The 72,089-nt window shown below is 40.1% G+C and overlaps 2 protein-coding genes across 3 annotated transcripts; both read right to left on the bottom strand.

Moving 5' to 3' along the window:
• Positions 1–30,955: 30,955 nt before the first annotated feature.
• map2k6 (mitogen-activated protein kinase kinase 6) lies at positions 30,956–54,826 on the bottom strand. Its single transcript, XM_088928023.1, has 12 exons — positions 54,505–54,826; positions 46,401–46,467; positions 45,825–45,873; positions 44,487–44,600; positions 42,760–42,879; positions 42,131–42,247; positions 40,790–40,841; positions 40,364–40,491; positions 39,724–39,801; positions 38,981–39,120; positions 34,071–34,116; positions 30,956–33,815 (listed from the first exon to the last, which is right to left on the bottom strand). Exons 1-12 carry the CDS (start codon positions 54,593–54,595, stop codon positions 33,738–33,740), a joined length of 1,080 nt encoding a protein of 359 aa, XP_088784149.1. The 5' UTR covers positions 54,596–54,826; the 3' UTR covers positions 30,956–33,737.
• A 991-nt stretch (positions 54,827–55,817) lies between these two features.
• On the bottom strand, positions 55,818–63,084 carry btbd17a (BTB domain containing 17a). 2 transcript variants are annotated; one of them, XM_088927189.1, is made up of 3 exons: positions 62,851–63,084; positions 59,558–59,843; positions 55,818–58,794 (listed from the first exon to the last, which is right to left on the bottom strand). In XM_088927189.1, exons 1-3 carry the CDS (start codon positions 62,942–62,944, stop codon positions 57,720–57,722), a joined length of 1,455 nt encoding a protein of 484 aa, XP_088783315.1. In that variant the 5' UTR covers positions 62,945–63,084; the 3' UTR covers positions 55,818–57,719. The 2 variants fall into 2 exon arrangements, with proteins under 2 accessions (XP_088783315.1, XP_088783316.1); XM_088927190.1 differs by having other exon boundaries at positions 59,558–59,840; positions 62,851–63,057.
• Positions 63,085–72,089: the final 9,005 nt, after the last annotated feature.

Raw genomic sequence — 72,089 nt, 5'->3', positions numbered from 1 at the left:
ATCCAAAATAACACCAGATGTTGTGATCAGGCTATTGTAGAGGAGAGATCAATCCTCTTAGCCAGAAAGACCCATGACAGTTCTTTAAAAGGGTATTAATAGGAAGATAGATTTATATGAATGAAACGGCCTAATTTTCAATGGGTCCTTGTGGCATTCCTATACGTAAGAAAGCTCAATCTTCTACCAATCCAGGCGTGTGAAACTAGCTCCCACCTCTTCCTGTCATCTGACGTGCTGTAATCTCTTCACGGTGTAATGACAATGGGGTACAGAGAAATGTTTGATTTCATTTTCCCAGATGCTGGTAAGTTCTTTTTCATGATGTTTACAATGTACTATTGATTATTAGTGTTCCAAACTGCTACTCTTTTGCACAAAGATGCTTTTCTGTTGCATCAAGCAAATTGTCTTTCCAGAGACCTCATTATACATAAAGAAGAAATAATGTGCACATCTCTCCTGAAGCTCATAAAACTCTTTCTGCATTGTCCAATCTCCTTTCCCTTTCCAGTAGCTTCAGACAAAACTTCAGTTTTGTCTACAGACCCACCAATTCTTCAACCAATGCTCTGCTCTTTTATTGTGGTTGTTCTCTTTAATGTTGATCCTGTTCTTTATATTTTTCTTCTTCATCATGTCAAGATACCAATCTATTTTCGTCTTACTGAAAGTTCTGAACGAGAAACAGAAAATGAAAAGAGCTTGGGGGGTTGTATTTCCTCTCACTTACCTGAGACAAATATGTGAGAGGTGACTGAACTACAACTCCCAAAGTTCATTCCCATTTCTCTTTCACACTCAAATAAGTATGGAATAAATCCCAAAGGAATTGTATTATTTGCAGTTTCAACAGCTCTTTTGATAACTAATGCTCATTTAAAAGGACATTTTTTGGAATGGAAGATGTCGATACAGGCCACTATGGTGCACAGAAAAGAGCATGCCTGTGTCATTGCAGAACAGAATATGTTCTCAGTCTAACACTGAAACTGTTTTTCTGTAGCTCTGCTTAAGGTAGAGATGAGAACACAAGTACACAAAACCTGTGATGTCATTTTGCAAGAAACCATTGCACTCTACAGATTAATACAGTACATCTCAATTTTAATAACCATTTAGGGGTGTTTCTTTGAAAATAGCTTATTTTTTGTCAGTAGGTAGAAAGGTATGCACAAGATAGCTTCTTTCTCAGTCAATGTGCAATATGTTTAATATACAGTTACAGTCAGCAACATTATTGTAACATTCTTTTTATTTTACAAAAAACTTTCTTTTCCTTGTACATTTGTCCTTCCTTCTGTGAAAGAAAGCCATGAGGGATTTCAGAGTACTTCCTGGCCTCTGAGACAGTAGATAGCTATGCTAATCTGATCCTCCACTTATTCACAGCAATAGAAATCTGAAATGGATAGGATTAAAAGACCCAAACAGCATTAGCACTGATCCTAACTCGCTTCATAACTGGATATTGTTTTATAATCGTTTTAATTCTGGCATGAAAAGAATCCATTTTCTTTAGCAGATGGATGATATTACCTTTACAGGGGAGATTATTCTAATGTTAAACTTCCGGAGTGATTCTGCAAAAAATCACCCTTTGCTCTCTGAATCCCTCTGCGTGCTTAGTTTAATATTTCACACAGACACATATAGCCAGCAATGCAAAATACCAGCAACTCAAAGCAGCACAGCCACATTGTTAAGCCTATTTTTTCCACCTTTTGTTTTTCTCTTTGTCAGGGTACTAGACACACACAGTGTTAAACACAAGGTGGTAATATGTTCAAGTTCAATGAGATAACCTGTGACCCCAGTTTCCTCCAGCCTGTTTATTTACTATATCATTCACATTACAAGCTCCACAATGACATATCAGAGGTTCAGCACTGATTGGAGTAGAGGAACTTTCATCGCTGATGTCATCTTAAATCTGCAGGCAGTTTCGCTCATTGCTGGGAGATCCCAGACAATCTAATTTAAACCTTTACCTACCATGCTGACATTGAGCCAGTCATGGACTACCATTTGGGCAGCTGGCTAGTGACATCACCCAGGCTAAAACCCGAAGCTCAGGAACTCTGATATAGGCATCTTTAACTGCTAAGCCAGTAGAGGCAGTCGCGAACTCCAAAAGGTCATTTCCGTACCAGAAACAGGGATATGCCTCTGTTATGGAAGTGTGGCACTTCCTATTATTTCCAAAAAGACAGGTACAACCCTCCGGGTTACAGTATATTTACAGGAAGAAATGAACCTTTTGGCTTGACATACAGTATGTATTAATTCTTGAGTGTAAAGATCTGTGGCTAGTCATTGATCTGTATTAGCAAAAGTCTTTCTGGCTGTAAAATTCTGCAATGCAAAGTAACTTAAACAAAGTGAAAATCAAACCAAGGAACAGACTGAATCTATTTTTAAAATCTAAGTGAAAAAACAGGGGTCTTCAGGCCTAGCTCTGGAGAACCTTTGTGCCCTCTGATTTTCACTCCATGTGAGCTCTGAATGACCTAACTCTATAAGTCAGGTGATTTATCAGGAGATGCTTTCCAGATTTCTGCTCTCTAAACTTTTAAGGTTACAGATGAAACATGCAGGTTTATGGTTCTCTGGGACAATAAATGGAAACCCATTAAGATCTTAGGCCAAGATATTTTTATATTAACAGGAATTAGGGAGCTATAAACCTGTCTATAAGTCCTGCATTCCAAAATGATGCTAACCCATATAACTGTATCATACCAAGTGAAGCTTTTTGGAACACAGGAGCCATCCGAGCACAAAGTCTTTGTATGTCAGGCACATATGTTGGGAATTAACCATAATGTTAATGCTGATGCTTTATACCTTCACAACTTCCCACTGCTCTGAGCAGACTTAGACCCTTATTTTATTCACAACAGATTAGATTTGAGTCCGACCCAGGGTGCTGTTCATCACTTCCATGCCCTGTGTCATCAGTGGAAGCTGTCCCTCTCTCAGGAGCATCTACCTGTATGCATACTTCTGATGAGCTTCATCTGTTGCCTTGCGAATCCATGATTCATGTAGAAGCGTTCTGCTTGAGCAGAACATTTTCTAAGTTGCAAATGCACCCAAAACAATTTATACAATAGAGATCGCTGAGCTTTAAAAGCAGAAATTCTGAGGATAATGTAGGATGCACCATTTGGAATGTGTCATCGAATTTGGAATGTCACTTTTTTATGGAAACAAAATACACAAAATAGAAGATCTCTTTCTGTACGCATGCAAGGCATTTTAAGTATAACTTCTGCAAAAATAGAGATAGTTCCTTCTTGCACATGGGCTGCATGAAATTAAAGCATAAATTGTTTAAAGACTGAAGTATTTGTCAGTACATTTTCCAGTGTTTACTAAAGGTATGAATTAAACGCTTCCTCTGAAAGCATCAGTATCGCTCAGAGAAATTGTGTTGAATAAAGAACCCCATGCAAATGATGTATACAAGTTTAAATTTAATATAAAAAAATAGATGATGTAATTTTTCTATATACTTAATTTCTCAGACTAATTTTATTATAAGAAGAAAAATTTTATATATTTTATATATATAGTACCTGAGTTATGCTCTAGCTACTGAGCCGTCCAGGGCTGGGGTTACAAGTCTGCAAAATGTATAAATATGTAATGTTTCTTAACAGATTTAGTGATTTATTTTAAGCCTCCTTAATAGAAAATCAAATACAACAAAAGACATGTGCGTCCATGGGCTTCCAGTCCAGGTCAGGAAGCACCAATCAGAGGAAGATCTCCATTCTGTTATTCTACAAGAGGATTATAATAGTGCGTCATCTCCCAATTTTTTTTCATTTGTTGTGTTGGAGATTAAAAAGCTGGCTTACACTTAGCTTAGCACTGAAATTGCAAAAAAATAGGGCTCTATTACCATTTGAAAACCGCAAACTGTGGGGATGCAAGTTTGAAATATAATCATATCATAGACCAGCACAGACCGTTTCCTTTTTTTCCCTCTAACACTTCAGAAATTAAGTGAAATTAAAGCAATTAAACTACACTATCATTATCAGGGTTTAAATAATAATAATAACATTTTCAAGTGCATTTGTGGCGGTAGAGACTGTTTCAGTGAAGTATTATTGAGGGAGAGTAAGGCAGTAATTTCTGTACTTTCTGATTGATCAAATTCCTAGTTTACAGTTATTGCAAAAACCAAGGCCTGTATTTTCTAGTCAGTCATCAGAAATTTTGTAACACTAGGTTCTAAAAGACAAACAAACTAATTTCAATAACTCCTTACTAACTCGTCTTTGTTTTGCGCTATGAAGAGATTCTCTGGCCATCATTTGGAAACTGCTACAGTACATCCTGTCTGTTTTAAAAAACCAAGGAAGTTCATGACAAATGTTCTATTTCACCCCAGCTGATCGGGTTGAGAATGACTGGTGAACTCTTGCATTAGTCTGTTCTGCAGCACAGAAAGTCAAATGTAGAATCTTATTAATAATTAATTAAAACAGCTAAAACTACAACTAACTCCAGTTACAAAAATCATGGCTTAACCTAATTATTACAAATGCAGACTAATGCAGTGTGAGTCTAATCTTGAGAACAAGGCTGCTTTCAAGGACGAAGAAGAATTGCTTCAATATTTTACTCAGCATTTGCATAATCATACACACAAATTACATTTATTTTATAATACTATCAGCAATGGAATGCATCAAGACATTTTTTGCAAAGCTTGATGATTAGGAGCTATGAGAAGGCAAATATAGGAAATATGACAAGCAAGTGCAATGTACTGTAGTTCTATCTGACATCCTGCCAAATTGATTTTGTGTAAATTAAATTTCTGTTCCTGGAACTAATTTATATAACGTACATAACTTACTGTACTTTTAGTTAAATTTTAATGTAATATGCAATAATCTAAAGCATTATACTGTATATAGACTTTCCCCTGTTTAATTTAGTGCAGCTAAAAATCTAACTTATTAATACCATACTTTATGAGGACTTTTCCAGAATCTTACAAAATGCAAATAAAGGTTTGTGTGTCTTAATAAAAGCAATAAAATGTAAAAGTTAACATTTTTTTTAGATACACATATCTGGTTGTATGATTTTAAAAAGATGCAGCCTTTTCAACCATGTTGTAACAGGCATTGAATAATTGTAACTACAGGAATCTCCCCTTAAGCCACTAACTACAAATACATCTTACATAATGATGAATTTGCTAAATATGCTAAATTAAATCGATTTCACTGTTTGACTTCAATAAAAATCTTTGTGGTCTCAACACACTACTGGAGCTCTACTGCTGTACATTACAACACCAAATCAAAAGAATCTATTGTGCCAATTTTCTTAGATTATTGGGTGAAGGTTGCACTGTATCATCAGCTTTCTAAGAACCTAGGATTTGTTCAGTTAATATTGGGAGATTTTCAAAATAATCTGCATAAATCCTCAGTCACACCACACTGGGCTTTATACAGAGCAATATCCAGGCACATATGAGGAATAAAGTACTCACTTGCATAGATTCCTCTCTGATTACACTGTTTTAAAGAATCACATATTATCTGTTCTTTCAATATACTTCTTCACATTTGTTCACCCAGCAGAAGGTGATATTTCATGCCCTGAAAAATGTTATCCTTTCTCCACTAACAGGAACCTAGGAATTAGCTATGATTAATAAAAAAAAACACTTGAAACACTTTTATCAACAAAGTTTGATTAAAATATATCCAGCATTGATAAACCTGTCTTGAAAATTGGATGGTTAGGGAGACACAGCCTACTTCGAGGCTGGAAACTCACCTGACTAACCATATCTCGGAACACATGACAAATCTTTTCTTTAACAAACTGCCATTTTGATGATTGCTGGTGTAATTTTCCAAAACTACTTCTTAAATCGCAGTGTCCATGGTGCCCAAAACACCTAAAACCTATATGCTGCACAAGTTCAGTGAATATGTCACTTTATGCTTAATGCTGTTAAACAACACAGGTTTTGTGATAAGGAATACAAACCACCTCACTTTTTCATAGTTTGTTGTAGCTATTTAAGATAATAATCCAATCTTTCATCAAATACGGAATTTAAGTCTTTGTGTCTGAGCAACTAAAAAGACACCAGTAGTTAAATATAAAAATGAATAGTTTAGCAGGAGTCAAAGTGTATTACCCATATTGTGTGTAAGCCTTTTGAAATGTAAGAAGTGCTCTTATATATTACTATTACCATTACTAGAGATACTATAACAAACTGCCTTAGTCTATCTTCTTCAAACAGTTACCTTCAGTAAAGAGGATGCAAAATATCGTTTATTTAACAGAGCAGTACATTTAACTTCAAAGTGCTCCTGCCTTACTAACCCATCAGTGCCTAGCTTGCCTGACCAGCAGAAAGTCCTGATGTAGCTACTACTCCTCCTATCTCTCAAAGCTAAAAAAGCAGTTGAAAACTGGATAGGAGGGAAACTCATATGAAAGGATTGTACCATATTTTTTTTTATAATAACTCCCTTGGTGTTCACAGGATTCTATAATTAATTGTAGAATGAGCACTACGTACTCTACAGATGCAGTAAGCAGAAGTCTCGTGAATTTAGTTAGTGTTTCTGTAATGCATGCCATAGGTTTATAAGATAAGATCACTTTATTATTCAATTTCTTGCATAAGGAATTTGTCTTTTCACATACCCCAGCTTGCTCTCCATAAGACACACAGGCAGGGAGAGAGAAGCATGGGGTCAGAGCACAGGGTCACTCACTGTATAGCACCCCTGGTACAGTTGGGGTTAATGGCCTTGCTCAGGAGCCAAACAGAGTAGGATTCCTCTGCCAGCTGTGGGATTTGAACCAGCAACCTCCCAGCCACAGGCACAGATCCTTAGCCACAGAGCCACCACTCCACCTCATTTAAGTGAGTTTCCTTCCTTAACCACAGGGGTTTCGTTTCATGGATTCCCCCTCTGCGGTAAAAGATTTCCCTTTGTCCTGTTCTGTATTTTTACCTGGGCGAGGACCCAGGTGCTAATCTTTTCCTGTGCTAAAAATGTTCCTTCCTCTCCTGAGTCAGACCATTTCCTGGGGATGCACAGGTCTCTGTTGTGTTGAAATCCTCAGACCACTGTCTCACATGTCCAAACATGCAGAGAGGTGAGACGGGGCAAACTTCAGAGTGTGGCACTTGCCTACCCCTTAACCATCTGACAGGTGCCACTTACTGCCCTCCAACCCAGATGGCACATCTCTACTTTCACTGATTTCTGTATTCTGTTGCTACCAGACATAGTATTAATACCCTTGCAATTTACAGTGTATATAGTTACATCACAGCAGATTGGGATAGTCCTATGGATTAATATAAAGGACTTCACTCCTTCTTCACCCTAAAGCTGGCATCCACTACTCTCATCACTGCAATTCCTGTAACAGTCCCATGTCCCAGGAAATAATGCCACCCAGCCATTCACACTCCTTCTATTTTTTAAAACCTGGCCCGTTATTTATCTGGTTTACAAACTCTTCTATTTTTTGCTGCCCTGGCGCAACCAGATCTGCCATTGACGTCTCTTGTGGTTTTGAAGGAAATGATGGGTAATTTCTTCTTGAAGACCACCTCTCTCTCTCTTTCTCTTTTTGGTTCCCTCAATACCATTTTTCGTGGTTGGTGCATTCTCTCTCCAAAGAAAAAAATTCTGCGCACTATTTTCTGCCGCTGCTCAACAGAACGGCATTTGTTCTCTTCCCTCCACAACACTTGCATTTTGCCAATGTACTGTTCCGATGGAGGCAGTGGTGCCTTATGATTGGAAGGAAAGGATGACAAGCCAGGAACTTTAATCAGAACTGAATGTAAGCCGCTGTAAAATTGTCCTGACAGAGTGAGACAGTAACCTTAGAAAAGTTTTTGGAAACTGGACCTAGTTATTTCTCAAAAGAACAAACAACAAGGGGAAAAAACTGTGCATCTGAAAATAGGTCTACCACTCTTTCTACTTAGAATATGGGGCCTAGGTCATATTTGAACAATGAAGAAGCTTCAAGGTTTACTTCTATGAGATGTGAAACCTCAGAAAATGTTTGTAAACATCTCCTTCACTCTGTATTTGGCAGTTCCCGGAAGATCTTGCATTTAGCAAAGTCCCGTTTAGTGAATGCAGCAAAACACGCAATGTTGAAGTCATGCTTCCTTCTTAACATTTTTGGTGCTTGTATTCCAAGTTATGGAAAGCAAGTACAGGAAGCAAACATAATGATTGAGGGGAAAAATTAGTACTTTGCATACTTAATCCTTTCCTGCTTTATAGGTTAACAATATAAACAGCATTGTACTCTCTGTCTCTGGTTTTTTAAGTGCAGTGCTCTTGGAGAAGGTTTGCACAGTAAACACAAGTTAGAGTATTGTAGAAATAGAAATGTATTACTGTCTGCTATGCTACACAATGCATCTTCAAAGATGGGGGCATATCAGATTATTCAACTTGTGCTGCTGCATTGTAGCAGGCAGTTATACAAAAAAAGAAAGTAGTCTATTTTACATAACACTTTTTAAAGGCGTGATTTTGCCTTGACAACAATTTGTAAAGAGCCACCAGCAGAACAATCGTGATGAAACACTGCACTCCTCATCTCTTTTGACAAAGCATGCACATTGACAGAGCAACAAAGGATGCGCCTGGAAATCCAATGGCTACTCCTTATCACTTTCCAACAGCATCACAGGGACATAATTCTGTGTATCTAACAACAAGTAGTATTAGTTGTGCATGTAGTCAATACATGCCTGAGGCTGTCAGGTCTGTAAATGATGATTGCCAAATATGTCTACATTTTTTTAGTTGTGTTGCAGCCCCAAACATGGTTTCAGTGCTTGGACACTTTGGAGAAAGGTGGTTTATATGTAAGCCTAATGATCTATTTAGTGTTTTAACTGATCCTTTATTTCAAGTTGTAAAGAAAGCCTGTAGCTTTTCTAGGTCTCTTTTTAAAGCACCAATAGCAAGCTCATTCAGGCAATTTTAACTTCAAAGCCCAAACTGAGATAATTGTCTTCCAAGGAGAGGCAAAATAGTACAGGGATTCAGTATACTCAAGGATAGGGCAATAGTTTCAGCCAGCTGTTTTTGAAGCCCTAGATTCTTCAAACTTTTTTCACACTATTAGAGCACTGCTGGTAGCAGTACTGAATATATTAAAACTAGATATCAGTTGCAATATGTGGGAGGAATGTGGCAACTTTATATGGAACTTTCTGAATATGAGAGGTTAATAACATTGTGAAGTCATTGAACTTATGATTGTGAAGAAGACTAAAACACCTCAGCCTCACCCTCCAATACAACTCAAAAGTATTTATTCATCTCAATTAAAGTCATCGAAAATTCCCAACAGCGAGGAGGAAATGGCAGGGAAATTACACAGTGAAAGGAAGACGGTATTCCAGCCTACTGTCCTTTAGTTCATATAAATAGAACTTTATGATAAGATGAGTCTTTTATCGGCCGGTTGCAAAACAAAGCAAAACCAACAACACCACAGCTGTCCTCTCTTTGCACAGCATGGAAAGGTTAGCAGAACAGTTCTGACAGTCCGGTAACTCCAAATGACACTGAAAGTTGCCTCATTTGTCACAGTCACTAAAAAAAGATCGGAAAAAAAGGAGTTGTTTTATTGAAATAGATTTCCGACTATCATTGTCTTTCCACAGCTGCCTGACACACCAAGCTAAAGGCAGCTGCTCCTTTGGCAATGATGCTAAGGTCACAGCAGGGGGTGAAGGGAAATCCCTGGACTGGTGCAAAGTGGCACAATATTTGGTAAACACTGGCCTTTACGATAACTTTTTTATTGTCTTGGGAGAAGTCCCACGCCCCTCCCCCAACAATATCAACACTACCTCTACCCCTGGAAAGAAGCCTCCTTAGAACTCTCCCACATCCTCATGGGGAGGCTGTGCTTATTTCACACAATATGTCAAAATTAAAGTCTTCTTATTAAAAATGGTTCTATTTCCCAAAATCCTACAGCGATGCAGTGCAATGCATTCTGGCCTCTGAAAGGGGCCTCACCACACTTCTTCAAGCAGCTGGGGACTCTGCTGGCTGCCTGTGAAGACAGCTGACTTCTATATTTACTATTCATTTCCCATTTCATCCTCAGGAAAAAAGACAGAAGTTCATGTTCCAAAAACTTCTCTCCAGTTTCCTGTGCTTCCAGTAAGTGTTAACTTGGATTGGAAACACACTTACACGAAAATGACTGGTGTGACTGGAAACAGGGAAGATTTGTTCATATTAGTGCATCAGTAGACTTCACAACCTGTCAGAAAACTGTGCAGGATTGGATTCTTTACTTCTTTAGTTATACATATTCTTCAATATTTCTAGATATGTAAACATGCTTTTCATTAATTGGTAACCCTGAAAAGTACAGGATATACGTCAGTTGTCAGAGCTTTTTAAATTTTAAATCTTTCACAACTGCCACACCAGTATCATATAGCCTTTGTAAGGCCCGTAACACAAATAAGTATTGCTTACTTGTGTTTTGCTTTTTCATAGAACCAGAAACCACACAGTCATTCAAATTTCTATTTGTTAAAGCTATAGATTCTGTGCTTTCAGACTGCTCCAACGCATTCTTACCTTCTTAATCAATATTTCAGAAAGTCCAGCTGTCCTGTCATCTACATCCTAATTCATTAGTAAATGGTGTTCACAAAGAACAGATCCACATCGTCCCATTTGCAGGAGTCTGTAAAGTCTGTACAAAGCTTCTCAAACAAACAAGCCAAATTTCAGCAGTAGATAAAAGGAAAACAGGAGCATGTTTCCAGGGTCCCTAATGTGGAAATTTTAATTGCGCACACAAAAACCGAGTGGTGTAGACCACTTTTTTAAAGGTTTCTGTAGTGTAACACTTTATCAAAGAATTGAAACAGTTTTTCATGAAAAATATCTCTAAACTTCATATGAGATTGTGGGGGCTATAGGGTGGTTAGCTCGAGAGGCACCTGCCTGCTTTGGCCAGTGTTTAAGGCTCCCCCAAATGGTTAGTCATGTAAGCTTTCCTTCACTAGAGTAGGTGATGAAAAAGGAAATAGAGTTCCCAACTGTACTGGTGGTGATATAGCCAGATCTGAGCCTTTACACATGCCTTAGTTTAAAAGCTAGGGAAAGCTCAATATACTAAGCTGTATTAGGTACTGATTTTTTCCATTGTTATTAAAATATGACTCATTTTGCTCCTCTGTCTCAACTAATATGGGATAATCCCTCAAAAAGAAGCTGATCATCATATTCCCTAGAACAAAGGTTGAAAAGTGATTCTCCTTGGAAAATATAAAACACAAGAATTCAGTTCTCATTTTCAACATACACTGTGCGCAAATCATATTAGTGTACTTTCTCTGCAATAAATAACTCTTGGCCAGCTTTCAGAATTGTGCATCATTAAAAACGCAGATCTCACTTATGCTGGATGATATACAAAATGTTCAGAGCTGGGTGTAAAGAGTTCTCTCACCCTTGTCCCACTGACCAGGTTGTTTTTTATCAGGCTCTGCTGCTACGCTGCCTCTCTGAACAGCTGGTTCCGTCTGCTGCTCTGTATTCAGAAGAGCCTCAATCAGGGACGTGGGATTTCAAGGTCTTCCCTCTTAGCAGGGAGTGTCTCTCCACATAAAGTGTTAAATAGAGAGTTGCTTTGCAATTTCTTTACTATTGAACACTTTAGGTAACAATCTGAGACACTGGTCATCAGTGAAAGCAAAGAGGTGATAGGTCAACAGAGCTCTCAAAAACAAATATCAGCAATATCCTTATACTGTCCTATAATCTCCTTTTGATTTACCTGGATTTACTTCCAGAATCTTTAAAATGATACACTGTGGCTAATATCATCAGATCTACAGATTTTCCCTGCCATCACCATCTGGATGAGTTCCACCCCTCAGAAAGTACCAACTCCTATTTTGTAGTGCCATGGTAGTGCAGTCTGCCCATTGAACAAAGCCCTGGTTGTGCATGAAGGTCAGTGCCATATCATGAACATATTACTTCTTTCTATTTACTTTTCTTATTTGGTCTTTACAAAGATTCCGGCACATGGGACAATGTCAGAGACCACACAAATTCAGCTTCCAAAACTGCAAATATTGAACGATTCCCTTAAATATTTTGACATTGTAAATGTAGGTTATAGTAGTTATTATCCTATAGTTTTAGGACATATGTTGTTTTCTGCACCCACTATTTTAGACAAGAATGTCCCTTGTTTGCAACTGATGCTCCGGTTAAACGATGACTCTAGTCTTAGTCTTTCATAAGTGGAAAGACATCTGATTGGCTGGCCTTACCTTTGCTAACTTAGGAAGCTTTGCAATAGCTTCTCTGGCAGCACTGGACCCTGGTCTTTCTTGACATTTAAATGAATCTGTCAATCATCCGAAATTCATGATGCCTGGGGACTGAGGGATGAGACATGAAGTATTGCTGTAGAGGATGACATTGGGTCATAGTTACACTGTAGCTCTTCCAGTTTTGTATGATTTCACTTTTGGTGAATGATTCATTTGGGGGTACCACTGATTAGAGGGGATTTAGATTTGTTGTTAAAAAGTATGACAAAAATAAATAAAAATTTGTTCCGAAAAAACAGACTCCATGAGATGACAAGGAACTCACTAACATATTCACATGCCTTTGAAAACGCTATACACAGTCACTTCAAATTGCTTCCAAAATCAGCCTGCTTATAAAAGTAATTATAGAGATAAAGGCAGGGTTGCAATTGTATAGATAAAGGTAAAGTGGCATTTCATTAAGATTGCACAAATGCTTGAAATATAAATCTTATTTCCAAAAGACATCCCAGCTGATATATACCGATTCCTAGACACGTTTAAGGCAGTTTTAAAAAAGAATAATATTCTCATAATGGAGGACATTTTAAATCAAAATGACACTTTCAATTCATAACAACATAGTATAGGTTGACCAGGAAAGGTAGCTGCAGTGTGTGGCAAAAACAGATTGAATTCTTTATTTCAGACAGATAAAATACGGTGATGGACCAGAGCTTGTGCGTACCACAGCACATGCTTTCCCTACAGAAGATTACTGTACAGTGGGAGGAATTTTTGCAATCCAGCTCAAAAATCCTTTAATTAATCGTCCACGCTCTGTGTTGCAGCCAGTGATACAATAGCGTACCAGTACACCAGTTACGTCAGTGACTAGGAAACCAGATCTTTATCACTGTTGTTTTTCCGGTTTTGCTATCCTGCATCTACCTCCCTCTTCTCCAGCAGCCCAGATAGCTATACAAACCCCTGGCCCAGGGCAGGGAGAGTACTCCCTCAAGGTTTCCAGGTAAAACCTCTTTTCCCCGCTTACACTGGACACTTTAAATCAAGAGGTCTCTTGACCTCATCTGGGTTTTTTTTGCATAGTACTGTAGACATACCTAATGGCATCAGCAGAGGAACTATGGGAAACAAACACTCCATCCCTCTTGCCTGAGGGCACAATTTCTCAGTAAACACGGGATTGACTCTCCCTTAGGACAAGGGACAAGTCCCCTTAGGGACAAGTATTCAACTGTTGCTCCTGGTTTGTTACGTCAGTGAAAAGTACAAGAGGTTTCTCCATTAGGACTTAATTAAGTCTTCTCTTGTATTACTATGGGTTTGTGCATTAAGCACAGTATATGGATTTTGTAGAGAAACACACAATGCCATGGCTGGTAAAAATCACAACCTGTTAATAGTATTTAAGCTTGTGAACATCAATGACATTTTTTTACATAGTCAGTTGGCCAAAGTAAAGCTGAGAGAAAATGCTCAGCAATTTGAAGCTCATGTCCTTGTTAACCCACAGGAGTCCAAAGGTGGACAGATGGAGGTAGAAGATCCTGCTGTCAATCAAATTTTAATTTTGCTTCATGAAATAAAATGTGAAAAAGGCTCAGGTATGTTCAATGATAACTGTTTAATGCATTTGAGAGTCACAAAAAAGGTTCTTTAATCAAAACAGTCACCTAAACTGCAATGGTCTTTCTCTGTGCCCTGGGTCAGGTCTCATAAAACCCCACACCAACTCTATTTGGTGGCACTCAGTACCAATGAAAGGACAGGAGAACTGCCTTGAGGATGAACGTCAGTAGGATTACTTTTCAGTCTGATGTTTGCATTTATATCCACAGCTGCTTTGCTCATTAAAATGGGACACATTCTTTTGCTTAGATATTGTTTCACTTTCTTGTGAGTCCATTTTTAAATAGCCAAACACCACAGCAAATAACACGTGCATGGAGATAAGGAAGGCATAAGAAAGAGCCAGCATTTCACTTTCTTTTCCATCATGTGGTTCAACTTATGTGACTTCTCTAATAAAACCAAATGATTGCAAAGTATTTTTTACTTGACACTGATGTTACACTTTATGTTTGAAGCAACACTCAAATGCTCTTTTACCATCTTAGGAGTACTGCCTGACGACATCTTGCTCCAGCAATGCCTCCCACATGACTGATTAGTACAGTACATGTCCTGCTTTCTGGAGTTTCTAAGACTGCAAACTACATTATGTTCAAAACTTGGCTGGAATTTTAAGAAGACCCAGTTAAGACCCTGCACTGGATCAAGCAGTTTAGAAAATGGATGGATGGAAGGATGGATGGACTTTCAAGGCACTGAATGGCTCCCCTTGCAAATCTTTAACTTTTTTTCCATTTGTGTCCCTAGCTACATTCTACAATTTGCTGATACAGATTCATTCCCAAGGCCAGATCAGATCGTGAACCTTTGGTGACAGGGCCTTCTGTGTGTACAATACAGGCCTGTGGAATACATTTTAAACAAGAAGATCGGCTCTTGGGATGTTTTTAATTTACTAAAAGGTTGTTTATGAACAGGCTCAATTCTCTGGGATTCAAATTATTTATAATGGGTGCTCGATCCCCAAATGACAAGACCTACAGAAAATGATTTAAAGGATGGTACTCACACTTAACCACCAAGGTAACCACTATCCTTTTCATCATTTTCATGTTCATGTTTTTAATTCAAACATCTACTTTTCTTGTTAATATATTTTTCTAGTCTTTTGTCTCTGTTTTCTGTTTTTATGTGCAGAATTCAGGATGTTTTACACAAAGTGTGCTTCATATAGAAAAGTTCATAATCAATTATGATAATTAATACTTACTACTACTTACGCTTATCAGAAACTTAAGTGGTATTAAGTGGTATTTTTTCACCAACGTGTCAATGTGCACTGAAAGGATTGAGAGCGTGAGTAGGCTTGCTATCAGTTATATCAGGTGAACTCCTAAAGGTGAGGTTCTGGGGAAGCTGTAGTCACATACTCCTTGTTTACTGATTTATTAGAACAAGTTCAGAGAGGACAGAAAGTCACAACAGTTAATACCAGAGGTGGGTGGAATATAGCATCTTAATCTTCACTGTAATTAAAGACTGAATAACCCTCTTCACAATCACCTCTGGAATGAACACAAACGTGCTCTGCATCATTCCTTCTAGGCCACAAAGATCATTATCCCAATAATTTCACAAAAAGGAGAAGAATACTTAGTTTTGTAACAAAGACTGAACGTACAGTTCTCTGTCAAACTTCAAGAACACTATTAATGTTTTCTGAGAAGGCACTGCTACAATAATCATACATTTACATTAATGAGTACTTTTTAAAACCTTTCAGAATCTCAAAGTGCTGTACAACAGCCCACACACTGTAATAGTAGCAAAGAGAAAGTGAAAGAAATAAAGAAAAATTGCAGCAGCTGTGATAAATTGGCATAGTAAAATCCAGGACCTTTAAGAGCATTTTGATAACGTCAACAGTTGCAGACATTGTGATGATTCCACACACATGGTGCTGCAAACATAAAGACCCAGTTGTGTACACAAAAAGACCCATTGTGTAGAGCCAGGACTTCAGCAGTGTGAAAAGTCCATGAGTGAGGTAAAGAGCTGGGCTGCGTACTGATGTAGTAAATCCTTAAAATAATCTGGAGTTAGACCATTCACTGCCTTACTTGTCAGCCAGAGTCCAGTATAAAATTTACTACGGTACAGTGCAGTTTGCAGTGGCCGGGAGTTCTGTAAATGCAGAGTACTTTGAGACAGCACATTACCCACAGACCTCTGGACATACAGTACTGAAGCCTGGTTGGCATCTTAGGAGACATCCCAGTAAGCAAAGCATTACAGTAGTCTAATCTTGATGAAATGAAAGGTGTGTATCAATCAAGTGGAACAAGAGTCTTATGTTACATGAGTGTAAGAAAGATGCCCCTAGGCAAACACATTGTCCAGTTATCTAGTGGTTAATAGCTGTTTAAGGCAAAATAAACAAGCTTTAAAACAAATGCCTAATAAAATTAACCATTTTCCCTGGTATTTACTTTGCCAGGTCCCACAGTTTGTATTGCACCTCTCTGTGCTTTACAAAATGTTTATTACTTTTTATTATAATTTCACTATGCTCTCATTTGGTTTACACTAGGTATACCATGGTACACAAGACTCATTCTCTGAAACTAATCCCACTGCATTTAAAACCACACCACAAGAACAGGTTGTTCTTTTTAATTCACTATCCTAGTGTGTCCTCCTGCACCAAAAAACTACTCCTTCAGCATTATAACTTGTTTTGTAAATGCAACTTATTGACAGAAAACAGTCGACCTAAGTTTGGTTTGGCTTGAAACAGACAGACTACTACTACTATTAATGATTTGAAACATCTGAAGGCCCTAAATGTCTTTGCAGCGCAAAAGAGAAATAACTCCCAGTAGATTCCAAATGAACATGGAGTGAGCACTGCCCCCCCCTCGAATTTTCACACATACTTAGGAAAAGGGTACAACCCCTCTCCCCTACACACACCCTTCTCCTTCCTCCATATCCCCCCACACCCCACCCAACTTTCTACTGGCGACACCTCCTGTCATCAAGTTTTGATAAAAATAACATGTTAAATGTCAGTCTCCTATTACTAGTTTATTAATGCCCAAGGATTATAGTGACTTCAGTTGTCCGGTTCATGTCAGAACTGTTGACTTACTTCAGACAGGGTCAATCAGAAAATTTTAGTGGCACTTTGACTTGTTTGACAGCTACTAGTCCAAATGCTTGAAGATGGCATTGATCCTGCCAGTTCCTGGATTCAGTCCCTGCCTTGCCTCTTTGAGAAACGAAACCTGACACCTCATCTCATCACCTTTATATAAAAAGAATATCTTCATGTTCAATGGTGAAACTTCTCCCTCACCTACAACCTAAACTAAGGACAGGAAGCACATTAATTACAAACTAATCTTAACAACAGGCACTAAGCTGCAAGAACAACTGTTACTGTGTAATTGTGGTGCTTAATTATGAGCACATATGAAAGTAATAAGTTGTTTTCAAAGTAAGTAATTTTTATTGCTCAAATGACAGAGACAGAGAAAGTATAAATGTATTTGATTGCATTAGATGAAATGTAATTAATTAGATGCTGAAAGCAAAACACATGTATGGCACAACTTTCTGTCAGATATACAAAATACCTCAAATATATCACAACTGGCAAATCACACACAAAATGTAGTAACAGAGCAAACAACTTTGCAACAATGTTGTTGCTAACAATGCAACTGTTATATTTTTTAAATCATGAATTATTGAGGCTTACAACATGAAAGTAAACGTCTTTTATCATAATCTTTTCATCATTCAAAGGGCAATAATATTATGTGCGTGGCACTATAGTATTTCACAAAAAGGAATATAATTTTCAAAGGGCAATTTAAACTTTAATTAATGTCTCAGTTTTATAATAAATGAAATGTATTCAGGATATATTCAGTTTATGCTGCTCAAGGACATTTTTTGTACATGATACTGAGTGAAACAGCTCCCCCTGTGGTGTAACACTGATTGGGAAGGAAGGGTACATCTGTAATTTCTAATCAGTCTTCATAGAGCCACGAAGTCAGGTCAACATGGTGTCTGTGAAATATGCATCTATCACGTGTGTCAAGGAAAAATCTTAAATAAAAAGAAACATTTGCAATTAAAGTTCTGTTTTTCCATCTTAACCTCACAGATGAAATACTTATTTGTCAGGCCTTTGGAACTGTCAAGGATATTGTAAACACTTCCTGCACTTTTCTGTAATTGGTGTCCTGGTCGAGAGTCTTTGTCAAACCGAAATTGCTCTCTTTGCACAAACTGATTCTTCTAAGCATAAGCTGCAATCATGAAATGTCTTGTGAATGTACAAAGGCTGACTTCACGTTTTACCCTCATACAAGACAAAAACTACAAAAAATCATGGATTCTTGTATGGAGCAGGTTGTTTTTAAAGTCGTATCTGATATCTACTTAGTTTCATGATATTAGGATGCAGAAAACTCACCACATGGTTAGGAAATCATTGACTGTTTTATGAAAACGGTAGAATTGAGGTCTTGATAGTCAACACGATTCTTCCTACGTTGTAGCACAGTATGCACCACAAATCTTGACATGGCTCCTTTTAAAGCTTTGCACATGTGCTGTTGAGTTTTAGTACTGTTTTTGGCAAAATTACTGGATCACTGCTCCTCTCAAATTCACATTCACAGTGTCAAAGAAACGTACCGTGAGAAGTACCACTCTAAAGAGATCCTCAAGGAAAAGAACATGTTAGCAGCATTTAGAAATGCTTACCCAAGGCTGTTCCAACAGACAGCCTTAGTATCATTTTCCAATTAGTGTCAGCAAATGCAGCGCTCTTACACATGGGTCCACTTACAGGTTTCTAGGAAATACATATGCGGTCCATTTGAAGTGTGCTTTAGCTTACTCTTATTCTAATACATGGGATGACAGTAGTGCCTTTCCTGAGTACTTCCCAATATGAAAATAAGAACTAGGAGTGCATTTTCTTCAGATTAAATATTTGCCTCCTTAGTTCAGAATGTGAGCAAATTGCTTTAATTTTGTTTTTGTGACCTGGTTCTTGCTGTTTGCACATGCACAGTGCCCCACACCCTGCTTAAAAAGAGTGCACACATTTACTGAGCATCCAAAGAAATGTATCACTTGTATCACTGACAAAATCTTATTTGCAGCAGACTTATTGAACAGGAACAAGTAAAGGTTTATTTCATGCTGAAAAGAGAAGAAAAGAAACACAACATTTCAGCTGTGGACCTTCTCAGGTGTCAATCCTGAGTCTGGCAACTGGAGCATCTATGACATAACTGTCGTGTCTTCAACTTGCGTGAAAGCTGTTGATACATGAGACATGTACTGTCTTACTGGAATATTGACATTCCAGGATGAGTCCACAGGAGGGACAACAAGTGAGGTCACAGGGTTTGATGAATGCAGAGCTGTGCAGTCGAGCTGCCATCAATCAGTGCAAATGGAAATCTGTAGAGACTAGATTCTTCTGACCCGACCTTCCTATCATTCCATGCAAGGTGCAATGACTTATGGTCTCACAGTATGGGGCCTACCATTGATGCTCTATGTTTAGCTATAATGTCATAAAAATTGCTGACTATGCACACCACAGGTGGCAGACGACAATGAAGTCCAGCATCCAACAAACCAGTGGCATGAAAGCATTGTTCTCTTGACAGATGCGGTGTACTGGGTCCTTTCTGTGTTTTTCTTCCTTGATTTTCATAAGGTTTGATGTTCAATAGGTTAAATCACCTAATCTCCTATGCCCAGTCAATGATCTTGGAAATGAGGGGATTTTGTTATGCAACAATTGTATCATAGTTAGTCATGAATCATCAATTAATCAACACAAGACAAACATATTTAAGAAATATCATCTAGCCATATAGCTTAATTTTCTTAAAACATACATCAGCCCCAGAGTCCATCCCACTATACCATCCACTCACTCAGGGTCACAGGGGCCTCAAACAACCCCTGAAGCTTGACATGCACTTGCAGCGATTAGGTGGAAAGACGTCATGATTTCAAACAATAGACTTGAAGTTTCTGGTTGTGCAGACATCAGCATAAAATCTTCCTTTGCCTGTGACCTTTGACAAGGGAGGACTGCAAATGAGACCTTTTGATACTCCTGAGCAACTGTTTTCTGAATCAAACTCTGCATTGGTTTGGTTACATCTACTGCAAGAGCTCTAATAGAAAACATGAAACTACATTTCTTTGTGGTTTTAAGGTACAGTATGACATTAATGGTATTTATAACCACTAGAATAAGTACACTGTTACTGCCGTATTTTGATTCTGTCATGTTCCTTTGAATGTTTTCAGTATCAGTGCATTAATGTTGTCTACAGCTGGAATTTGAGGTGTTTTCAAACTTGTTTAAATTGCACAACAATGCTATTAAAAAATAAACTTTTATGGCATGTGAGACTTGCCATAAAATTTTTGGATGAGACCCTAGTGTGAGCTCAAGTTTTTTGCTTGTTTTTTTTTTCATAAGCGAACGATAAAGATGTCAAGCAAAAATAAAGCATTTGTTAAATTTAGTTTCAGTTTATACTAATCCTTTAAATAAGCAAGTAATGTGCTCTGTTGTCTATGTACTGTTTAGTTCTGAAAATAATAATAGCTATTTACATTATTATATTCTAATAAAGTATGATTTTCTTTTGTAATTATCTACTTATTTTGGAAATCAGCATGGATTGAAGTCTTTGATGACTTCTGCAATCCTATATATTCTACTCTGCCTTGATACAGTACATACACATTCACTTATTACTGAATGCTTTAGGATGGGTATTTAAGATGACAAAAACAGCTGTCCATCAGAGAGAGAAGTCATCTGGCATTTCACTGACACTCATTGGTGTGGCACAGATGGAGTAAAGTAAGTATTATGTGTCTAAGCCTACCTCCCTGAAACCGATCAACACAGGGAGATAAAATCCCAGTAGACAGGTACAGTTGTGTATATTGCAAGTGACACCTAATGTCAACAGATCTCCGAAGCTAAGCATGGTTGAACTTAGTCTATGTGAGCATAGGAGTCCTCCAAGGGAAACCAGTCTGCTGCTGTAACCAGGACCAGAACTTAAGACATTTCCGTTTGGACCACACTTTCCCAGCCAATGCCTCAGTATGGCAGGGTACACTGTGCTGTAGGAGGTGATGTCCTTAAACTCAGATCTACATGACTACCTGGTCATTACATATCCCATCACACTGTTCATATGACTATGTGCTTTGGGGTTGCACAATCTGGTCTACCTGAAATTCTCCCTTAATTCAATAGGTGAAGCAATTTCTCACTTCTCTACATGATTAGCTGTTTAGCAGATCTTCTGGCTCAGGACAACTGCCACCCAGGTGGGTGAAGTGGGTCCTGTGCTCTGTGTAAAATCCTTTGGGATCAACAGAGCTGAATAAATTCAAGGAATTATTACAGATATTCATTAACACTGGCTGCTTTTTAATGCCAGAAACCAGAGCTATTCAAAGAGAGTTAAAAGGTTTGAAAAATTCAAATATTCAAAGTTGCCATAAAAAAATTATATATCCTGAGCTGAATTAGTGTCTTTAGACTAATTAATTTTTGCATTTCCACTATGCACAGTGACAAATTGCTCTTAAATACCATAACACAGAAAGTGTTCCTTGTAAGATATATATTTGTTTATATAATTCTAGCAAGCAAGGCTTGGTGTCTGGATGCTTCAGAATTTTTAACAGCAATGTTGTTTACTTAATATGCATAAATGAACATGAAATTACTAGTCTGAGGGCCAAACCGCCATTATTCATTGAATGATTTCAATTGGCACAATGCCTGCGTTTTCTGACGATAAAGGTTTCTTCTGCTGTAGTCACTGCTCTTGTTGTGACATCTTCACAGTACATTTTGCCAGACTTAGTTGAGAAATGGCTTTTATCAAAACTGGATTCTTGCCCCTCGTTTTAACTGTACTCATTACTGTTCAACGATGTTTGCTTGTGATTTTCCAGGGAATGTGGACACGAAGCCCTTGGGTTGCTTCACACACCAACTGTATATAAAAATGCAACAAACTTACTTACTGAGGCAAGATTAAACAGCTCTCCATATCAGTGGATCCAGCAGTAGGTATCAGTGAAAAAACTGTCTACTGTTTTGTCCTCTCCATTCTTTTTAATGAACAATATTTTTTTAATATTGTTTCAACACAATGTGTAAAGTTGTAAAGCAGCCTGATTCCCATCCACAAATAAACAAATGAATGCATGAAAGAGGCCAGTCTATGAAACAGGACAAAATACTGGATGAAACTTGTTTTATGGGGAATTTGAGACTGATGATCTGCTTGATACAGTTTTCGAGGTGACAGAAACAGACCTTAGGATGCGTCATAGATCTTTTCCATCACCTTTTGCAGTTCAGAGCTGTCTGCTTGCCACGCATAAATTTCAACACATTATTAATCTTATAAACATGACTTATATCCATGTTAGGTCTGAGTTTACCTTGAAGTGCCTAGTCACCTCATCATGGCATGAACTGACGACAGGGAAACACTAAGCTCTTGCTTGGCTGCGAACAGACATTCACTGTTACTTGTGTTCTTATGTCTGTCAGAATCGCACCCCAAGTGATTCTCAGACCCTAGCCTCTCTGTAATGTGTATACAATGGACACTGGTTACTCCACAAAACTAATATGAAGAAAGGACAATTTATTCAGATTTTTCTTTCCTCCCCGACTTTTCCAAAATTCTGCAGCAGACTCCTTGTCTGAAGGCGTGCCACTGTGCACTGGTTGAGAAGCGCTATCATATAGAATACGTCCTACAAATAAACGTACTGCATGTTGCAAATTGTTTGGATGGCTGTCCAGAAGCCATGATTCACATATCCCTGATATAGATGTGAAGGAAGACTTGGCTGTCTCAGCCGGATTTCCACGCTGAGAAAGAAAAATGTGTTTAGAAATCTCGCTCCTTTGTGTCCCTTGAGCTTTCTAATGTGTGACACCACTGTTACTGCGCTCTGTATTGTCACAGGTATCCAGGTCTGCAGCATCAACTGCTGCTTCATGATTTTGAGGCTGGTTCAAAGACAAGGGCCTCTGGTGCACCTGCCTGATGTAACAGGAGCAGGGAGGCAGAGGGCAGGGAACCAGTGCAAGTGTAAAAGTAAACATTTGATCTCAGAATATGAACTCCACCATGTCTTCACTCGTAGCCTGTTGTTTTGCAGTCAACATGTCAAACAGGAAGTTTTCTTATGCACAGGATGCCTCTGACACTCCCAGGCTGGGTATTAACTTTAACACTTCGTTTTCCTCATTGCGCACAATCGGCTGCACATTTCCCCTTTCCACGGCTGGCTCTTCTTAGACATTTCCTCTCCGGCAAGATTGAGCGTGTGAGAACTCTTAACCCTTTGCATGCCAGTACTTTATCCTGGAGGGTTCCTGGAGATTCACGGGGGAAAAGAACTCACTGAATACCGTGTTACACTGTGTGTCATGAGTGCAGGTTTGCCCCCTGCAGGAATAAGACCCTATGTAAGCCCCTCTGGCTCCGGAGCCACGCCGCACCCCTGAAGAGAGTGATACTTCAAAAGATTTGGTGTCACACCATGGAAGACATCAATGCTATCCAGGATTTAAAGGCATAACATCATCTTCTATAACAGCCTTAGTGCTGAATGGGCCTTCTTACAGGAGGCACTGTGCAAACTCTGTGTCTGTTTTGGGTGCCTGGCTAGACAAGCTCTACCAACAGAAACTGAGGACAGGTACACAAATGTAGAAGAAGGCATAACTACAAGGTAAGATAGTAACTACAAGGATGTCTGCAAACTGTAGATTTCACAGCAGGTCCATAGAGAACATATAGTACACATCACCTTCATAGGAGTATTAAAAAGGTTACAAATGAAAGAAGCCCAATAGGCCTGACTCAGGCATTTGGTTGCTAGAGCATGCCTTTATCCATCACATTGACAAACCTGATTTTAGGAGTGCAAAAATGACTGTACTCATCCACCTTATTTTTAGATTTCCAGTCCCAGCAGTCATATTTATACATAAACACATACATGCACACATGCTGCACATTGTAAACAGGATCTAACAGTTTTCCTTGCAGGAGTCCACCCTCCTATTTAAATAAAAAAGATGAATGAGCATGCAGACGTCAGCCCAGTGAATCTGGTGATGAGCATGACAGGAGCTCAGGAAGTCCTGTGGCCTTGATTCAGCTCTTTCCCACTTTCTACACAGAGGCAGGAATAGCAGCACAAACACCCAGGGGGTGGTGGGCCTGGAGGATGTTGTTTGAGGTCCAAATCCTGTTTTCTTCCTTTTTCCAAAGAGCTGCTTGATGCAGGTGCTCTCGTCCCCCCTCCTCCGTGTGAATCACTGCCATGCATTTTCTACACCAGCATTCCCTCGTTTGAGCTGGGATCGACACAGCCCCGCTTTGCAGAGGGCTTGTCTATTTTAAATGTTAAATGCTTTGAATCTATGAAATAATGATCTTTGCAGACTGTATATTTATTTTTAGCAAAATAGTCTTATGTAATACCCCTTGGCTTTTGAAAGAATATATTCGCTTGACTGAAAAAACCTTTTTTTCACAAAAAATCCAGAGCACAGGCTTCATGTGTCTATTCAGTTTTCCTAGCCTTGCATGAATCCTTGGTTTTTTAAAGGCATCTTCTGCACCCACAGGAATATGTTAAACACTTTTTTCTTTTGTCACAATTCAGTATTTCAATACGTACAGTATATATATAAGATATTTGAAGAAGTAAAATTGATTTAAAAAGGAACTAACCAGCTGAGTACTAGGCATAAAGAAATCAAATAATCTTTTATTTTTGTCACATTCCACCTATGATTAAGACCTCTATGATTAAGCCATTTTGTGAATAGATCAAATTCACTCATTATCTCTGTGCTACTTATAAAAGCTCTTCTGGAAAGTTATTTTGTGTTTTTAATAATCTAGCATGATTTATCTTGGTTCTGCCTGGTCTTCTCTGAATTTATATCATCATTTATCATGCGTCTGTATGATTTCACTTTGGCTGGAGAAATTTCAGGGCCTTTTGTTTTGGATTGTAGAGGTGTGGAGCAGTCTACCAGCCTAGTTTTCAATGTAACCCTGGCATCCTTCAGGAAATGACTGGACTTGAGCTTGAATTGATAAAATACTAGCAACTAGCAACGGAATAAGCAAGTTAGACTCCTCTCAGTTGCAACCTTTCTTGTATTCTCTTCTGCACTTGGGCATGTGATGGAACTTGAAGACAGTGGCCACATCATACTAAAATGCCCTGCATGTAAAGAAAAACCATGCTGAACTCTAAATGTCCTGTGCGCATTTGTAATTGGGGCAGTTTACAGGTGGAAAGTAGCATGCCTGTCAGCTTATCTTGTCTCTTCAGGTGGAGGACAGGACTAGAGTGCCTTAAGCACCCTGCATTAGGTGTGAGCCTGACAGTCAGCTTGAGTGAAACCTTCTGCTCCTCTCTCCGCAGGGCTCGGTGCCAGGGACCAACAGCTCCGTAATATCTCGCAAGGGGGAAGAAAGCCGTGCCAGATCTTCGCAGTTTCGAGGTGAGAAAGGAAACAATCTGACGTCCAAGGGCAGGAAGAAAAACAGCTTTGTTGGCTGAAGAAGCGAGCTTGCACCAAATGCGTTTACTGGAGGCCTTTAAAAATAAATGTGAAGTAAGCTGCATTCCGGTGATATCCGGTATCCAAAAGCAGAAAATGGCTGGCTAGGATGAGTAGGCCTCAGGACTGCCAGAGAGACTGATCCAAGACCTCTCATGTGACATATTCTACATTTAATGAACACTGATAAGAAGCTGGGACAGATGTCCAGAAAGTTCCCCAGCCTTACTAGCTGTGAAAGCCATTATGGGGTATCTCTAAACTCTCAGGCAAGGTCTGGATCTAAAACTAGAAGCTCAGGAATTGAATGGAAACATTAGATCTTTTGTCCTTCAAAAAGTTGTACATTTATTTTGAAAGCACACTCGTGCGGCCATTTTCAGTCAGCTCTTCTCTTTGAAAAAGGATGCTCCTCTGTCTTGGTTGAATAAAGGGAACCAAACATTAAGAATATTTTAGAGCAGTCACATTTGCAGTGTGGGTAACACTTCGCCCCCTGCACATCATCACGCTTTTCCTCGCAGTTAACTTTGACATCGGCTCTCAGGAATAGCTAACCTTTCAAGACTCAGGAAGGAAGAAGTGTTGAGCATCTTCCTCGGTTATGTGCAACTAAACACAATCCTGCTGGCTTTGGGTTCAGATTGGGGCTAAAAATACCCGTACTGTGGCTGTTTGGAGCCCAAGTTCAGAGGCGAGGGATGTGCGTCAAAACAAACCAACGTCAGAGCTGGAGCAGGTGGCAGTGGGCCGAGCCAGGGGCCCTGTGGTTGAGGGAGAGGGCAATGGGTCCGAAGGGGCACAGCATGTCGTAGGCAGAAAGGCCAGGGCACTCCGATTGAAGAGGGTTGGGAAAATGCCAAGATAAAACTCAGTCATCATTTATTTTCCAGTTTGCTGTGTTTGCCCCCCAGTACATTTTTACATCTCCCACGATGTTCTGTCTGGAAACCGAGCCGGGTCAGAGCACAGCAGGTTTCAGACCATTGGAAATGTGTCTATATAGTGATGGAAAAAAAAAAGAGGTGAACATCCACAAAAAATATCCTCCCTCCAAACAAAACACAAATGACCTTTTATGCATGGTACCACCACTACTACAGCATTTTCCATTTCTTATTTAACTTAATAGGATTAGAACAGTATATATCTATGCGAGTTTGGGTTAAAAGCTGGTTTCAGAAATTTCATTTAATTTGTGAACTCCTCATATCTCAGTCTTAAACACCCAACAATGATGTCCCTTAGAGAACACTACGGAGGGTTGCATATCTGCAGTCATTTGGGACAGCAGGAGGCTTGACGGTATAAGGTGTCAGATCGATAGCCTTCCAAATTATTCTGAATGAATACGCTCATGAGCATCCAACATACTGTATATAACTGTATATTTAAGTATACAGTGTATATATATATATCATGCACCTAGATGTACTAAAAATGAAACAAATGACTATTGGAACACTGGTTCTCGGTAGGTTTCACATATTCAACTCCTTAAATGTCAACCTTAAATTTTAGAACTGAGGGGACAAGAATTGCTCTCTTCCTACATAATTGTAGTATTAAAGAGTTCACACACTGTTAGTCCCACCATAACTGTTGAACAGTTACCTTCGGTTATGGAGGTGATGCGATTCTCCCTGGCAGAGCTTAGATAACCTAGCCAGGCCTGGCCAAACTGAAACAACTGTACACTTCGCCTTGTGGGCTCCCAGTGAAAGGATTTTACAATGAAAGTTCCGGAGGGATGACAGCAGCCATGTTCCATTTCACCTCGGTGCTCTAACTCAATTATTCCCGATGTCATTTGAAAAAAAACAAACAAGAAATACCTTACACAAACCTTTTCTCCTTTGCATCCCTCATGTTCCTCCTTAGCTCACTCCTCATTCTGCATGGGGGTCCCAGCCTTCTCATCCCACAGCCAGGGGGCTGGCCCTCAGCCAGGTCGGTTCAGCCAAATCTCACTATGACTAAGCACTCGATAAACACTTTCAAGCCTTAATTTTTGGATGTTGTTAATCCTTGTGAACCGTCTACTGGCGGTGCCAATCCGAACTAGTAATGTCTGAAGCTAAGGGCTCAACTTGCAGTCAAGTCTGACATGAATAGGAATAAGGACAAAGCAGAAGTCAAAAACACAGCTGTTATTGTGTAAAAATACCTCTTTATTGAGTTTACATCATTACAATTGCACACAATCAGATTGGGCAATCTATAATATTCATAGAAATTTATTCACCTCTAAATAAACAGTCATTGGTCTTTGCAAAAACCTTACAGTGCTGTGTAGATGCACTGAGACTCTGTATCCTGGGGGCACATCGTGATACCACAGTGCCACACCTATGGACTGAATGCTTGTAAATGCATCGATCTAAGATGATTGGTGTCAGAACCGCACAGGGATCATTCTCATAACACAGGGCCCCAACCCTGAATATCTACATAAGCCTGCATCTCACAACAGCACAGCGCTTTCCCACGGAACACACCAAGAAAACAGAACACATAAAAAAATATTTTAAAAAAGTGGGGTCAAACGAAAGCAACATCACAATCTGCAAACACAAATACAGTGTGAAGACACTGCATGACCTTTCCTCCACAAGGCGCTGTACTGAATCCATACAGCAGGCAGGAGTGAAACACTTCAAGCAGCAAAGGCCACATTCGCTTAGGTTTACTCAGACAGGTACAGAACGGCAACATCCAAAGATGGAGATTAACAAAAACTCAACAGCTTGCAAAGCAGTAACACCCACATTAAATATTTTAAAATATTTGCTTCCAGTTTTAAAGCTGTCAGTGTTATGCTGGCTGCAAGAAAAAAAAAACACGTTACCACAACTTAGTAAACCTCAGCAAATACTGACCTTTAACACTTGAAGTTGAAAATACACCAGGTGATTCTTAAAGTGGCTCCAATATTGCCCCTGTCAGAACGACCAGCCTGTTCGATGGACATCAGGAATGGTGTCCTGGGAATTCACTGGGCTTTAGTATTTTCCAGTGTACTGCAGGGCAGCATGAAGTGCCTCTACAAGGCCTGTTAACAACTGCGGAGCCAAGCCACCCAGACAGGGGCTAAATCACAGAAATATAATCAAATCAGCAGGCATCCTGACGGAAAATCATCGCATATGTGTAAAATAAAAAAGGCCAACTGCATAATAACCTCATCTCTTTATTATACATCATTTTATTAGCATGCTTTTCATCCTAGGACTCTCATGGTGATAGGTTCCAATGATCATTACCAATGGCCTACAGCATTTACAGTATATACATCGTCACCAATTCTATAATCTGAAAATGCCTGAACACCTAGGTTTCTTTTATAAGCATCTCACTGGTAAGTTTGACACATTGAGGAACAATTTAGAATATAACTTGACCAGTGTGAGCTCCTGGAATTTAAGTAATCGTGTGGTGCTTATCGCTTCAAAAAAAGAAGAGAATGAAACACAGCAACCCCATGACCAAAAGCACTGTACGAACATTAGAATTACCATTTAACGTCAAAAGAACACTTCAATTCTATAAATTATTCTTTAGTGAAATAATTTAACCGTGCACTAATAATTTTGCAGGGTTTTTTTGTGAAGCTCTGTCCCTCTGTAACAAATTATTTTCAGATTGATTTTAAGAAACACAAGCAACAGTCTGTGTTAACACATACTGTAGAGTGGGATGACGCGGTTCTGTGGTACAGTACAAATGACAATACAGCTATTTGTGTGTGCAATTTTTACAATTATGAGAAATAATGAGCCAGTCTATGAAGGAGTTTTTTGTCAATGCGTGAAAAGAAAATCATGTCTATAAATATTACACAGCAGAAATGTTCAAGTTTAGCCCTTCCTCTTGCTTTAAACCTTGAAAGATAGAAATTCTTGAATTTATTTTTTTCCCCACATTTGTCTCACCAAAAGCTGTGGCAAAATGGACTTTGGTACAGAGAAGTACTGTATGCAAATTATATACAAGCAATACTGCCCTATGTACAATATTCCTCTGGCAGCAGAAGCCTCCTTTCACAGACTTCTTGTCTTTCAGGTGATGGCAAGTTTACAATTTTGTTCATAAACTTGTCAAATAAACATAAAAAGAAAAAAGGCTGATCCATCCGAGCCTAGGTTGGGCCAGCATCACAAAGCTTAGAAGCTTACAGCATTTTCCTCGTAAGAGTGTTGGTGTTTTTTTGGCCAAGATATTGCCTTGACGAGGCACAAGGGAGATGTCCACAGAATAAAATGAGAGAAACAGGAAAAAAAAATCTCATTTATTACTGAACCATCCTTTGCATTACATGCATTCATGAAGTAATTAATCTTCCTCGTAGTCATGCAATAATAAGGTTACATAATTGACTAGCTTTCAGTGTTATATAGTCCTCCTTAAGAGCAGAGGTTTCAGTCAGGCCTCACTACAGATCCCATGCATCTGTACGGGTCTATTCCCGGGCGTGCACACACTCGTACATACACACGCCCCCTCTTGCACTTAGTCTTCAAGTAATACATTATCTGGCCAAGAGACATCTTGTTTGCATATGAACAATAATCAAGCTCAAGAAGCTCAAATAGAACAGAAACTACTGAACATACATTGAGTATCCTTTGTTGCAATACACATGCGTTTCCCGATCCCAAACAAATTTGTGTCAAGAGTGAGAAAGACAGACAGCAAGTAAACAGTTTGCTGCTTCCACAGATATAATTTATATCTGTGTGACAGTTAGCTATTAACCTACTCCAAATAGAGGTTTTTGCTTCTAAAAACACTGCATTTGGATTCAGCAAAAATTTGTAAAGCTGCTTATATGCTATCGAACTACCAGGAGGCAGTAATTCTATACACGCAAATTACCTGCAAAGCAAAACAACTGTCTCTGTAAACCAGGGTCTTCATATTACAATCTGACAAGACCCCTGTAATAGCTTGTAATATTAAAAAATAAATGGATTAACAACAATTTAAAAAACAACAGGCTGAACAGGTCTGAAGTCATTTTGCTGACTCTTCCAAATAACTTCAGCAGATTTCATTCTTTCCTCCACCACTGTTGCTTGAAGTAAGAAAACAATTCGGAATGAGAAAGCTTAATGGTTTTTGATATGCTGATTATGTATACCACTTGCTTGAGGCTACACTGCATTCTGCAATACCAAGAGATTTTACAACTTCCTGAGAAGAAGCAAATCCTCTAGTATTTGCTGTGAGCTATTTTTATTTTTTTTTGCCAGTATACAGCAGTGATTTATTTGGTGGATGCTTTTATCCCAAGTGACCACTTGTACAACTGGTTATTTTGTTAGAACTTTAAAAATATGGGTGAAGTACCTTGCTCAAGGGTACGACAGCAGGGATTCACCTGGGATTTAACCCACAGTCTTACAGCGACAAGTCCAGAACGCCCTACACTGCTGCCCCTTGACTTGTTACAGTACATATCTCATCAATATGTACGCTCAAATCCTGAAATTTGAAATGAAATGAATAAGACCTACTTTTACAAAAGAAAATACAGGCTAAAGGGAAATTGGAAAAATAATATTTTCATGTTTAAAAACGGGATTGCACACTTAGCGCAAGTCTCAAATCACAGTCTGTGATTATCTATATGGCAATACACTACAGTAGGTAACGGTGAACTAGTTCTGGCTGACATTAGAAAACACAACATCTTTGGTAATTAATAATTAATCCAAGCACAGAAGGCAACTCAACAAAATCATCTAGAACTACAAATGTACAAATTTGAAGCCTCTCAATGCCACTCTGTCTAATCTTAAAATGGATTTCACTGATCAAACCATTATGTCAAGCAGTCTCATTCCTCAAACCTGTGTGACAAAGTAACTGTGGGGCCATGACAATGTGTTGCACTGGTGACAACGGCACGATACAGTCGTGCAAGTAAAGCTGATGAGTCCATCAGGTTGGTGGAGGAGTGGAGTGCGTGATCAAACCCAGATTTACACTAATTCCCCATCTCTCCCCTGATACTAACACTATCATGCTGGGAGCAGGCCATCCAAGCTTAATCAAAGAGGACCGACTTTACCATCACTTGGTAAATGATGACAGCACTGTAAAATTCAAATCAAAAGCATCTCACTGAATGCCTAACCAGGGACTTGTGAAAAATTGTGACTAAGTCTGTTAGATTTAATGTAATCAAAAAGAGAGGTAGAGTGTATGTTTTTGTTTAGGTTAAATCAGGCCTGTGGTACCTTCCACTAGCCTTTTTCTTTTTTAGCAAAAGGCAGAGTATTGTTCAATCCCCCTTCTATAAGGTATGAGCACAACAGTCCAGAGAGGCAGTCAGTCTTCAAACAAACAGCAGATTGCGAGAATTCACCCCTTGCTATAATTATAAACACTATCATATCTACTTTTAACACTCAATTAATTATGTCATTGATAAATAATGATTCATCAGTATGCATTTTTTCCCCACCAAGATCAGTGTTCTCTCCAGGACCGCACACACGCAAAAGCAAAAAGCATCCACACAACACAACCTTGAAACACAGAGCAAAGATCTGCTTAATCAACTGCCCAGGCAACCAGAGGGAATCTAAACATCAACCACAGCTTCTCACCACGCCTCATTTGGAAAGTACAAGGCTAACCCTAAGGCTTAATTTGCACGGCTCTTACTGTAACCCATTTTAAGATTTCACCTTCTGCATTCTTGTGGATACTATTTTAAAAACCTCAGTATGCACTATCATTCCTTAAGCACTCATTCCTTTACACCTGCAGCCCACAGCGCAGGAGGCAGTTCTTTACAATCTGGTGTTGAGAACCAGAAAGACAACTCCAAAATGATCCGATACCGCAACGCATCTCTTCTCTGAAAAACAGAGTGCTGTGGGGAAAAAAAAGTAACACTTCCGTGTGAAAAACAGCAGACAGAAAACACAGGAATTGCATAACTTACTTCCCAGACGCAAAAAAAACAAAATAATTGCTGTCCCCTCCCTGTAGTCTTTATAACAGAGAAAACCAAAACTGGCTCAGAAATCTGTACTGAATGCAGCAGCATAAATGTCTTCTTAAAAATCCATCAGTACACACATGCTCTCAGAGCTTTGTCACGTGAGTGGCACAGGTGTCACCACTCTTAACACCAGCACCAATTGCATTCTTAGATAGCTCAGATGTGTTACCTGTTTCCTGTGGGACATAAACTCCAAATGTAAGAACACCTCAGATTTCATTAGGCTTATTGTGGCGGTCTACAAAATCAAATCAAGTCGTTCCAAGCAGAATCTTTAAATCACCAATGAAACCTTTCTGTGTGCAAAAATCAAGAGTGGTACTGGATTCACACCAAAGAGGAATTAAATTGTCACATATTTCGGCTGCACCTGCTCCAGAGCACAGAGGAGTTGTACACTGCGGTATTACCTGAACTACACAGACTCTACTTGTTTCTACTGCCTTCTTGCACTGAGGCAGCCCTTTCATACATGAATGTGCATCCGTGCTGTGAAATTACTATTAAAAATTAAAATAACTTTAATTAAATAAGTGATTAAAAAACCCAGTCACCTACAGTCTTCCTTAAATGCTGTCTCCTACTTAATGCTTCTGTATTTATATATAAAATCTAAAATATATAGTGATTTTTTTTTTAGTTTTTCCATTTTGAAACCACACAAGAGAAACGTCTTCCATACGGATTAATAAATAATAAAATTACTGAACTTGACAAAATAAAATCCACACAACTTCATTAATACCTAGCTGTGGCCCCAGGGGGATGGGCAGAGAGGTGTTAGAGCAGCAGGACCTTTTATAAGGCTGAGGGAGCATTTTATGGTAATGTTGTTTTAATGAAGCTACTCGCAGGAAGAGGCCAGCCTTCTATGAGTTAACCCCCTGACTGAAAGCTACTCTAGCTTTCCATCCAGGTTACAAACCCAGTTTTGTGTGTTCAGTAATGTTCCATCGGTCCTTGGGGCACTGACAGTCCCCGCCCTCTGTTGAGTTTTTTTTCAGGTTCATGGATTACGATTGGTGCGTTAGTGGAGTAGTCCTGATTCGCTGGGGCCGAAGGGGTGGAGCTGCAAGCCTTCCTCAGTCTCCCAGGATTTGCTTGACAAAACTCGCCACATCTGTCTCTTTGGAGTCGTGAAGGGTGAAAAAAGGATGTTGCTGCAAGAGTAAAATACACACATAGGCAGACTGACGGAGGGACTAATAAAACACAGTTATATTTGACTAAGAGGGCATTTCAAAAATCTGCAGCTGTAGTGCCATTTTAAAAGCAACACTGGAGCAAGTCTGCCCTCTAGTGGGGAACTCAAAGAAATCCAGCTGCAAAAGCTGTGAATCATTATGCAATTTAAGAATTTCCACTCCTTTCCCTTCAGGGAACCAGCACAGAGTTCATTAAAGGCTGACACTCACCATGAGTTCTGTGTAGGTTGGCCTCTCTTTGGAATTCTTCTTTAAGCTGGAAAGAGAAGCCACATAAAGAAATGTTTATTTACTCATTTAATAACATTCACTTTCACTACACCATTGGCGTTTCCATTTGGGTTCAAAGCAGATTCTGACGCTTAATCTTTTACATATAAAACCAGCAGCAGATGGAAAATGGGACCATGCTGAGGTACTTGTTTTTATAAGGATGCCTTGGACATTGCTATGTATTTTCTCTTTTTTTTCCCCAAACCAGATGAAACAGCATTATTTAGGCTCTTGAAACCATTTCCCAATACGTCTGAGAGAATCACAGCATTTGGGGTTACTTGCGAGACATTACATTTCCATATATCCACTTACAATATTCACCTGCTACCACTCTTTGCATTGTCACCATTGTCACTTGTCTTTATCCATCCGATGGGGTGCAGCGTGGATGATTCACAGTCGCTTCTTTCTCCAGCTGTTCCACAGGCTGCAGTTACCACCAGCTTTGTCCACAACGTCACGTTGCCTATCCAGGTTGTTTTTTTCCTCAGCTGAGAATTCCCGACATCTCTTTCTAATGTGGCTTCTTGTCTTACCGCATGTCTGAAAAAACGCAACTTCCTTCTTTGCACAGCTACTGACAGTTCCTTTCCTGGCTCTGCTTCAGTGAGAACTTGCTGCTTTGTCTTCTTTGCTGGCCACGGCACACCGTACCTTTTCCTCAGGCGTTTCGTCTGAAACACATCTGTTCTTCTCTCCTTGTCCTTTCTTAATTTTCATGTTTCACAGCCCTGTGTTGCCACTGGTTATTCAGGCACTTCAATCAGGCTGCATTTTCGTCTGCGAATTCACATCTCTGCTCTTCCATATTGTTGCCAGCTTGGCAAGTACCGATATTCCCATTACCAGGCTCGTGTTTCACTTCCACATCCAACATCTTCTGTTGTACCGATCCCCCGCTATGTGCATTCACTCACGACTGCCAGCTTTTGTGTCATTTCCCTTCACATTTACCAAGCCACCAGTTACTTAGCATCATGGCTTTGGGCTTGTCATTATTTAGGCTTAATTTGCAATTTGAACCCCTTTTTACGAGCCTATTAAGCAGCTCCTGAAGGTCAGATTTCCAATTTTGCTTCAAGGGTAACGTCCTTAGTAGACCTCAGGTTATTCCTCCACTAACCCTAAAGCCACCTCTGAAATGATCCAATGCCCTTCTCATCAGATCTCATCGCCATTCAGATACTTAATCAAGATCAGTGACAGCAAGCAGACTCACACCTCTACCGATGCTATTTCATCATAGCTCTGTTTGGGCCACTCTTAGTCTCACCTTGTGTTTTCCTTTATGGACACAACAGCTGTACCAGGTGTGGTGGATATGCCACACCTGTAGCATTGCTATCCATATTTTGCCATGTACTATCGAATCAGAATACTTTGCACAAGCGGAGATACAGTGGTAGCTTAAACTCTCTCACTATGGTCAGGATGATGTTTAAAGATTCGGTTCCTTGTTCCTGTCCTTGGTCTAAAACCCATTTGTTCTTGAGCTAGTTCTGTTTCCCATGATTCTGTGCAAAACAACCTTTAGCTTGATCTTCCTTGCATGGGATACAAAAGTTATGGCTCTGTAATTGAAAGTTCAGTCAAATCTCCTTTCTTTGGCAAAGATACTTTATAAAAGTAATCTCCATCCATTCTTCTGGGCATTCTGTCTAGCCCCATATCACTGTTATCAACCTCTGTATCCTTTATAATACTCAATCACATACATTCCTCAATAGTTCTGACGAAGGTCAATAAGGTGGAGAAAACTAAATAAAAAGTTCTTGTTTTCTTCTTTTTCACCCAAATCAATTCTCGCCACGACCTGGATACTAGAGTATCCACTGCTCAACTTGTAGTAAGACTTATCAGCACGGTGTTAACAGGATAAAATTTGAATCTCTTTAAAAGACATGTTTTAGGCAGAGTGAGAAAATGAATCCAGTGATGCACAACATGTGTTGTAGCAATACTTACTGAACCTTGACTCTATAGCAAAGTTGAAACTAAATTTGCACGAGACCAGATGTTTTCAGATGGCAAATATGCTTTTCTAATTCCAGCTACGTGTCGGAAGAAAACGCGTCGGGGGCAGATCAAGAAGGTCGCCTCTTCTTTGGCAAACGATTAAGTCTAATAAAAATGAAAAGGACGCAGCAGACCCCTTCCAGTCTCCAACCCTTCCTCTGTTAAATTTGGACACAAAATACAACAAAAACAAACAAACAAAAAAAAATCCCTGTGAATTAGGATGTAATCACTGCTGGCGCATCCTGCCTACAAGAGACGAGGCACGGTGGCTGGAGTTACATCACACTGTGTTTCTTTTTTTTTTAAAGAAAAAATGGAAGGCAAGTGCAGAGATTGAGAAGTCAGGCTTGGTGCACATGGACCTGCTCTCTGCAGCAGCAGGCAGGAAGAGCGCTCGTCAGAGGGGTGTGGCTAACTGGCCTGGGGTCGCAGCACAGCAAACCGACCGCCGTTCTCCCCAGAAACCCCCCATCACTTAAGCAGGGTTGACTGTCCCTGCCCTCTGCTCACTGCCCTTCGTCTGTTTTCCAATTTTCACAGAATCAGTAGTGGTAATGCACAATACACAAGAAACAACACTCTTCTTTCCAGGATGCCTGAGTCACGATACAGGGAAGTTGTGTAATTAAAGCTTCCCACTACCTTTTCCCAAGTTAGTGCTAAACTACTTACATTTGCCACTAGAATGGTCGGCTAAAAAATGCAAAATTTTATACCTTTGCATTTTATAAACTCGGCACAAAGGCCACTTCATTTGCCTTTGCTATGAGCACTATTCTAGAAATATTGTTGGGAAGGCAAACTTGGAAAATAAAAGCCTAAATCTGGAGGAGAAGAAAAAGAATCTCAAGGACTATTTAAGAACATAGAAAGGCCGCATATGAGGGGAGGTCGTTCTGCCCTTCCAGCCTGTTTAGTATAGATTAGCTAACCGATCCAAGGATCTTATCCACGCCTCTCCGTCAGAAGCTTCAACAAAACGACTGGGCAGCTTGTTCCATATTCCACAATCTGGAGCAAGTTATTAAATGTACCTTCATGCAGTTTCTACTTGTGTCCTGTGGTTCACTGCCTAACCCAAAAGAAGTCCACTGGGCTGTCTGCCTTTGAGGAATATGAACACATGAATCGGGTTTCTACAGCCTGTTAGTGTAGGAGATTCCTCTAAACCCCAAAATGTATCTGGTGGCTCTTCTCTGGACTGACTCCAGAGCAGCAATAACCTTTTTTATAATGTGGTGAAGAAATCTGTACGATGTTCAAAAAAAGGTCTTGCTATGGTAGTGGACAATTGCAATCAATGGGTGTTGTTAAAATAGTACACGTTTATTGCTTTCCCAAACTGTCTACATGATATAAATGTTATGTGAACATAAAGATGTAAGTATTTCATAAGTAGTCTCTTCAAAATCAGCGTTTGCTATTTTGTATTTACAGTTGTTTTTGATACCTCTATGCATACCCTGTACTAGTTTACAGTAAATGTCATCTTCCAGAGGTTTGCCAACTAGATGAGTTTCCTCTGAATCTTTATGAATTTCTTTTGCCACTTCTATTAAAATACTCCTACTTTTGTTATCGTTTAACTCTATCGTCTAAGCAATGGTCTTAAAACAAATCCCCGTGACTCTGCACTCACCATATCTCCCTAATTTGAGCATTCACTATTTATCTGTACTCTTTATTAAAGAATTCTCAATCTAAACACACAACTTTCCCCAAATGCTTACTGCCTGCAATTAAACTATGATGGGGAAATACACCAAAGGCTTTCTGAAAATCTAAATGCACCGCATGATACACCTTATGTCCACCCATTACTGTTGTTGCTTGTTCAATTACGTCTGTGAAGCAAGACCTACCCTTTCTAAATCCACATTCACTATCTTAAGGGATCCTATTTCCATATAGGCAATCCACTGGTTTAGCTCTAATAATTGTTTCCATATCCCCATATGTAACAGAAGTCAAGACTCCTTAAGTCTGTAATTATCTGGTTCAGTTTTGACTCTTTATGTGGAGGTGGATTACATTAGCAACTCTGTAGTCCATCAGTACTTGTCTTGAGCAACTGGTAGGATGCCATCAGGCCCTGGAGATTAATTGATCTAGTCCCTGAAACATTACTGCGTCTTATCCTCTGCTGTGTTAATACTGTTTAATAAAGAACTTTGCCCTGCCACTGCCTGACTCATGCTGTTAATTTGTTCCTTAGCGAACACCTGAGTGTAATTTTTATTTAATACATTAGCCTTTTCCCTTTAATCGTCTAAAGGTTTCCGGTTATCATCTTGGACACATTACATTATCCATTACAGTTCTTTTGCCGCTGTACTACCGAGAAAGCTGCAGTTCCTTTTGCTTCCATTACTTTTCTTCTGAAGCTTTTTACAAAATGCTTCCTTTTTTCCTTCGTCCCATCTGATTTGTTGAACCACTTGGGATATTTTACGTCTGAATTACCCAATGTTAAATAAATCAGTTCTTTGCTTTAAGGAAAATCAATGTAATACCATTAACAACCTTCATTCACCACCAATTCCACTTCTGTCCTTTCCCATTCTACTTCTCTTCAGATCAGTCTCATTCCTTCAAAGAACTGTAAGCTTTCAATGTTTCGATTTAGACCAATTGCACAGTAGCAAGTTATTCATACTAGTTGAAAAACTAGAATTCAGATAAAAAAAGCTTTTGGTGAATATCAATATTTAGGCACATTCCAGACAAACTGAAAACACTGTAGAAAACTAAAAGCCCTTTGCTTTCCCAGGTGTCCCTTGGTTTTGCCTGAAGTGCCAAGACGGACCGAGTATGCAGCTACGTACCACTGGGAGGTGAAGTCCACAAACTCGGGAGAGAAGCGGTCAGCCGGGAGCTGAGGGGATGGCTCCTCCACCACCTGCTTGAGCTGCTGGAAGGGTGTCCCCCAGGAGTCGTATGGGAAGCGCAGGATCGCAAGCTCAATCTGGGAGCAATGGGGGAGAAGTTATTTAAGGGATGTCCAATTATCCGATTCCAAAGATGCAACCCAATGGTATTCCAGGGTGTAATAAAACATTAGCTTCCAACTCAAGAACTACAACCAATTTTAATTTGATAACTAAGGTATCCTACAAAATGGGGAGGAGCAAACCTGCAGCAGTTATCCATTAAAAGATGACTTTATACAATTTCTTGTATTAGGAATTTGTCTTTTTCGCATACCCCAACTTGCTTCTGACAAGGAGAGAAGCTTGGGGTCAGAGCGCAGGGTCAGCCGTTGTACAGCGCCCCTGGACCAGCTGGGGTTAAGGGCCTTGCTCAGGGGCCCAAAGGAGCAGGACTCCTCTGCTGGCCCTGGGAAACGAACCGGCAACCTTCCAGCCACTGGCGCAGATCCTGAGCCACAGAGCCACTGCACTAAGCCTTGTTGATTCAGCCCAGACACTAGGTTCGTATGTGTCTTCCAGAGTTTGTACAAAAAACATGGACAAACATGGCCATAGCATGAGGCATGTTGGACAGACAGGGACAAATCATAAAATCTGGAGCCACAGCTGAGAAAATGAAAAGAGGTCAAAGTGCCTACCATAGTGATTCCTAAACTCCAAATGTCCGACTTGACATTGTAGCCCTTCTGGTTCAGTTCTGGGTTGATCCTCTCAGGCTAGAAGAGAAGTCAAAGGAAAGAACATGTTAGCTTATTTTCTTTTGGAAGAAAAACTGGAACTGTCAGTTATTTATTACAATCCTCCCACCCAATCTGGAATGAGCTACTAGCTCAGCTCTCCATCAGTGTGTCCCACTCAGGAAATAAAGGGCCATGGCAATATGTTCACCTCCACAGCCCCCTGTTATACAGCATTTTCCAAGCACTACAGTGCATGACAGGAGTTAGTACTGACTGGAGGAGAGGCCTGTCTCTCATCACAGTCACTGCAAGCCTGCGGGCACAAGTCGCAGATGTGGCTGTGGCGTGAGTAATCCCAGCCCTACCCTGATGATACTGAGCCAATTGTGTGCTTTTACTTGGGGAATTCTGGTCACAGTCTTTTTTGTGACAAGAACCAGACACTAACTAGCAAGATCTAAGATACAGATAGTATAATAGTGACTAATAGTATACCTTCCTTCCCCATCACCTACTGATGGCATTACAAATTAGGTCATTTTTCTTAATTTTCATCTCAGATGCAGCCTGCCGCTAGCAAAATTACATTCTGACTTACCGCCATGTAGGGCTTACAGCCAGCATCCATGGTCTTGGCAACAGAGTCCACCAAGTAGCCACTGATCCCAAAATCACACATCTTGACCTGGCCCTGCGTGTTGATGAGCACATTGGAGGGCTTGACATCTGTTAAGAAAAAGCCGTTAAGAATCAGACCAATGGAGTCCCAGTGTGGTAGGCTATCTAGTGCTTTTTGGGTTGAGGTCATTTTAAAATTAAAATAAATTTCCTCACAATCGTGAATCTGATCATATAATCTAGCTTCAGGCGAGACAGAATGGCGACCTCTTATTTGTAACCATTCTAACAGTGGTTGTAATATACATATATATTATACAACAAACTTGGGCAGCAAATACTACCAGTGACTGAGAAAACACAACTGAATGAACAGCTGTCAATAAAAAAATACACAAAACCTTACCTCTGTGTATTACTGATAGGTTGCTGTGTAAGTGCTCGAGAGCCTTCACAATCTGTAACGAAAAGGAAGAAAGGGTTAAGTCCGAATACGGCACAGATACACTATCCTGTATAATATTTCAGCCTCACCGTGTCTAAAGTAGGCCCCCCACCACACCACCCCCCCTTTCTCCACCTTCCCAGTTACAAACACATCCTGTTACATAAACACTTCGTGTTTTACACACACAGCCGGACGGCCTAAATCTGGCAGAGGGGTGTAACTGAGCCTACATGCACATTCCACCCCACATTTTCAGTAATGACTTATTGTTTCTGTCCCGCACTGTACAAAGAAGCACCGCTGTGAAGTGTGATCTGGAAAGATCTTTAAAAGCAACAGATTTCTGTCCCTAAAAAACTTATTTTTTTAACCAGATCAAACACCAGAATGACAGAGAGCGATACCATGACAGTTTGCAGATCTGGATGCAAGAGTTCTGCTGTGTAGTTCTTGTACAAGTTTTGTGGGCTCCAGTGGACGAAATGCAACTGGTTGAACTGACAGCTCTTACTGGAAACTGGAAAGACTTCACCCACAGATTAATTCAAAGCTTGGCTGAGGCAAACTCCCCAAGCATCATTTGACTACAGCAATTCGGTTTGCCAGAAACATCTTGTGTCTTTCCAACATGAACCCACCAACGGAATGACTTTGCAGATGGCAGGTGGATCAAAGTTTTGGGTTAATCCCAGACCTAGCTTAATTCTGAACATGCAGAAAACTACTCCTAAAAATAGTTTTATAAACTATTTAAGCCATATGAAACGAAAACAAAAGCAGACTAAAACAATTTAGCCCAGTATATAATCATCTTCGTATTTTCCGGACAACGTTGGTCATTCCTCAGACAAGGTGGGCCCAGACCACAGTGTTACTTAGTTAAATGTAGCGTCAAATTATAGTGATGTTCTATTTTTTTGCAACTGAAACTTGCAAAACTTGCTACTTGATTGCTACTTGCACGGATGTGCAGGCACATACTCCAGAACATCACTAAGCTATTGAGAAATCCTGCAGTTACAAAGTACATAAAAGACGTTATGAATGAGAGGAGGCCATTAAGCTCACCTGGTAGTAGTTTTTTGATCCAAGAATCTCATCCAGTCATTTCTTGAAGGAACCCAAAGGATTGGATTCAACCAAACACATACCTGCATTTTGGTTTTCTCAATCAAAGCAGCTTTTGCCAAATTATTCAAATTTACCACTCAACAATAAACAGCATTTATTTTGCACCTTTAGAGCTTTGCACCTTTTCCCATATTTTGGAAATAAAAAAACAAAACAATTGAAGCTCACCGAGACAGTAATTTTTCCCAGGATGTCCTCAGGGATTGTCATTCCTTTCTCAATGACCTGTTTGTAGAACTTATCCAGAGAGGTATCCATCAGCTCCATACAGATCCAGACATCTCCCTGGAGCAGGCAGGAGGGTAGGGCCAAGTCAGTTCTAATTGCTCACTATCTATACAATATACATATATTTACATATACTACTTATAACTCCTGTGACTATGAACACTCAGTTCTGTATATTTCTTACAGCAAGACTACACAACGACTGCACAGCTTGTAAAATTAACCTAAGAAAAGCCTTGCTGGACAAGCAGTACAACTGAATGTTAAGGAACAAGTAAAAGGTTTATTCCCTGCTGAAAAGAGAAGAAAGAAAACACATCGTTTCAGCTGTGGAGCCTTCATTGGGTGTGCTCACAGCCACCACAGCCGAAACCTTGTGTTTTCTTTCTTCTCTTTTCAGCATGGAATAAACCTATTACTTGTTCCTTTGGAGCCTACGCATGCAGATGCAGCTACCCACCTGAATCAACTGAATGTTATTCTACTTCTCTGAGCTACTGTATGACAAGTCAATGACTTTATTACTCACATAGGACTACCACATATAGACCCTTTAGATGACATCATACCTCTCTGAAGAGAGCACCATAGAAGGTTACAGTGTAGAAACAATCCACTGTCCGCATGGAAATGTCAAGATCCATCAGCAGTCTCTTCTGCTCCTGGGTGTTCACAGTCGCTCGGATTCTCTGAGGAAACGGACACAGAGCAGAGAGCCTCAAGTATTAAGAAGCCTGGATTGGGTTTGTGGCCCCACTGAGACCAGCTCTGGTTCTATGAAAGGGGATGAAGTAATTTTTTTTGTGAATTTTAGGTTGTTTTTGCATTTTTGCTGGCCATTTCCATGTGTAAGCTGGCATAATGTAAATGTTAATTATAAATACAATTCTAAAAAGAAAGATGAAAGCAGGAAATTATTTAATTTTGTATATGTTCTACCTGTAAATCCCTACATTGTCAAATGAAAAGTTAAAAAGACAGGAATATGAGGGGATGTATGGGTACAGTATTGGTATCAGTATATGGCTGACTAATTCTTCTAAGGCTCCATCTCAGATGGCTGCACTATGGGACTGATCACACAAAACTGTTGTTTTCTGGGGAACCAGTTTGAAGCTCCACAGTCAGCTTCCTAAAGTACTTCAAAAGAACAAGAAGAAAATAAAATAACAGGAGAATTTCCAAAACATCTCATGACACATGTGAGTTAAAAGTAGCAGCCAGGGAAGCTGGGACATAAAACAGTCAAGTCGGCATCATCGCTGGACGGTAGCAAGTGTCTCAGTCAGAGTAACTGTTTAACTCCATGCTCACCCTGAAACCATGAGGCAAGACCGGAATTTAAAATTGCCCTTAAACTGAAATAAATTAATATGTAAATTAAGCAATACACCTAGTAATTAATGTGTAAATTAAGCAGCACACCAGCAGATGAACAATGGTACTTAATGACTGTGCACTGAAAACATGTAATACCTACCAGCTGTTCTTTATTCCTGAACACTGATCAGACTAAATGACTTATCAGTGTTACCAGTTGGGGTCACTGTATGTAGGCTTTACTTCCTATCCCTTGCATTATATGAACAACTACTGTATTGAAAAGTGGACAAAAAAGTCCATGTACTTATAATCTTCCCTACCAAGGTCTGACTTCTGCCATCATTTACATCCGGGATTTCAGTTTATTCCTGCACACAGCAGGATGTGTGCTCAGTGTTCCTCCACCTGCAAGCACATTCACGGATTTTGGAAAAGCTCTGCTCGTGGTGCTGCCAGTGGTTCATGCAGTAAAGGTTACTGGTTCAAGCCTGGGCTGTCATTAGCAGAGGAGGACCAGGATTCCTCAAGCAGGTGCTCTCCATTGGCCAAATTCTTCCGATCTCCAATGGACTTCAGGCAGTCATGATATCCCTGTTGGCTTAATTGCAAAAATCGCCCTCGGGACTTGCAGAGCAACTGTCAGCTTGCAGTGACGTCAGGAAGGGCTAAATCACTCTTGCAAGTGGTGCCAAGTCTCCTGTGCAGGCACTGGGGAACTCTCAGTGTGAAAAACGGTAACTGTAGAGTGCAGGCTGCAGAAAAACACGCATGTATCTGCTTCCCATGTGGATATGAGATTTGCAGCCAGCAGCATAGCGAGCTATTTTACAATTAAGGACTACAAAATTGGGCATTCAAATCTGCGATTATGACAAGAGCTGGAAGCCTTTTACAGTGCAAAGGAGCACAACTCAAAGGCACACGTCCTTATGCCAGTTTCTCTCAGACTCCATGTGGAGAACGCCTCCCTCACCTTCACCGCCATGATCAGGCCGCTGGGCACGTGCCTCATCTTGTCCACAACTCCGTAAGCCCCTCGCCCCAGCTCGCTTATCTGCTCCAGGTCATCGGCTTTCACCACAAAGTTCTGACGAGAGAGAGAGACCCCAGACTGTACTCACAAACATAGGGAATAGTCACTGACAGACAGCTGACTCAGAAGTCCACAACAGCAGGCTTCGCGTTTGCAAGAATTGAACCACAAGATTAACTTGTTTTGAAAATTAAAAAAGCAATTTTATTTCACTCCCAACTTGTTAGTAATGTTACAGTGCATTGATGAGTATTCAGCTCAAAGAACATTTGGTTGGTTTTTCATTGACACTGGATACATTGTACCAAACTGATGCAACAAGACTTATTCAGAACAGCAGGGGCAGGAAAAAGCAGTATTAAACAGAGTGTTGTCAACAACAGTCTAGGCTTTTCAATAATTTCCACAAAGACTAAAAAAAAAATCAGAACTTTTTTAACCTTACAAAAATAGCTGTGGTTATGCTGAATTTGAGCTAATTGTACAAAAACCAACTGCTGAAGTCTTTGTTTTTGCCCATGGAAAATTCCATTTATTTGATGAGTTTTAGATAAATATTTTTATTGCTCAGAAACCGAAAGGAATAAAGAACATTCCTGTCAGCCTATAATCAGCGCTCTTCAGTTTTGGATTAGAGATCAGCAGAGCATTATTACTGAAAAATGTTTAATTTGAGAAGAGCTGTTTAGAACAGGGGTGATGAGGTTTTTATACATAAAGCCCTAAACACAGAAGTAAAAATTATAATAAAATACTTGCCAATACTGTTCCGGGAAACAAAATTAAATTGCGGGCTCTTCATATGGCACTTCTTTATAAAGAGAGTGTTCAGGCATACAAAAAATGCACACTAGAGTTGGAGGACACAGTTGTGACCACATACAGTACAAACAAGAGTATGTTCCCACTGTGTTAGTCCTCCTGGCTGCAGACTGACTTCCAGCCCACTTGATGGCTTACTGAAGCCATAATAAAACTTATTGTTCTAACCTTGACCATTCGTTTCCTGTCATGTTTCCCATTTTTTAGCCATTCCACAAACCCATTGCCAACATATAATCGATCAACCAAGCAGATCATGGAACTCCAGTTCATTTCTTTGTGCTTTGTCTGCCAAAAATCATTATTTCTATTTTATGATATAACAAAAACTTTGCGGGGGAGGGGGAAAGAAACAGTTGGCTCAGAAATGGGGTTACCATTTAGTTCGATGTTTGAATTAAGTTTACTAATTTAAGTTTTAATTTGAATAAGAAAACGGCATAGAAGGAATCATACCTTCTCCCCAATGGTCACGCAGGCTTTGGAATCCAAATCTCTTGGTGCTCTGGAGAAGGAAAGCACAGTTAAAAGAATCCATTCTGCCCAGAAAGGGCTGCTGTGTAGCCTGTAATACCTTGTTAAAGAGACCAGAAGTCCAGTCCCTTGGTATTGTCTGCTGCCCCCTTACTCACTATAAGGAAATACAACACAGTAACTGCCCCTCTGCTTTGGTCCAAAGCATGTGTGTCAGCGTGCCTGTTACCCGCACCGTTAGGAAAGGCCTTCAAGGTCACACAAACATTTCCAAGAGGATAATTAATAACTTAAAACCCCACCTCTATTGATTACAGGTTCTACATTCCCATACTTGTACAAAATGTCTATGGCTCTATAGAACTGCCTATGGCACTCCAAGAAACTGTATAACTGGGACTGTATAACAGACATAACAAACCTGTAAACTATGATCTACCTATACAAACAAATAACATGTGACATTTATTAAACAAATTATGTGTATATTACACGATTATACAAATTCTTATGTTAGCTATACATTACATGTACTAAAAACCTAAAGAGGGGTCTTACGCTGCAGGAGCAGGAGGCTGTTCAAACACTTCCTTAGAGAGCTTCAGACCTGGGTTCTTCTTCTTACCTGCCGAAAAAGAAGAGAGAAACCCAGTAAGAATAGGGCTCCACAAAACACAATGAAACAAGCCTGTATTGCAGGTCTGTGCTTTTTTATTGAAGAAACCCAAGTGTACACGCCTTCATGGAACAAAATCAGTCAAGTGTGTGGATATTAAACCAATTTTTCAATTCATTTGCATACCATCCAGGACACATTTCTGTTAAATTTTAAATACTAAGTAATTAAAGCCAGAGGACATCAATTCAGGGTCCCAGCATATTTTACACCCCCACTCCCCACCCCCCACACACATCAAACAATTTAACAACTTAGAAATAGTTCCGTGCAAGTACACGATTCTTGATAGTTCAGGCATCTGTATATTTACTGTAGGTTTGTTTACATGAAATGAAAACCAAAACGCAGAGCCTATAGATAATTATGCAACTTAGGCTTGCATAAATACTAAATAATAATTAGAAATAGGTATGCAACTTGCATAGATTGTAGTTTAAGTAATTAAAGCATTCTGTTGTTCTGCACTATTGGCTATGATCTCCAGCATTCATCAGGTACATCACAGTCCAACAGTAAAAAATGTACTTGGGCCCTTGGGAAAGCCCTAACCCTCTTTTCTGCCTGCCAGACAATGCCCTACATCGGAAACGTTAAACCTAATAAAAATCCTAACATCAATCTGATATGAATTAATTGACCTTTATGAGATTTTTGACAGAAGACAACTTGGTCAAGTAAAGAACAAATACCAATGCAACGCTTAAGGACTTCCAACAGCAACATACACACCTTGCCAAGGCCATCAATGAGATGCCTCAGCCATGTACAATCTGTTATACAGCACCAGGGAGCATACAAAGACCCACCAGTCCCATCAGGGCTTGAAAAATGAGTGGTGCAAGACCCTCTGTGCTGATTAAATGCTTTGCATCGATATCCTAGCCAGTAATTTCCTCCATAAATGTGCTATTATCAATAACTTGAAGGCTATTGTGTGTCAGGGTGCTCTGGATAACTGCAGGGCAAACTCCCAATTTGCCATGGGGAAGAGGCATTACTGGCCACATTGACCCTGTAGCCTCCTGTTCCTGATAGTCACAAGGGCATATTGAAAGGGACACTTGTAATGTTACACTTTTTTAGATTTCCGACAGAAACTTCTGTAAGTTACTGTGCAGACACAAACAGCACATCCCTTTCAGCCCCATTATTTGCAGGGTTCCACATGATCACCTGCGGAGGATACGGTGGAATTTTTTTCTCTTATCCCCAAAAATCCATGCGTTTATACAAACAGGAATTATTATTTTTCTAATCCGTGAAATGTCCCTTAATTGAGTTTCTAGACAGATGCTCAACGTCACCTCTTTCGTTAGTTTAACCCAGAGCTGGCAAGAAGGTTCACAGCCACACAACGACTCTCGGGGGATGAATGATGCAGTGAAAAAAGCACTGGTAACTAACCAATACATATAATTACAAGATAATTGGCATTCAACAGCACTAACGGCGCACAGCCTACTCAAACGCCACCCGTCCCTCCCTCTGCCGGATGGCTAACTGCACTCACAGGAATTTTCCAAATTCCACACTTCACCGCCTCATGTTTCAAGACAAGATGGAACACGCTCAGAGTAACAGCAAACAGCTTTCATCCTAAGAGGTTACATCATGCCACTCACTGGAACCATGACTTTAACACTATCAAAACACACAGCAGACGCATACGCTTTGATGTTTACCAGCTACAGGACACTGGGATTCCTTCAGTTTTTTTTTCCCCACAAGAGGTCATTTAAACTGAAAAAAACAAGAACCCACTGGGGAAAGTGAACAGACCTTGCAGGCACTCTAAAAGCTGAAAGAGTGCTGCAGGACACTGCTGGTGACCTGAGAAAACATTCGATCCCTCTACTCACATAGCATTGCAAAAGCTAGGCAAGAATCGTATAACATGCTTAACTACAGAGAAAGAAATCAATTCAAGGATAACATAATCTACCTATGGGAGCACTAACCTAAGTGTGCTTTAAGAGGAACCAACAGAACAGGTCTGACAAATGGTGCAAAAACTGGTATCAAATATTTTAAATCACTTCTTTTTTTAAAAAAAGATTTTCATTTAGTAATAGGAGACAGAATTTCACAATTTACAAACAGGACATCTCTTTATTATTTATTCTCTAATTATTCTTTAGTCTCTATTAAAAATTAAATGTAACAGGTATTTAATACTTTTTTGTCTTCAGTTTTCCTCCAATTAGCACTCCTAAATATCAGCTCTGCAATATGTGTTCCTAAAAATTGCTTTCTCCATTGTAAGCATGAGAATATTTTTATTCAAAGATGGCAAATAACAATATGACACTGCTTGGAAATAAATGCCATTCAGCGATCCTTGCAAGTTTTCAAGCAGACATGCAAATAATACAGAAAATATTTTTTAAAACCTACAACACGTGCTGTGCAAGGCATACGCTATTCATTTTAAAAAGAGGAATATACAGAAACTGTGTTTCTGAAGGGATCATAGACAGCCATTCAGGTAAAATGCTATGATGAGCAGAGCAGGGAACATGGCTATCCCCTCACAGCAATGCTGCAGCAGCAGGAAACTGCTGCACTGTCTCTGGTAATGAGAAAAACAGGGCCTTGATTCAGCCCGTTCTGTCTGCTGGATCATTTAGTTTCCTGGCATTGGTTCATCAAACATTGTCTCTCCCACGCCTAGAACCAATCCAGACTCCTTCCCTTTAAAGAGTCCCTGCCCTCTCCCCCTCTCCTGGCCAGTACTGGCCGCTACTCAGCTCGGAATTTCAGGAATTTTGAGAATGTTTCAATGGAATTCCAGGACTGTTTGGAGGATGATTCAGAGATGGGTGAAAATAACCCTTTAAGTTCTGACACTTTCCTAATGTGGACCTCCAGAATTACACTAGTAACTCTTGGGCGTGCTACCAGTGTTTCAGCTGGATCAAAGTGCTCGGCTTTCTTGTTTCGAACCTTGTCAGACTTAATACATTACCATGCTGCACAAGTCAAACATTTGTGCTGCAATACTGCTTCAAAACACAAAGCACGCAGCTCTTCAATATTAAACCAAAATACTGCACTCAAAGACTTCAGGCCCCTTAGATAGAGCTGTTAAGATATTTCTTTAGGAAAAGGGAGGACATTAGCTCACACCCTGCTTCACCTTTCAGATTTTAATGAAGTACAGCAGCAGCATTGTGCTATGAACATTCCTTAAATAAAAAGAACTGACTGGGGGTAAAGTATTCACCATTAGCTGAGTACGTTTTGTAGCTTGTCTTACATTCAGAAGAGCTTCAGACCAGTTTGTTTTTTTTATTTTTTCCTAATTATTTTGATTATTATTTCTTTAGTGTGAGCCTTTCAGAACTCTATTCCACAGTGTTTTTAAGGAAGAATAAACACATTGGAGGTGCTAAGACACACTCACTGTTAACTATGGAAAAAATGTATTTTCTCCAGTTGATACACACTGGTTAAAATTTGTTGGGACACTGCTTGCAATACGGTTATCACAACATACAACTCCACATTTCTGCCAAGTTCTACAACAAAACATATCAGAAAATCTGCCCTCTTCCTGTATAGCTAGAAGAAGCCATCAACATAACTGTGAATTACAGCTTGCCCAACAGTGACATTAAAACAGCCTAAACTGAATCTACACTAGACATCAAGACTGCGCTATTTATTGCCTGGGTAGAGCAACAGGACAAAGTTCATCTTCCATCCTGGTGCATCAACAAGTGGTTTTAAACCGGCCACTGACAACCTACTTCCTATTCACCTGCTTTGCGCCAGTAATGAGCAAGATATTGCAATATAGACTGCAAATATTCAACGAAACTCACTTAAAGGTACCTTTGACTAATTAGCAACTTAAACATTTATTTTCATGTTTGTTCAGGTCTCTAAGTAACCACACTATTTAGTATGAAAAATGTTTTTTTTTTTAAATATTGAAAGCGTTTTAACAAGGACAGAACAAAAAGGAACCAGAGTGCCCTTCCCCATCACCGCAGTTCTCGCTAAAAAGAGAGGGAACACTGGATCGTAGCTGTTTTAGAATGCTTTCTGCCAAACCTTTATCTGATTAATATATGAAAGTGAACAACTTTACATATCAATGTTGTAGACACAATGTTGCAATGAAGAGTTGAAGCACTGCAGCTGTCTTTATCACATCACATCACAAGAGAAACCGATCATTAGAATCAGACACTGGGTAGTTTGTCAAATGCTCATATCCCTGCACACAGAGTAGGCATTTTGATTGCATGTCTGTTTTTCTTCAGAGTTTTCTATATCCCTTAGTGCTGCACACAGATGCAACCACTGCCATGCCATGATGCACCCTGGGGTCCACAGCCTGCTTAACATACGCAAAGCAGGAGGTATCTTCTGGATTACCAGGACAATACACTTAACAATTCTACTGTTATTGCAGCAGAAAACTGCTATAGACCGGGGGCATGGTCAACAATGGGCCAGTGGAAAAGGGGGGATTTAGGATCTCTGCAGCTGAAACAGAGGTGATTTGCATGACAAACATCACAATTGTGCAGTTCAGTGGTTAGAGAGCACTGGGTTGCAGAAAAGGCAACAGTGAATTGAACACATTGGTTCCAACAGGCTGCAGTTCAGGAGACAATAGGTCAGAGGAAGCAAGAGCTGCAAGAGCTCCAGTGTTAATGTTACTTCATATATGCCAACCATTCATTAAGGCACACCAGGCAAAGAGTGTGTCAGACACAAATCCACAACATGTCCAGAGTCTTCTTCTCTCCTGGGTTAAAACAAGTATAAAGACTACCATAATTATCTTGTCTAGTCTAACACTGTAGCCGTACTAATGGGGGGCGAATTTCTAAATGTTTGTCCTTTTGCAAAACAAGCGCCCAAGACACTACAATTCATGTACAGATGGTTGAAACGATGTATAAAAGCACATCTCCTAAGCAATCTCCACGCAGATTCCTCAGGACTGACTGCATAACGTGCAAATACCTGCAGACTCCGAAAATCGCCGATTGCGCTGGTGAATTTGTACGACATATCGCCTCAAAAGCGTGCATTACGTGAACAGATGTAACAAAGACGTACATTACATGGATCTTTAAAGTAAAGCTTTCATTCCCTGGTTTCTGCTGTTTGTCGTCTTCTGGCATCGGTTAAGAACAGACAAGAAACGATACACGATTATCTTTTGACAAACTGAATTAATTAACGTTTCTGCCTAAATTACACATTTGATGTGCGCGCCGTCATACCTGAAAGCATTTTAGTACAGCCGTTACACGTAACGTTACGTCTAATAGTAAACGCAATTAAACAGCAGAGAAATCTTTCCAAGGCTCATTACATACTTTTTCGTTTGATACTGAAACACCGATATAAATTCAATAAAATAGGCGAAAATACTTGAGATTAATCTTATTGACAACTGCCAACAGCATTCGATTTGACCAGGCGATTCCAAAAAACACGAAATCGCGTACAGTACGTGGCCTCCCATCGTTTGAACGATTACACGACGTTGACTGTCGTGACCCGCAGTGCCAAGGCCATATCTATCAATGGCATTGTAGTAAAGTGATATATATCTAAATAAAGGTATAAGTATTATTTGGAATTACAAGTAATAGTTCATCAGATAGCTCTATCCCATTTTCCTAAGTTGTATGAGTCACCCGGCGGTTATAGTTTTGGCGCCAGAAAGATGAACTATGCACAGAGAGAAAGATGTCAGATCGGTAGTCTAATGTTCTGTACAAACAAACTAAACTTTAATATATAGTTCATTGTTCCACACCCGCCTCCGTGTCATTCTTTGCTTCATGTGAAGATACAACATCTTATGGGGGGGTAAAACATAGTCTTATTATCTTTATCACGCCCAGATAAAGAGCACCACCTTCAGAGACCAGATCATCAAATTAGGCCACATTTGGAGAAAAAAAAGAAATCAAGATAACTTTTTCCAAGGGAAAAGGCATTAATCACCACATCTCTAACCACGTATTTGAATTTTAAACGGTGTTATTATTATTGTTAATAGCTTTTTAATGCTTGAATTAATAACCTCCATTTATATTTTATTTCCTACTTGAGATTTATTCTTTTTTTAACCTTGTGAAGGCCTTTGCATTATTTCTCTGAAAAAAAGGGCATCAGTCACCCTCCTAACGTACTGTACCTTGGGAAACATCTGCCCACTTCTTATAACTACACAGTCATACTGATTTGAGGGTTTATTATAATAACGGTGGAAAACTGCCGCTGGTATTTTGTAAAATGTGGAATACCCCTTATTAAAGCGAAAACTTGACTGGAATAGTCCGAAATTACCGGAACGTTATTTTTATATAACTTGCGTTGTTTAATTACAGTTTTTCAACAGCGATAAACCAAACATGTTATCTTGTCTCCTAAGAGCGGTTTAGAACAGCAGAAGAGCTGCACGTGGCTAAAGGGGTGCTATCGATCACCCTTTAAACTATTGCAGAAAAACCTATAATTCCTTTCAACCAAGGTGTGCGGCAAACAGCAGTAGCACCGACTATTACACGAGTTGGGTGGACTACTTCTGAGTGCACGGTTTTAAATCCTGTGCTTGGGGCTTTTGCACTGGTTAACACAGTATGTGACCACATGGGCTGTAGCTACAATCCCGTGGCTTATTCACTGAACACCTCCTTGCCACTTGTTGCTACTTGCTGTAGCGCCCGGGTCCTCCTGCGAAATGGGGGTAAAAAATACTTGGAAAAAAATAATACTTCTACGAAGTAGGTGCGCATGTGCAATATCTACGGTGCAACAGATTGACCTCAGAAGGCGACTGACATAACAAATACTAACATCACCACAAAGGAGAAAAGTATTTTTCACAATTCATTAAATTAATACAAAATCTCAATTATGCGTTTATAGGCTATTGTGGAAAGGCGACTTTATTTTCTCCCGGGAGCAATGTCCAGGTAAATTCCCAAACCCCACAAAAACACTGAACGTTGCATGTTGCTCAACCCAGAACAAAACAATTACAGTAATAGGGCAGTACCGTTTGTTCGGAATCAAAGATGTGTTTTGCATAGTCACATCTTGCCCATTTCAACAGCAAGTAAGCACACCACGCATTTGTGAAAATATCAGTCTATAGCTTGTTTCATGCAGTTTCTTTCCCCATCATTACAACCTTCGTTCTGTATAAGGTACATAATAAATAGTGCATATGAAAATTTATATTACTGCGGCTTATTTTTTATTGCAGACGCCGATTGTGTGTGCCTATTCCTCAAAGTGTTTAGAAACAGTAGACGTTAACTGCAAACCAGCTATTTTTAGCACGTTATTTTTTTTTCAGGAAAGTCTACCTATTTATTACAGCAGGAAAAAAGCTTGGAAAAGGAGACGTTTAGACTACAGAAAAGAGAACAAAAAGCAATTCTCCATTGCGTGCACACTAAACTAGCGATATAAATGGGAAAAACGACTCATGCATTATTTTTAAGATGCTTGCGCAAGTTGCACTTCCAACTGTTTAAAGTAGGTGTTTCTTTCCCCCCCGACGAAATCCTTATCGATACACACTGGAAGTACATTTCCAATCAGTGCATCTTGCAAAAATAAGCACATTTGTCGAGCAAAGTTTAAATTAATCATGTACAAAGATGGTCCTTACGTATAAAGATTTATTTAGAGCGTTCCACATATTTGTATATTTGCACGCACCACGCGAGTCCCAATTGTGCAAAACGCAAGACAGGCGCCCGTAATCCTGGTAAAGAAGAATGCAAATAACGTCAATATACAGCTGAACTACTGCAAGCATCGTCTTACCAGGAACTCTGCAGAAGGGCAGCTCCTGAACAGGAAATGCAACTGACCCTTTTAAACCCTCAAACTTCAAAATGCATCAACCAACGTTTAAGTGCAGCAATGCACTTTGCAAAGATTGCAGTCTTAATTGCATCTCGATGGTTTTGCACAGATCACTTTTAATATTCTTACCTCCCTTTGGCAGAGACATTTCCCCTTTGCTTTGATGAGGGGGAGGGGAAGCACAAAAGACTTTGCCTTCTCTCTCTCTCCCTCCCTCCATCTCTCTCGCTCTGGAGCTTCAGTGGTTTGCTTTGCAACAAATATGCAAAATACAGGCTCCGATCTTCATGCAACTGGAGTGTTTTTGCCTCTGGATTGCAGGTTTCCGTGCAGAGAGCGCGAGAAGAAATGCACACCTTGCAAAACAAGCTGGAAAGGGGAATTTTGCAATTGCACTGCAAGGAAAGCTCAGCTGCACTTACATGATGGGCCAAGGCTGGCAGCTGAAAGCTCCAAACTTGGATCAGTGAGAGTCTGTGTGAACAAACGTTCTTCCTGCTGCGCAGAGCGTTATGGGAACTGTAGTCACGAAAGCGAAAGCAAGTTTCTTTCTACGGTTTTTAAAGTCGTTTGTCGTGTTTTGTTGATCCGGGTATTTTGTAATGCACTTCAAAATACAAACCGTAATTTTTAATTTGAGTGCCTATTCTCTTTATGTGTTTCCCTGTTGAATTCGGTACCTTTGTTTTGCTGCTGTTGTGCCTATTCTCCTATTTTAGTTTTAACGTTTAAAATTTCAAGGCGCTGTAAAGCAAGTGGACATTCAAAGTAAACGAGTTTAAGTATATTAAGAATAAATCGGTTGCTAATGAGTCGCAAAGAATTCACATTAGCGCAGTTCAAAAAGTAGTTTCGAGGTGTAAGTGGTAAGAGAAATGGAATTCATCTCTTTGAGCCTGTGATTTTCCCTCAGGTTGGGCAGAGGAACAGGTCGCTCCAGTTCTGGGGCCCAGGCTGCATGTGGAAACTTCAGTTTGCTCAGTGCTGTTTACATAATAGCGTGCGGAGGGAAACAGTCCTCTCTCCAGCAGTCGGGGCGGCAAGTCATTGCAGAGCGTGTGTTTCACGGGAACTGGAAGAGTATGGTGATCCAGTTTAAACATGAATCTGAAAGGAAAGGGATGATCTTTGTTTTAGGTGTAACCAGGTTTAAAGCGTACTTTAAGCGGCTCAAAAGCGCCCCTTTAAGTTTTCTAGTAGTGTTCTTTTAATATTTTATCTTTGCAGTTTTCTTCTTTTTATATTTTAATGTCCACATACTTGATTCCAGACTTTTTCTGGAATTTTCCTGTATTCTATATTGAATCCACAGCATTTTTAATCTTATACATCACCGTGAATGTAAAGCAAGCTTTCGATTTGAAAATACTACAAACTGCATCAGATGGTTTCTCTGGTGCCCCTTAATTTGAGGGAAAAAAAAGTTTTATAAACAAAGAAAATACAGAGAAAAAAATTAATTCTTTATTGAGGAGGCAGGGCAGGGTTAATATATAAATAACATTAAAAATTCTAGTAACATATAGTTGCCCTCAGACTAAGATTTCTGGATACCCAAGCAACACAGAAGTGAATGGCTCAAAACACAGCAGCAGTTAGTAATAAATATAAGTACAATTCTAATTTAATATGTAACTAGGCAGAGTATATTTATACTTAAAAATCAAAAAGAATTAACTTCAAAATCACATGATAGTACAGGATAGAAAACACCATGACCCTCTGTGTAAGTAAGTCTTACAAACAATTTTAGTCACCATTTTACCAAAAAAAAAAAGGTATTGCTGCTCTGGAATGAATACGGTGAAAAGTGACCAGGTATGTTCTAGTACTTAAAGGAATGTCCTGCCCTGACAGGTTAAAAGAACGGAATCTTTTTGGCCTAGAACGGAGGAGACTACGAGGGGAAGCGATTGAAGGGCATTAACACAGTCAACCCATGGCCCTGCTTCAGGGTCATCAGAGAACCACGAACCAGGGAAGACAAGTGGAGACTATGGGGAAGTACCTGAGAGCAGGTGGCACCTCTTTATACAAAGAGTTGTGGGAGTCTGGAATAATCCATCCAGCCATGTTATTGAAGCTGATACCCTGGGTTCATCAAAGAGACAGCTGGATGAGATTTTGAGATTGATGAGCTGCTGGCAACCCTAATGGGTTAAGTGCATAGCCTCCTGTACTTTGTACCCTTTCTTGTGTTCTTAGCTTTAAAGTGTGGGAAACTAAAAAGACGTCTGCCTGTAGACCTCTACACTATGTGCCTTCCCTCTGGCTCCAAGTGGCACCAGCCTCTCTTTGAAGATTGGAAGTTCAATGCACCAAGCCTGTATGACATCGCCATGTGTTGCAAAAGTCAGTACCGATTCTTGACACTGACAGAATATCTTCTCTCATAAAAAAAAATAATCATATGCTCTTTAGTTTGACGAGTGCTCTGCGAAGAGTTTATTTCTCTCTAGCTGCCATTGTTTGGAAAGAAAGTTTTCATTAGAATAAGGATCGTGAACATGACAAGTGAGATGAGGCCTGTATCTTTTTGTGTGTGTATGGTTCCATACATACAGCAGTCCTAATGGTCACAGGTGAAAATAGGGTTTTTGAGTCCATAGTCTTTATTTCACAACTTTTCTAGGGAATTTATTCTTATAGGGCAATAGGACTGTCCTGGGGGCAAGTTAATTAGCTCTGCAGTGTAGATGATTTTATCTAGATCTGGATGGACAGCCTTTTTGAATATGTCTTAAAGTTAGACTACATGTGTATTTTGAATGCATTTGGCTACTTGTGTGTCTGTGTTTCTAAATATTTGGCTTCTTTATGCAATTTTCATCTCCTAATTCCATGAGGAATGTTGGCATCAACATGGAGAGCTGTCCCCATAAATAGGTCTGGCATGACCATTTGCCGTTTCACAGCACTTCATTTTGTTTAAGAAAATGGTGTTGTACGTGTTATAAATGTAACATTTGTTTATTCTGTTTTCAACAAATATTCTTCAAGGTGACTGAAGGAACTTTCAGCATGATGAGCTAAAAAACAGCATGTTCACTTTAATTTATAATGTTTCATGAAGGTTATAAAAGGGAAAGAATGATACAAGAGGAGATTTTTTACTGCAGCAAATGGTACGATAATTGGAAAGATCAAACAGAATGATGTTATTAATAACTAATTGCAGGATGAAAAGAAATATTGTGCATCATTGAATAAAGAGGTTCATTGCAAAATGTGTGCAGCCTTTTACTGCAGTAAAGGCTTGTAGAGCTCAGAGGAGCTTCTGAGTGTGCTGACATGAATGTGTTGTGTGTATGACACTGCAGTGAGTTAGTACTGGGTGAAGAGGTTCACTTCTTGGCTTTGATGAGGCTGTGATAGATGGGCTTCACCACAATGTGCAGGTACAGCGAGCTGTCGATGAGGTAATCAGAGCCCCTGTGCTGCAAGTCAGCCTCGGCCAGGAAGTCCCCAGTCTCTTCAGTGCTCTGGTGGAAGTTGTAGACGTGTCGCACCAGCGCCTTGCCCTGCTGCCGCACGGCCACGATCACTGTCTTCTGGAAGCTGACGCCAGCAAAGTCTGCGCTGGAGGTGGCTGGGGTGACGATGATGCGAGGGTGGCCGTTGTCGGAGCGCGCCGCCTGGATCGCCCCGTGCTCCGTGTACACCGGCCGCAGGCTGACGGGAAGCCATCTTGGGGAGAACAGCGCGTTCCACGTCACCTTCTTGTTGGCATCATGGCCACTGGGGCCCAGCTGGGTCTGAAAGCTCATACTGCGATCATCCCGGGTGGGGTTATTGATCACCCAGGGGGATCCCCAGGCTGCTGAGAGGTAGTTACGGGGTGTGAAGAGACTGCAGTTGACATCAAAATACTTGGCCAGCTGGAGTGGGGAGGCCGAGTGGAACTGGAAGGCCATGTAGAGGAGGTCCTGTATCGACTCGTGGTATTTGAGCAGCAGCGGTGACTGTTTCTGCAGCCGAAAGAGCTGCTGTGGGGGTATCATGGCATAGCGCACCGCCCTCAAGGCATTCTCAATGGTCAGGCCCCCCGGCTGGTTTTGCCCAATCCAGGCCTCCAGAGCCTCGAACAGCTCGAGCTCGCTCTGCAGGATGAGATCCGAGCGCTGCAGCAGAGACAAGAGCAGGTCAGCACTCACCGAGCCCCACTCCCCACTCTGGAAGACAGAGGACAGGTTCCAGGACAGGAATTGCAGGCAGCTGTCCCTCAGAGCCACATCTCCAATCTGCATGGCATAGTGGTACCAGTTGACTACATGCCCATGAGGGGAGTCACTGGCCAGGTGCAGGGTCATGTACTGGCTGAGACCATGTTGCAGGGCCAATACCCTATACTTACTAGCCAGTTTGTGCAGAGGGATCGCTTGCTCCAGCTGTACAGCAATCTCCCCACAGTACATATACCTGCAAATAAAGACAGAGAGTCTGTGTAACAGAAGCAGAATCAGAAGCATGCAACAGGTATTTGCTATTCATTTCCCATGGTAACAGTTTAACAGCTTGAAACATAGATCTCCAGCCATCTGCTCTGGAATGTTTGTCTTTGCAAAGAGGCACTTCAAGGACACTGTAATTCTCTGATCTGCCACCAGGTGGAACAAAATGTTCACAGTAGAGAAAACGGCAGAAGAGCAGAGACTGTGTCAATGCCCTAGTTGACAGATTGTGAGAGATAACTCACATTATCACATCCCCCACATAGAAATATCAAATACCCTATGCAACTTTCAGAAATGCAGTCACAACACAACAAAACTGCACATTTTGACAAAATTTTGCCTAGCTCTTTGAAATAATAAACACAGTACTTACAGAACTTAATACTGACCTTTACAGATATACTGTTTGACAATATTAGATAGAACTTACAGTATGAAGTACTACTGTATCTTAAACCAGAGATAGGGTAAAGGTTAAGCCCTTATTGTGGGCTTAGTGGATATCACAATGTGTCACATAAACCACATTGACAAAGTGATGTTTGGCTTGAAAGGGGCTTTATCATAAGTTAATATTTAATTTATTTAACAGATAACTCTTATGGTTACTGGAATAGATAGATCGTTTCCTGCTTTTTGTTATTTGCCCAAAATCAGCCACTTTGCTCACTGGGATCTCACTCTTCGTGTCCTTCAGCGGAGGTCCCCGGCACCAGGCCCTCCCTCACCTGATGAATTTTTCAAAGACAGCTGCGCAGTCGGCCGGCTCCCGCAGGGTCAGCGTGGAGGAGTTGCGGTGCTCCAGCAGCCCCTCGAAGACTTCGCTCTGCAGGGACAGCACCAGCGAGTGGGCCTGGAACACTTTCACCTCGTCCGAGTGAACTGTCTGGACCCGGAGGGATATGTCGCTGCCGTTGCCCTGAGCCAGCAGTGCCTCCAGTCTCTGGACCAGGATCATGGAGTGATTGATCACTGTCCCACTGCTCTCTGAAGCGCCTTCAAGTTTGAGGGCTGCTGGGATACGACACAGACCACATGAGTGACAACACTCTCCCACTGGCTGAATAACTCAGGGCTGTATTCACAAGAGTCTTTCACTGACAAAAGAAAGCTGTTAATTTCTTTTAAACCAGCCAGAAGCAGCCCTCCTCCAGTAGAGAGAAATTTACAATGGGGGCTCTTGATGTTACCTCCTTGACCTGTTTATGAAAAGCTTTTTCTAAAGAATCATTTTTCTTAATTGGCTAAAAATAAAGCATGCTTAGCATGGACAAAGTGTTCAAGGCCATAATCTATCCAAAGCATGACTTCTGGCTGTGCTCCTAGTTCCAGAGTAATACTACCCTGTAATTTCTGAGCAATGGCGTCTCACATGCAAACTGTGAGCTGCATTTTCATCCCTTTACAGCTCTGGAGATTAAGAAAAGGTCTATCAAGGCTAAAATAGCTTCCTATCCCAAATGTCCTTTATCCTCTTACACCGACAATATGATATGTACAGTATACGATAGTGATAACTGAAACAGTAGCTACCTTGCGGTTAAAAAACAATTCACCATGTTAGCAGTTTGGATTCCAACACTGAATTTTCCTGTTGTTCCCAGTATGGAGATAAGATACTTCAGAATTTATTTCTGTAGCATGTATTTTTTATATTTTTCTGGGGCACTAATGAAATATTGATGATGGCACGAACCCAAGTCTGTGTCCCATCAACCTAGAAAACATGCTCAAGCACATATAGACAAGGAGCTGATGTGCTGGATACAACTTTTTAAAGAAACCTCAGCATATGATTATTCAATGAACTATGCTATTTCACCATTTCCTTTTTGAAAGCGTAGCTGCGCGTTGTTAACAAAAAGGATTGCCAAATGACTAAAGTAAAGGTTCAGTTTTTGGGAATGGGTTTAACAAACATTAACCAAATATGGACAGTGCAACACAAAAAAGAGGAGCTCAGTTTCTATGCACTAGAAAATAAGCCAAAAGGGAGAAAATGATTAGCTAAATATGCAAGTTCTGTAAAGACAAGAAAGCATCTGTCCAGACTGACACTGTATATACACTAACACAGTGCAACTTGCCCGTAAGTTTTTCTGCATTAACAATGTGTGCCAATTAATACAACTGAGCTTGATTGAAAGGTCCCTTGTACTCCACCCAGCTCCTCAAGATAAGATTTTTTGGCTGTACTTAACCCTGCCAGTAAAACGTGTAGTGCCTGACAGAACTTACTATTTTTGTATTCTATTCTAGTCACAAAACAGGGCAATGGCCTACCTCTCTAAAAACAATGTCGTTATTGTTGCCATCGTCTACTCTGCAAAGATTTAACTTGTTAATGAACTTCTTACTGAAGCTACAGTTTCAAAGCTAAAGTTTCAGATCATTAAAGCTATCACATGATATTCATTCTTACTATTCTAGAAATGTTCATTAAATCCAGAAAAACACAACTTATTCATAAAGCAATGTATTAAAAACACATTTTAACTATGGGAATGGAAATGGGTCATGCTCAGATTTATCAGTTTATGAATACAATTGAATTTTGTCTTACATGAAGGATAAATTTGAAATTGACACATAACAAGAAACCCAGGACTAAAATACTTGCTCAATAGTTGCATCTCTACAGCTGCGAGGACTTCAGTCCTGTTTTTTACGGAAAGTGGCACTACTCCACAGGAAGGGTAGTGAATTGATATCACTCACATACTAATTAACAATTGTCTGCTTGGTGAAAGCACCTCACTTATACTGCGACCATCTGCTTTTAGCAGTGAACTAATGAGGCATCAGTGTCCAACTTAGGCTTCTTTGTAAACATCATTATTATGGTTAAGCAAATGTGTTAATACTGCCCTTATTTTTGAAAGGGAAAACATGTTGTCTGCTCTATGATACAATTATTTTTAGCCATAAGTAATAATCTTTATTTTATCGCTACCCTTTTTTTTATATTGCACCTTTCATGTTACATCTTGTCAAGACGTTGCACAGTAAATCACAGAGATATTTTACAATATCAAATTAAACAGTTTAAAAGCTAGAGAACAAATGTGAGTTTGAAGGATTGGAAAGTACTGATTGATTTGCAAGAGCTAATACATGCAGGCCAATCATTCTACAGTCTTGGAGCAATGCTACAGGGATTAAAACAAGGATAAAAATTCAAATTTCAGGAAAACATTTACATTTATCTTTCGTGTTTTTTTCAGGAGATGTCCTGTGCATGTCAAATCAAGTTTATTATTAGTGGGAAGCATCTTTTTGTACGATGATGGACATGCTGTCAGCATGCTAAACAAATGTCAGACCTTGACCTTAGTGAGTTTCCATGCCAAGCTTACAGGGGTACTACCAGCCCTCAGCACTGCAGTGCAAAAGAAGACTGAATGAGGAGTTCTTATTCCTGCGAGACAGGAAGGACAAAGTGACAAAGGAACTAGTGACAAAGTTATATTCACCTAAACTCCACAAGACAATACCCTTCTATGCACTGTGTTTTCACAAGAGAAAACATGCATAGAATTCCAGAAATCAGATCAATTAATCAGAGGAAAGCAACAAAAATACATGAAAAGGCATTTTCATTCAGTCCATGTTCATAAGAAAAAAATGAGTTCTGGGACCCTGAGACTTGGGAATTGTTCGCACTCCAGTAATGTCATAGCAAGGGTAAACCTTCCCACTACTGCCGATCTGCAAATAGACTGGAAAGTGAAATTGAGAAAAGAGGAACTGAGACAATGCTGCAATGCTAATAAGGAGGCAGATCTTTTCTGCCTTTTCAAAGCCTAAGGGCTTGATTTCTAAAGAGATGCAGAAACCAAACCCATTGACTTCTTTGTAGGCTCTTGTGAGTCCATCTCTTTTAAAATGCAGACTTTTTTTTCCCCTTTGGTATGTAACCCTTAGAATTCAGCTATCCCGATCCGAAAGCGGACACACAGACAGAGATAAATAGGGAAAAGCAGAGATAGTCATGAGAAATTATGTTGGGAGGGCATCTTACCTCCTTGGACTGTCATAGTTTGGAAGCAGAAAGCAGTAAAGAGGACCCCCAAGTAGATCTGGGATAAAATCCCTCCATGAAGCACAAAAGCCATTTGTCTCTCTCTTTTTCTCCTTCTATCCCTCCTTTCTTGTCTTCTGCTGCTGTGTAGAATGCTTTAACCCTGGCGCGCCTGCCTGTTCTTTGGGAAGTGGGCTACCCCGTGTGGCTCCAGCTCCCAGTCCGACACTCTTTATGTAGGACGCTGGTCCTTCCAGGCAAATTGCAGCATTCCGGATCCATTGATTGGTGGAATCTGTCAGGGCCGTTGCCATGACAACTACTTTGATTTTGAGTTTCCCTTCCAATGTTGTATCGCATCGATCTGCAGCCAGCTGGGCAGGAAAACAGCTAACCGACTCCTGATAATACAGCTTTTTGTTTCAGGAAAAGCAAGTAAACAACATAATCCTGGACCAGGGGTTCTGTGTTACCATGATGATCATCATTAAAACAAGCAGTAGTGTTATTAGAAATCATTTTCTGCCAACTTTTTACTAATAAAGGAACAGGTGCTCAAAGATAAAAAAGAAAATAAATCTAGCCTGAGCGCTCAATTTAAATAGCTGTTACTTTTTTTCTGACTTTCTCTAAGTATTCTGCTTGCACCCTCTGCAAAACTCACTTGTCACATCTGCTGATCAGGGAATCAGTGTCAGGGACCAGTGTGCTTCTAGGTGCAGTGGTTCTTGCAAGAAACCAATCCAAACTCAGAGAATACAAAAGATCCTCAACAAGGGAGCCATTCAGCCGATCAAAATCATTTGGGTCTATTACTCTAAAATTCTAAAGACAGGAACAACCACCCACCCTCTCAATTAAATATGAAACCCCTTGAAATTCACCCAGTGCAAAGGGACAATTTAGATCAAATCTAACCTGCATCTCTTTGGTGGGTGGGGGCAAGCTAGAGGACTTGGCAAAAGCCCCCATGAATACAAAGAGAACATGCAAACTCCACACACACAGGAGCCCCAACCTAGAATCAAACCCGGGACACTGTGAGTTGGTAGAGCTAACTGCCTTGCCATGATACACAAAATGAGACTCAATACATCAATTTTTTGCTTTCCCTGTGGTCACAGCAAGCTGCATTTTGCATGTGAGCTTTCTATTATTTGCAATATAAGTTCTTCAATTAAAATGAATGGTGCAATCTGAAATTAAACAGTACTGTATTGTACATGCGGGTTATTTGGTGAGGTAAGTCTAAATTTACGTCCACCCTTCACTCTCTCACACAGTGGACCATGAGTGCACTGCGTCATGCTAGTTGTCATTGCTAGTGTCATGATTGATATCTGTGTTTACTTCCATTAATGGTCCATTAATAAAACCCCACAAGACCACACCTCATAATAAGATGTTTTTTTTAATGCCCACCTGGCTTTAGTAAAGCCAGTGGTAACAATTGTGCAGTGTACTGAGGCAGGCCGTTGCCAAGATATGTCCATAAAGTTACTGAATAAGGATTTTATTTTCATCTCAGAAAGTGGCAGAATATTTTGTTCCCTTGAACTTCTAGGAATCTGCAGCATAGTAACAGAACATCTTCTGTTCTGCTCCTTAAATATGTTCCTCCAGACTTACCAGGGTCATCCTGCCAGTCACCCCCCTGAAGCAAACCGGAACGGCTGTAGTTGAGTTCTCTTACTGGGGAGCAGGGGGTAGCCAGAGAAACAGACCTTAGTAAGGTATTGGAACAGCAGAATTCCTTTAGAATTCACTTTGCTTTTATCCTTCATATACTGTATTTATTAGTGATCGATTTGTGCATGTGTAACAGTGGGGAGAATACTGAAGTCTTTACTGAGTTTACTGAGGTTGCATATATTAGCAAAGCAATTTAAATAAACAGTATCTAACAGCAGCAAAATTTAATTAGGCGCAGTAGGTCTACTGACATTTCTGGTTTTTAAAACATAGCTTTGAGCAGTGACCTCACACAGTACAGGGAAAAAATCTTGCTTTGTATTCCTGCTGCTTAACTTGACATTTTAAAAACACATACCTGGTTATATCTTGATGTTCTGACTTCCTTTGTGCTCATTCTTTCCCTATTATCCAATTCATCTGGCAGCACAGCAGAGGGATCACTAAGCAGTGAATTTACATATAGAGGAGATAACCTGAACCCTATCTAACAGGTTAGACTAATTCAAAGGGCACCTTTGATCCCTAGGGCATTCAGATTGGCTGTGTTCTTATTTGGTCTTGATAATCCCTGGCACACTCTGGGTTAAAAGTTTCAAAACATTCCTAAGAATCGGAGCAGGATAAAACTGGGTTTAATTTGGTTTAATGAAAGTCTAATCTGCAGAATCATGCTCCTCATGCTTTTTCCCCCTTTTATTAATCTCAAATGCAGCCCTAACGGCACCTCCAAGCATTTTCTGAAGTGTGACTTTATGTTAAGAGTTTCTTGGAGGAACATATAATCAGTTTCTGTTGTATTTACTTTTTCTCTAACCACCATTCTTTCATATTTGTATTTCCAATTTTCAAAGAGGAAGCCTGGTTTCAAATATTGCAAGTGATTTAAACCTCAAGAGAAAAGTTTGGCACACTGCTTGACTTGTCTTAGATGGAGCCTCGTCCAATATCTTAGTGAGGCTATGTGTCTTTGAGCTAGAAACATTAGTTACTCTTTAAACTGAGAAATTCATGGTGTATTCACAGTGGAGTGCTGAATAGGACCTGATACAAAGCCACAGATCCAAGTAGGTGGTTTAAACTTATACTGCAGATATTAAATGCAGCGCTTCAGGCAGTAACTTTTATGTTTTTGCATGTACATGTGTGTAATGTGCATACCTTTCAACATGAATGTATTTGTGACAAATGGATGTAAATGTTACGCATGCGAAGGAATGACACACACCTCAATTGCAATGCAGTATGCAATATACAGTATGCTGCAGGCTAGAACTGAGTAGCAGTGAAAATCAATACTTTGCTCTCTCTCCTCTCGCGGACTGCTATAAACAGGTCATATGGCGTCATGAAGACAGTCCATTTGGCACAGGCTCAGAATAGTTTAATCTTTGCTTCTCCTGCTGCCGAGCTAACACTCAGTCTATGCATTTCAACTCACTGAAATATCAAGAGACACATTAGCCATGGAGGTAACTCAAGAAGCTGAAATACTAAGAAAATCCTATGAAACATGAATCTATTTTCCACACTGGGAAAAAGGGAATATAAAAAAGTGTGTCCAGATTTTTTTTGTCCTATTTTAAAGTTGTCATGAAAACAAAAATTGTGCTGTGTACTGCAAATCTCACAGGTTATTATTATGCACCTGTTACAAATATGATCAAGTGTGACTAACATGTTGCACAGTGTGCAGGAGCTATTTCTTTTTAATGTAGACAGGTGCAGGGTACTGCATGCAGGTAGTAAAAACAAATTATAAATACAAAATGTGAAACATTGAGTGAGAATTTACTACTTCTTAAGAAGACGTAGATGTTTATGTTGACACATCTTTTATATTTTCTGTAAGCGAGGAAGCAATTAAAAAAGCAAACAAATTGTTAGGACATACAGTATAGTAAAAGCATAGAATGCGAATCAAATAATGTTTTTTTTAAACTGTATAACACACTAGTAAGGAATCATTAAGAATATAATGTTCTATTTTGATCACAATGTAAAAGAAAAAATATTGCTGGAATCTGTCTAGAGAAGAGCAGCTAGATACATTACAGGGCTTAAAGGAGTGTCCCACACTGACAGGCTGAAAGACCTGAACCTTCATAGTTCTGGACAGAGACTACAAGGGGACCTGAGACAAATATTCAAAATCCTCAAAGACTTTGACAAAGTCAACCCAGTGGACGTCTTCCAAACGACAACTGAAACATAAACCAGAGGGTACACGTGGAAACTGTGTGGAAGTACATTTAAAATTGTACCAAGACGTTCTTCTTATACCAAGAGAGCTGCAGGAATATAGAACAAGCGGAACCAACCATGCTTTTGAAGATGAACCCGCTGTCGTAGGTATGTTTCTTCGTTTTCATTTCAGCTTCTTCTGCAAGGAGAACACAGAATTCTGAGTTCTGAAGAAGAGCAAAGAGAAGTGGAAACAAGCTATAATGGTGCATTGAATCTGGCAGACCTACGCAAACCCATGGGAGTTCTGAGGGGAAATCAAAGAATTAGTTTGTGCTCTGAGTCAATGGTAATTACACCCGGCAGGAATAATTGGCACCAGGACTAATTTCTTCATGTTATTTTTATTGTAATGATATTGAATTGCACCAATAACAACCACTACAGCTTTATTTTTTATCGTAAAACTAATAGAGCTGGAAAGATGTAGATGAAGATGGCCCATATATTGTAGAGATGGTTTAATATACCACGCATAAGACATGGATGTAAGGCTGCATTATTGAAATTAGGCAGAACAGGATTACTGAAATGTTTCACCAGTGATCACAAGCTCCATTTTAAGTGTATATATGGATGCAGCTTGCTGCCTGATCTCCTGATCTTTTTCCTTTCATCTTCTTCCCCCTCTGTAGACCTCGCCATCTTTTTTCCTCTTGACTGATACATCCATTTTCTCCTCTTCCTCTGTCAAGATCTGTCAACAGGTATCGCTTGTTACCCATCCCTCTCCTGTTCCCACATTTCCTCTGTGGTGCGCTCCAGCCACTTCTTCTTGAGCAACATCTGCAAACTCCTTACCTGCACAACATCTTGTTCAGGGCCTGGTACTGTCTTGCCTTGACTATTGTAACTCACATATTGTCTCCCTACTGACACTATCCGCCCACTCCAGCTTCCAGGATTCGGAGTCTCACCTTTCATCATTGTTCACAAGCTTTTCCTTGCCTCCTTTTCTGCTACAGGTCTCTCTGTCAATGTATGCCTCTGATTCAGGCTCTGTTTAATTGGTCTCTTACTTCAGAGCCCATTTGTTCTCTTCCTTCACGCCTCAGTGGACTGATCTACCTAGAAGAAACAGGATCATGTTTGATAACTCTTATATTGTACTACGCTAGCGTTTAGTTTTCAAACTCTAAGTAGAACTTGCTAAATTCACATATGAAACACATATTCTTACCATTTCATTGTATGGCCCAATGTGTTATTCTCACAGCTTGTGCCAGCCTTATTGTCATTATCCATCCATCCATTTTCTAACCGCTTTGTCCCATTCAGGGTAAGGGGAGAGCTGCAGCCTATCCCAGCAGGCAACAGGAGCCAGGCAAGATACAACCAGGACCGGACATGGGTCCATCACTAGGAGTGCACAGATACAACCAAACACAGATTCACACCAGGGCCAGTTTTCCCAGAAGACAATTAGCCGAACAGTATGTCTTTGGATTGTGGGAGGAAACCAGATTACCCCAAGGAAACCCTTGCAAACTAGGGAAGAACATGCAAGCTCCCCATGCACCCTAGGGCCCCAGCACTGCGAGGCTGCAATGCTAACACTGTGCCACCATGCCTCCACATTGTCATTTTATTAATTTACTTTTACTGTTTTCTGTACCTGTATAACTGCTCCCTGTACTTACACATAATGTAAATTTCATACAGCTTAAAAGCTAACCTGAATAATGTTGTCAGCTAAACAAGTAAAGATAATACAGTTACTTAAAACAATGGAGCAGGCACAGAACAAAAGTGACCTGGCCTCCCCAGCACAGGCTCTTTAAAAAAAGAATTAAAGGAGACATATGAAATAATTTGATTTTAATACATTGCAGGTGTGGTCTTGCAGAGTCAGGATATTTGCAACAACACATTTAATAGTATCCAAAATGCAAGTATGAACACTAACATTTTGGTTTTTTTTTGAGGAGGACGTTCTTCAGATGCACCAGAGTTTGTTCCTTAAAATGCCAGAGCCCCCAGTTTCTTAACAGTCCTGTTCTGTATTTCTGATTCTTAATTACCAGCAGAGGGCACACTGTTCCTTTTTCCTGACCCCTGTGCTTCCCACTTGTTTCGACAGCTAGAAAACAGGGAGAAATAATTCACTTAAGACACCCGTTTGCTGGGTGTCATTAGAAGACAGTTTGTACTGTATTTCTTTTTATCTGTAATTTCATTTAATAAGTGTTATGACCAAACTCAGTCGAAAAACTTCTTTCATTCTTCATATGTAAAACAAAATCAGATGCTGCGTATCTGATCTCAAACATATCCAAATTGTTTAAGAACCTTCGATTGTTTTAGCAATGTGCAAAACGAAATGCCTAATCAGGTTAACATTGCAGATTGTTTTAGCAGAGAGCAGGTGTGAATGTGTATTAAACTGCCAAGCTTATAGCAAAGTCACAATATAGGTTGAAAAGTGGAAAATAAATAAAAAGTAAATCCCTGTGGAGATTGTCTTCAGACAGCTATGGGAAATCCTCATCCTTCTTTGCACAAATCCAATATACACACATTGGATTCGTATTGATTTCAATTTAGATACGGACTCAAAAACCCTCTCAAGATACCCCCTGCCTAGACAATTACTAATGTAGCTCCCATTCACAAAAAGGTTGACACGCATTTTGGTTCAGTTCTATCACACTCCAAATAAGTCAAACTGCCCAAATTATGCTGCAGCAACAAAAGTTCTTTGTCTACAGTATGTATTTGCTCTTTAGGTGCCCACCTTTACAATTTTTTAGTTCCTTTTAGAAAGGGGGAAGTGAAACACAGCCTGTAAGTTCTTTTACTTGTGCTCCTCCCACTATTTAAACAGCGGAGTTTCGGACAGGTAGAGAGCATGGCATTTATCAGACGTGTTGTGTTTCACGTTGCTTCCCTATCTGAAGTTAAAAGCCTCTCATGTTATTTGTCAGATAAGACAGTCCGCAGCTTGGGCTCGGGCTGGAGAAAACAGCTCATTTTGCAATCTGCTGTGATATAGCTTTTCTAATGCACAGTGGCTTAGGGAGCCTTGGCTCTTTGTCATCACATTTTCTGCGCTGGCTCTCATTGCAAACATCACTAAAGCAGGGCTTTTACTATGGGTCACGGCACCGGGGGATCTGCAGGGCTGCTGCACAAACACTGACACCTAGCATTGCTGGCTTGCTGCAGATCTCCTGCGCATCCCTTGATCTTGTAGTAAGTGCTGTCGCCTTCCAGGTTCAGGTTTTCTGCTAGAGATACTGTACAGCATAAAATGCTGTCAGATTGGGAGATGGGTCGAGCATCCAAGAAGCTGTGAATTCAGATCCAACAAGCTGGGGCAGAACAGTCTGAGCAGAAGAACAGAAGTCCTTAAAATAATGACATCAAGGTTTCTGTAGGCATGTCCTAATGGCAACATAGAAATGAATGCATAGAATGTATACTGTACAAACTGCTTTTAGAAGTCTACAGGGCACCTATAGGTTATATTTGTAGAGGGATGGCCATCAGAATCCTTTCTTGATAAAAGTTTCTGCCATGAATTTCAAATCATCTGCTTTGGTGTCATACATACACTTAATCTCACCATGCTCCTGTACTGTGCTATATTACCTATAGCACAAACTAGGACAAAAGGAGAAACTGACCCTGAATAGCTTATAAGAGATAATCACAGGGCTTTGACATTAAGCAAACCAAATTTGCAAAGTTTGCTTAATTGCAAAATTTGCTAGATTGGGAATAAATGTGCTCAGTTTGGAAGATGTTTGCAAGACACAGAACATTACATTAAATGCATTCTATCACAGGGGCACTGCAAAAAGGAGAGTATGGGGAAAGGAAGACATAATTTACCATTATAATTGTCTGGCTGCTGTAAACACGTCAATTAAAGGGTTGTTGAGCCAGCATTTCTAAGCTCCTTAAAATAATTTGGATTTTTTTTGCAGAGAAGAAACTCAGAGAATCATAATATAAACCATTGCTATGGAAACCTGGCAGTGAAAATAGCTTAATTAGAAGGGCGTCAATCAAGTGAACAGTTATTTGTCAAGTGTGCAAGGCAAACTTTAAAGGCTATGACTGGGGACTGTTCTCAACAACAGGAAGTGTCATATGGGGGAGCAAGAGATGATTTGGATAGCTTTAGGCTGGAAGATGGACAGTAATTAATCACTGCAGAGAAGTTTAAAATAACTGAGATAGTATTGGCCGAATATACAGTATGATCTGTAATTTGCAGGAGCTAATTACATGGAGCCCCAGTTCCTGAGAAGGGACCTTGTCCCTCCTAGCACGCTGTCTTGACACAGAGCCCATTAGTGTGTGTGCTCTGCGAATCTCTTCATCTCTACCTAATTACACAGCTCCTGTGTCTCTTTGCTGTTTGAACAGTACCAGAGGAAAATGATAACCTTGTAGGCAGCAAGAAATGACACTGTAAGATATTGAGAACATATGGAAAGGCCAGACATGAAGTTCAGATGCAGAAAGATAGGGCAGGCTCCTCAGTGCTTCTCAGACTATTCCAGCATAGTTATGAGAAGGAGGTCTTTACTTTTTAGTGCTAACAAAATGCAGGTCCACCACTTTTCAGCCTCAAAGAAAAAAAGATGGCATTGAATCTTGATCTGGAATAAAACTTCAACCCATATCATACACAAGAAGAGCCTATTTCAAGTACTTTAGTTGATTGCAGAATAACATAATGTGCGGATCGAATAATACATATTAATATCCAACATTTAAATGTAGTTTGTACAGCGAATTCTGTTCTGGGGATATGACAGTGGTCTAATTTGATAATAGATTATGGACAGCTGAGTACTGGTGATCAGATTGACGTCATTATAATTGTGTTTTCTGAAGTCCCTCAGGACTGGGCCAGGAAGAGAGGCCCGAGGTGAATGTGATACGGTGAATTTGTCGAGAAAGGTTTGGTAACAAATGTGTTTTTCCCACGTAGTACTGCCCCCCCCCCCCCATACACACCCCTACTACCTACCACCCCCATCTCCAGCTCACAGTCCTTTAAACTCCCTGACCTGCGTCTCCCTGCAGCCTCCCTGCTGGCACGATTAACGAGCTCTTTTTCCTTCAGGAGCACTGTCGTACGTGTGACCAGAGGAAGTGTGCCGGGTTATTGGGCCCTCTCCATCATCGGCACGGGGTTCATTATCTGCTTGACTAACCCTGATGTGACGGAGGGGGGTTTGAATGGAATTAATAATCATGGTCATGGAGGTTCCTTGACACTCCTGTGTAGAGTCTCACATTCCCTTCTGTGAGAGAGGAGCAGTGAAACACCTCTCTCTGTGCGTCTC

Source organism: Atractosteus spatula, chromosome 11, assembly GCF_055471065.1.
Source record: "Atractosteus spatula isolate fAtrSpa1 chromosome 11, fAtrSpa1.hap1, whole genome shotgun sequence".
NCBI classification, from domain to species: Eukaryota; Metazoa; Chordata; class Actinopteri; order Semionotiformes; family Lepisosteidae; genus Atractosteus; species Atractosteus spatula.
The sequence above is the reverse complement of the archived record's forward strand: the minus strand, read 5'-3'. Positions and strand labels throughout refer to the sequence as shown.

Bases quoted from the DNA above. Each gene is read 5' to 3' on its own strand.
- map2k6 (XM_088928023.1), bottom strand. From the start codon at position 54,595: ATGGAGGGAGGGAGAGAGAGAGAAGGCAAAGTCTTTTGTGCTTCCCCT. The intron at 44,601-45,824 runs GTATGATTCCTT...CTCTCTCGTCAG, and splicing joins GCGTGACCATTGGGGAGAAG to AACTTTGTGGTGAAAGCCGA. The intron at 34,117-38,980 runs GTACGTAGCTGC...TTCTCTTTCCAG, and splicing joins GTGGACTTCACCTCCCAGTG to CTTAAAGAAGAATTCCAAAG.
- btbd17a (XM_088927189.1), bottom strand. From the start codon at position 62,944: ATGGCTTTTGTGCTTCATGGAGGGATTTTATCCCAGATCTACTTGGGG. The intron at 59,844-62,850 runs GTAAGATGCCCT...GTCGTATCCCAG, and splicing joins AACTATGACAGTCCAAGGAG to CAGCCCTCAAACTTGAAGGC. The intron at 58,795-59,557 runs GTGAGGGAGGGC...CTTTATTTGCAG, and splicing joins GTCTTTGAAAAATTCATCAG to GTATATGTACTGTGGGGAGA.